Source organism: Thamnophis sirtalis, unplaced genomic scaffold, assembly GCF_051295495.1.
Source record: "Thamnophis sirtalis isolate CommonGarterSnake01/CBP01778 unplaced genomic scaffold, rThaSir2_p1.2 scaffold_1, whole genome shotgun sequence".
NCBI lineage: Eukaryota > Metazoa > Chordata > Lepidosauria > Squamata > Natricidae > Thamnophis > Thamnophis sirtalis.
In genome coordinates, this window is record NW_028261381.1 from 182,008,201 (window position 1) to 182,078,726 (window position 70,526).

Genomic DNA, 70,526 nt, shown 5'->3' on the forward strand with positions numbered 1-70,526 from the left:
GAAATTACCCTCCAAAGTAATTTTTGTCCAACCAGGAAAACAGAAGCGAATGGTAGCTGTCCCGCTCTTGTGAACATGCCCCAAATAAATGGGGCAAAGACCAAAATTCTGCAGGCAAAACACACATACACAGTGCGCCTAACTGCCCAGCAGTAACTGCCTCCTGGCCAGAAGCTGTTGTGATTATTCAGAAAGCCAGGCCCCATCAGCTGTTTTCATCCTTCCTTCAAAAGCTGAACAGCAAATAATAATAATAATAATAATTAGCAGGAATCAGATTCGGTGGAATCAAGATCCTTTCTTGCAAGTGATGGTTTGCCAGCAAATATTCTAATTAGGGGTAAACAATGTTTTTACCTTGCCCAATGTTAGATTTTCAGTGCACCAAATATATTGGGGGGGGGGACCTAAATCCTCAAAGGAGCAACAGGGGAAAAGAGAGGAGAAAGATAGATAGATAGAGATGATAGAGATGATAGAGATGAGATAGATAGATAGATAGATGATAGATAGATAGATAGATAGATAGATAGATAGATAGATAGATAGATAGATATAGATAGATAGATAGATAGAGTGAATAGAGAGGTCTGCATATTAAGATGATGAGAAATAAACAGCAAGTGACCTAAAAGGAGATAATACAAATTCCAAGAGGCTCAACTGTTACAAAAAAAGGGGGGGGAAGGAGCTATCAAGTATCCGATTCTCGACAACTATTCCTCCGAACAACCTTCCCAGTGCAAGTTATGTACATGGCATGAAAAATATTGCTTCACACTCAATCCGAAGGGAAGGGGGAGAGGGAAGGGCAGGGACTATCTTGGGAAGGAAGCCACATGCAGACATGGAGTCTGGGAGATACATGAGGAAGCATTACCTATGGTGAAAAAAGGGAAACCCAGAAAAAGCCTTCGGCTGGTACTTTATATATTACATTTTCTTCGTTTCGTGACGGTGACCTCTCGGAGCCGGTCGGTTCTCAGGACGTGCACGCAGCTCCGATGGCGGCTCAGGAGAAGGCCCAGAGGTCATTGCGCAGACAGACTTCATTGTCCCAAACTGAAAGCAGGAGCGGGGGGGGGGGCAAGTGGGGAGAGATCCAAGTGAAAGAAGCGGGCTGGTCTGAGAGCAAAAAACGGGGAACGCTCTGCCCGCAGGCCCTCTTGCCCTTGAGAGCGGAAAGAGGAAGGCGAACAAGCCCTCCCAGAGCCATCAATGCGTTTCCAGGTGTGGGGTGTGCCGTGTGCACGCCCACGGGGAGAGACGCCCACCCACCAAGGGCTCCCTAGAAGCCAGGAAAGTGTGGATCCTCCTTGATTTAAGAGTTCTTCCGTGCCTGCAGAGCAGCCTGAATGGCGAGGAAACAATGACGTTCCCTTAGAAGCCCCTCAAGCTCCCATCCTTTCCCTTCTCCTAAATGAGGCAGGCACAGACACAAGGGAACGTTTCCTGGCTCCTCGAGGTGGGATTTCAAAGGAACTCACACATACCCCTCCCACCCCCCCCACCAGCCCACCCCCCAGCGTTACATTCATCACCAGTCACAGGGAAGGGGAGGTTAGCCCTCTTTTGGGAATGCTCTAAAACGGGAGGGGGGGAAGAGGGGTCAGCAAAGGGCAGGGGCTGAGGAAGTGCGCACGCAGCCAGCGTCTCCGGATGAAGGACAAACCGAGGAGAAGGACGGGCAGCGGCCGAGGGAGGTCACAGGTTCTGGCAGCACTGGAGTTTATTGGATTTCTGTCCGTCGGTGGTGGGAGGCACGCTGATGTCCACCACGTTGTTTCCCGGGGACTCGTCGTGGGCAGACCGGTCGGCAATCTGCTTCTGGGAGACGATGCGGTAGATTTCTGCAAAGGAGACCAGAGGGTGACTCTGATGGGCATATAGGTAGGTAGGTAGGTAGGTAGGTAGGTAGGTAGGTAGGTAGGTAGGTAGGTAGGTAGGTAGGTAGGTAGATAGATAGATAGATAGATAGATAGATAGATAGATAGATAGATAGATAGATAGATAGATAGATAGATAGATAGATAGATAGATGATATAGATGATAGATAGATGATAGATAGATATAGATGATAGATAAATAGATGATATAGATGATAGATGATAGATAGATGATGGATAGATGGATAGATGGATAGATAGACAGATAGATAGATAGACAGATAGATAGATAGATAGATAGATAGATGAATGATAGATAGATGATAGATAGATGATAGATAGATAGATAGATAGATAGATAGATAGATAGATAGATGGATGGATGGATGGATGGATGGATGGATGGATGGATGGATGGATGGATGGATGGAGGATGGATGGATGGATGGATGGATGGATAGATAGATAGATGATAGATAGATAGATAGATAGATAGATAGATAGATAGATAGATAGATATAGAGATATATACATACATACACACACACATACACATACACACATATATACAGGAACCATTTGCTCCGCTCAGGTGACCCTGAGGACACAGATAAGCCTCCAAGTGCTTCAAGGACCCCCTGAAAGGATGCAAATGACCAGCTGTCTGCAAGGAGTATCAATCCTTCCCTTCCCGCACCATCCAGCCAGAACTGAAGAAGCTTCTTGGGGGGGGAGAAGCGAAAAGTCTTCAAAAGAGGAAAGAAGAAAGTCCAGTTGCTTCCTGAAAAGGTTCCACCACAAAACCGCAGACGACAAAATCGTGGTCGACGAAAGCGCGTATGTGACATCATCACAGCGCGACGAAAAAGATCGAAAAATGTAAAAATAAAGCGAAAACCTTCCCCTAACCCCCCCAAACCTAACCCTAACCCTAACCCTTAACCTAACCCTAAACCTAACCCTTAACCTAACGCTAACCCTTAACCTAACGCTAAACGTAACCCTAACGCTCTAAACCTAACCCTAACCCTTAACCTAACCCTAACCCTAACCCTTAACCTAACGCTTACCTTTATGTGAATCGGCTTGCTGTAATTTAATTTTTATTTCAATTTTTCGATCTTTTTCGTCGCGTTGTGATGACGTCACATACACGATTTCGTCGACCGCGCTTTTGTGGAACGCGGTTTTGACGGGTCACGCCTGAAAAAGCCTCTTTGGGACAACTTAGTTAAAATATCCTTGAAAACAGCCCTGTTTTTAAACACACAGCATTTCTGAACAACAGCAAACCTCATCTCTACTGGAGACTATTCTAGTGGGTTTAATTCCCCTTTACCTCTCCGGGAGCGGAGAACAACATGTTTCCTCTCTAAATAATGGATGTCCAACCTTGGCCACCTGTGGACTTTGAACTCCCAGAATCTCACACACACACCCAGCCAACAGAGACCCTTGCCCTAGATGATCCAGTACGGAGATCTTCAAACTTGGCAACTTTTAAGACTTATGGACTTCAACAACTTCATAGCCGGCTGGGGAATTCTGGGAGTTGAAGTCCACAAGTCTTAAAGTTGCCAAGTTTGAAGACCTCCTGCAGGTAGCCCAGTGCCAAGCCATAAAGGACCTTAGGGCAGTGTTTCTCAACCTTGGCAACTTGAAGATGTCCGGACTTCAACTCCCAGAATCCCCCAGCCAGCGTTCGCTGGCTGGGGGATTCTGGGAGTTGAAGTCCGGACATCTTCAAGTTGCCAAGGTTGAGAAACACTGCCTTAGGGATTTTAAAAAAAACAAACCAGCTCTTGAAATTGCCCATGGAAACCAACGAGGGTGGGGCAAACAGTATTTTTTCTTCCCCGGAGGGAACTGGCTGCAGTTTCCAAGGGGACGTCGTAGGCAGCCTCAGGCAGAGTGGATTGTGGTTATCGAAAAGAGCAACAATGGCGTCGGAATGACCACATCTAAGTCCCTGAACCAGGTAAGGCTGCAGGGGGTACATCACTAACGATGGGCAGAGGCCCCTCTGCTTCCACCTGCTTCTGGAGAAGGAGCCCAAGCCCAAAGGCTGTCGTGCAAATTGCTCTCAGCTGCCAGGTGGGTGATAGCACGACTCCTCCCCAGTGGGAAATTACGAAGCCCCTGGATGGCAGGCAAGAAAGGATGAGGAGCGAACTCCCTTCAACCCTCTTTTCGCCACAGTCCAACCCCAAATGTGGGCATAGCCCATGCTCAGATTCACTTCTCTTCCTCTTTCAGCACTCTCCACTCTCCACCCAGAGCCAGACAATGAGACACTTAATAAATTATCACCACCACTGTTGACACTTGTATGTCGCAGAAAACCTCAGTTTAATGCGGGGATCGTAACAGACCTCTCAGAAACGAGGCCACCCACTGCTCGGGAGCTACTGAACCACGTGGCCCCTGTAAAACTAGGGAATTCCCAGCGCATCCTTTGGAAACCGCCGGGCCTTGGCTGCATTCTGGACCAGATGTAGCTTCCAAGTGGTCTCCGAGGGCAGCCCCATGTATGGTGCATCGTAACAGTCCACGTGAACAAGGCAACTAAGTTACCAAGGATTGTGAGAAGAGTGCTGTGGCCTCTCGGCCGCCGGTCCTTCCAGCAGCCGAATCAGAGGAGGAGGAGGGAGGAGGAGGAGGAGGAGGAGGAGGAGGAGGAGGAGTCAGGGTCAGCATCGGGGAAACCTGGGAGCTCCGAGGGGGAAGAGGGAATGGAGCTGTCAGAGAGAGAGAGACAGAGGTGGAGCCTGGGCCGTCCGTCAGAGCCTCTGATGGAGAGCCAAGAGCCCCCAGGTCTGGAGGTGGCTGATGAGGAAGAGGAGGAACAGCCGGGTCCAGTGCCTGACACACAGATGCTCAGAAGGCAGAGAGGAGAGGAGAGCAGTGGAAATCTATGGGCCGGTCCTTGGGACGGAAGAGCCACCACTGCTGGAGAAGCCCCACCCGAGCTCTGGCGGGGGGCAGAGATGAATAGATGGGGCACACCACCCTTCGTCTCCCGGCCGGAGAGACTTGTCTGCTGTGAGAGAGAAACTTTCTGCCAGGGCTGCCGGCACTTCTAATCAAGGAATCGTTGATTTAACTACAGAGGGCTTATTGTGTTTGGGAGCTGGGTCAGAACAGAGAGACTCTAAGCAGGAAGAACCCAAACTGCAAATAAAACAACCCAGAGTGAGGTTCACTGTTGCTAAGGTGGCCACCTACTCCCAGGCTGCCAGGCAGGATGCCACCTGAGGGCAGGTTGAAGCCTTCAAGGATGATGGGCCCCAGGGATCGCTCTGCCAACACAGCAACGGAGCCAAGCGGCGAAAGCAGGGAAGTTGCCGTAGCGCAAAGCTCTTGGCTCCCTCAAGCCCACAGCTTCAACCGCAGGATCTCACAGGTGTTTGCCTCCAGCGCAGGTGCCTCTGAACGCCATTCGGGCTTCTTGGATCTCTTCCCTGCCCCGGGCTTGGTGCTCCCAAGGGGAGTTTCCTTCTCAAGAGGGCAGCGCCACCATCTGGGCCCACCCAAGAAAAGGTGGAAGCCAGGGGCCCTAAGGATCTGGCTACCTGGGATTCAGGCTGGCGGGGAGGGGCAGGAGGATGGAACTGGTTTCAGAGACTGACTCCACTTTCCTGTGAGTGGTTCCCACACCTGCCTCAACAGCTGTACATAGAAAGCAGCAGTAACCCAAGGCAACGCTCTTCCCCCAACTCCAGGGGTGGGAGATTAATTTACCCAAGAAATTGGGGCTCTTAAGGAAGGTCCCTGGCCTCGAAAACTCTCTGCCCGCCCAAGAGGTACCACTTGAATCGCAATTACATGGCCAAAGGGATGTGGTCAATGGTTGTAAGAACGTTTTGTCCCTTTTTAAACACTGTTAGTAATAGCCATAGCACTTAGACTTATATACCGCTTCACAGTGCTTTCCAGCCCTCTCTAAGCAGTTTACAGAGTCAGCCTCTCGCCCCCAACAATCTGGCACTTTTAGCGACCTCAGGAGGATGGGAAGCTGAGTCAACCTGGGGCTGGTCAGGATCAAACTCCTGGCTGTGGGCAGAGTCACCTGCAATGCTGCATTCTAACCGCTGCGCCACCATGGCCCTTAATGTTGAACGGTCACTAAACAATTAGTCGTTAAGTCAAGGACTATCTGTATCCAATATTAAGATTCATTCTCCACTTCCATTCAACACAAGAGGCTCCTCTTTCTCCTCTTATACTAAATGGAGGGCTCATTTAATTTTGGAAAGTTTAGTAAGGCAAATCAATTCTACCCTTCAGGATCTAGTTTTCTACTTGCCATTTAGTTAGACCAGTGGCTGATCTTAAACATTTGCTGAATCCTATTTTATCCGACGGAAGAGAGAAAATTGTATATAATACGTGATGAGGCTAAACTTGGCAATGAAGCCCACTCTAGGCCTGGATACCCTTCAGGTTTCAATCGGGCAGCCCCTGCTTCAGAAGACCTCATTCCAAAAAGCCCACCCTACAAACCGCCACTCCGTTCCTTCCCTGTCAATCAACTGGGCCTTTGCCAGATGGAGATGAGTGACAGGGAACCACAACACACAACCACCAAATTCAAACGCCGGTGCCCAAGCAGGAGAGCAGCCACACCCGGAGGGAGGGCAAGGGGAGAGTTTGGGTCCCTTTACCTGTGAGGATGTTCTTGAAGGCCTCTTCTACATTTGTTGAGTCAAGTGCTGACGTTTCAATGAAGGAGAGATTGTTCTTTTCTGCAAGGCAAAAAAGAGTTAAAATATCATTTACAGTTTTAAGGACTGCTTTGGGCACAGTGGAGCACTCAAACGGGGGAAGGCCGGTTTCATGTGTAGCAGGATTTTTCCCTAAGCGACTGGTTAACAGAGGGGAAAATTAATACTAGTCTGGATTATACATAACCAACTCATGACCATCTGGGGTTTAGCACCTAGTCTGATGCCTCTCTTCCGATCCAGGAGAAGGGCCAGAGAGTCCTAGTTCTTCAGTTTTAAAACGAAGAAGAGTTGCTGTGGCATCCAAAAGTAGCAGGCTTTAATCGTGAACAACCAAGTTTAGTCTTGTTTTCAAACTAGCTTAGTTTTGCTAACTAAAAGGAAGAAAAATCAAGTCAAACGGGAACACGAGAAGCTTTGTATTTATTTAAAGGGGACTCCGGGTGGCCCGCAGTGTTTTAAAATCTTACAGCATAAAAATCCATGGAACCCCTCTCCCTCCATTTTAGCTCATGGAGCTCAGTGCGATTTGACACAGTGACGCTCAATCAGCTTCCTACGCTCTGCCCTTGGGACTCACAACTTAAACTACGATTATACTAAGTCTTGGCATAAAGATTGAGACTGAACTGGAGGCAAGAGCGTGTAACCCACTTGGTCCCACTGAGGCCATTGTAACTCTGAGGGACTGCAGAGTGTGATGCCGTCTCCCAGCCAGGGTCAACAGAAAAACGTACTCATTCTAAGATACATTCAGGCTTGGCAAGTTCGAAACAGCATTTTGTTGAAGCCTTTGGCTTCCCCCACCCGCCATCCTGGGCCCAACGTTTGGGAAGCCAGGCTCAGCCTGTCACAAGCCAGGACAAAGGGTGAGTAACACCTCCTTCAAAAACCTTGGCCTGGCTGGTAGCACCTCGTAAGGGCCCCTTTCCAGGGTTACAGGAGAAGAGGGTCAACGGTTTCAAAGGTGGGGCTCTATACCCCAATGGCAGATCAAGCGGCTCAACCATCTTCTAGGAGAAGGGAAACTCTGATTACAAACCTCCACTGCCTGGTGGCTATAGCCGCTACTGGAAAAAGCTTCAGGAGTTAACCTCCAGGCAAAATCCGGAGCCGGAGTCCCGGAAGCAGTTCGTGACTGTGTACAACCACGTTATGGTAACTCCTGTGACGTAGCTGGAACCCATCATATCGGCTCTGCCTTTCCATCCGACTATTTTAGCCACGAGAGATCTGCTGCTTGGGTAACAGTCTATCCTCCAAATTAATCTACTCAGGCCTCATGCTCTGGAGAGGACACTCCAGCTCTTTACCTCTTCCCAGAGCACGAGTCCATCGTCTTTTGAGACGGAAGGAAGCCAATGTTGGCTTCTCCAACTTCCTTAGAGTCTCTTCTCGTGATCATTCGTAGCTCAGTTCCCTTGTGCACGGGGACTGTTACAATGCATGGTACACGGGGCCGCCCTCGGAGACCCCATTGGAAGCTGCAACTGGTCCAGGACGCAGCAATGAGCCAAAGGATCCCTGGGGGATTCCCTGGTTTTCCAGCCTGGGCAGCCTGCTGCAGTGACTCCTGAACAGTGGATGCTGTTGTTCCCGAGAGGGACATATCCTTATTCTAGACTTTCCCTGCAGCAAACGCACTTTGGGTGTTTCAAAATCCCTGCAATGCTTCAGCAATTTGCACCAAAGCTTTTGTAAGGCATGCAACGGGGGTGGGGGGCCTTTTTTTCTTCCCTTCCCGAAATTCCCCAAAAACCTCTGAGCACATTTTGAGAGAGCAACCTGTCCTGCTTTGACATTATATTACGTTGACAGCAGCAAGACAATTGCGTGCCCCAAAATGGAGAGAGACTTCGATTCCCACCATGGACGAAGACCTCTGCAGGCTGATGGGAGTTGGCGGACGTGGCTAAAATCGATTATTTTGATCAAGGGAAAGAATGTGTGTTTTGGTTTCCACACGGAGACCAGAGTCCTTCTGAACTTCGTGCTTGCAGTGGAAAAGAAGGAAACTCTGAGTTTGGGTTTTAGCGATTAGACTGAAGGATCGTTATAGAAATGGCTCCTCTCCTTGATGATGATGGAGAACCAAAAAGCTCTGGTTTGATGCCAATGCCTTATTTTACCGCAACAGAGGGAGCCGGGAGTCAATGTTCCTCTTCCTTTTTCCCAACCCTACCTCGTTTTTCTCCCCCCCCTCCCCTTGAACTGCTTTCCTATTTACCTCCGTCCTTTGCATCTTATTTTATCTTGTAGCTCAATATGTCAAATTGCTACAGGCCAAAAGAAGTGCCCAGGGGCCAAACCTGCAAAAGCACGGGCCTCGTCCGTGGGCACGGCCCTCAGATGGCGCAGGTCGCTCTTGTTCCCCACCAACATGATGACAATGTTGTTGTCCGCGTGGTCCCGCAGCTCCTTCAGCCAGCGCTCCACGTTCTCGTAGGTCAGGTGCTTGGCAATGTCGTAAACCAGGAGGGCCCCCACGGCACCACGGTAGTAGCTGAAATTGTTTGAGAGAGCATTACGCCAACCGGAAGCCCAACCCCACCACGGCCTCTTGACCACAGCGCAAACCGCCAAGGGGCCCACTTAAGATCTTGCAGCCAAGAGCGTTCACCAAACGGGCGCCCTAAAATCTTGTCACAGCATGCACGGGTCATCCTCCACTTACAACCCTTGGTTTAGGGACGGTTACAACGGCGCCGGGAAAAAGTGACTTATGACTAGTTTTCACACTTATGACCATTGGAGCATCCCCAGGCCATACGATCAAAATCTGAATGCTTGGAAAATAGCAATAGCAATAGCAGTTAGACTTATATACCGCTTCATAGGGCTTTGCATCCCTCTCTAAGCAGGTTACAGAGTCAGCATATTGCCCCCAACAACAATCCACATCCTCATTTCACCCACCTCGGAAGGATGGAAGGCTGAGTCAACCTTGAGCCGGTGAGATTAGAACCGCTGCAGATAACAGTCAGCTGAAGTGGCCTGCAGTGCTGCACCCTAACCACTGCGCCACCTCGGCTCAGGTGACTGTGGCAATTTCCCAGGGTGATGCCTTCCCTTTTTGTGACCTTCTGGCATGCAAAGTCCACGGGGAAGCCGGATGCCCTTAACCACCGTGTTCACTAACTGAACTGTGGTGATTTACTTAACAACTGTGATAAGGAAGGTTGTAAAATGGGGCAAAATTCACTTAACCACTGTCGTGCTTCAGCAATGGAAATCTTGGGCTCCCTTATGGTCGTACACCGAGGACTACTTATAATGATCTTAACATCCCACCCACCCCTATTAGCCCCTTACTAGCCCTCTAGCCACGCTGCCTTTCAAGCCTTACGCAGAGGTGATGGCACGATAGCGCTCCTGGCCTGCCGTGTCCCAGATCTGGGCCTTTATCGTCTTCCCGTCCACCTGGATGCTTCTGGTGGCAAACTCCACCCCAATGGTGCTTTTGCTCTCCAGGTTGAATTCATTCCGTGTGAAGCGGGACAAGAGGTTACTCTTCCCCACGCCGGAGTCTCCGATCAGGACCACTACCAGGGCAGGAAAAGACAACACGTCATCAGTATTCATTCACTCATCACCTGGCAATGTGTGGAAGGAAGGAAGGGAGGGAGGGAGGGAGGGCAAAGGGCACCACTGGCAAATTGCACAGGGAGGGCAGTTGTGGTTAAGAGGAAGACTTTAAACTGTGGTTGAATGTCCTGCTTTTCTGCTTCCTCACATCCCCTTCAATGGCTGATTGCTACTTTTTCTATCCCACTTCTTCTCCGTGCCACCCCAAATTTCCTTCAGCCAAACTCAATTATTAGGGACTTCCGTTTTCTGTTCTTGGCCCCCTCGTACAGAAGTGATTTGTGGCTGCCGTTTTCCAGGAGGCTTCCAACTTTCCATCGCTCTGTATTTCTTGGTGGTCTCCCACCCAAATCCTAATCAGATCCAACTTTGTTTAGCCTCTTTGTAAAGATTTTCTGAGGTTACTAGATGCTTCTACGTACTTAGACTAGTTCTGTCAATGGAAACAGTTACGGAAACAAATTTCTAACCCCACAGTATCCTTAGAGCTACCTTATGCATTTGCCTCCCGATAAAAGACTTTTGTGCTACTTGGTATGCTGGGAGATCCGGTAAAAGCAGAAGAGACCGTTCAAGTCTAAAGGCCACAGACCACAAAGTATATCATCTTCAATTTCAAAATCCACTTTATCTGGACTATGAAGATAACAGAAACTCTTAAGAGTAAACAAAATGGCCTAAATGGCAGTGGAAACCTAAGCAATGCTTTCATCCATAAAACACAGACAGAATTAAAATGCTAAAGGTACTTAAGCAAAAATAAATATCTGGGAGTAGAAAACTCCCTCAACTTAAGCATAAGCATCAATGGCTAAGTCCAATGCAAATGTTTTTGAATAACTTATCACCCTTTATTATAAGTAACGACAGAGAACATACCAAAGACTGCTTCCTCCTCTTCTTTTCCCCAAACCTGGTGAGGTGGGTTTGGCTCTGAGGGAGCAACTGGCCCAAAGTCATCCAGCCGGCTTCCACGGCAAAAGCAGAACTAGAACTCACCGTCTCCTAGTTCCTAGCCTGGTGCTTTAACCATTAGACCCAGCTGGTACTCCTTGCGTTACACTGGCAACAGCCTGTACAGAAATCCCAGCTTAGCATACAATTAATTATGCCTCCTGAGTCCATTTATTAACGGAGCGGGTAAAAAGATTTACCTTCTCTGAGTTTTCATTTTCCTTTAGTTTCCAACTTTTACTCTCTGTACCCATCCTCACATTCTATTTGCTCTCTGCAAGTCTGTAGAGATTCTCCATTATCCGGGTGATGGTTGTCTAAAAAGGTGCTTTTTCAGAAGGCCACTGGACTTTCTTGGTTTTTTTCTTTTGGAGACGTTTCGCTTCTCATCTGAGAAGCTTCTTCAGCTCTGACTGGATGGTGTGGAATGGAAGGATTTATACTCCTTGTAGACAAGCTGGCCATTTGCATCCTTTTAGAGGGTTGTTGAAGCACTTGGGGGTTTAGCTGTGTCCTCAGAGTCACCTGAGTGGTCACCCGCTTTCCACAGTGACTTTCAACTGCTTAAACAAATAAGATAGCCCAGCCCTAAAGAGAAGCAAGCAGCAATATCCATCAGCCCCCCCCCCCCCTTCCCACCCTAAGAACTGATGAAGTTTCTTGGATGAGAAGCGAAAGGTTTTTTTTTTTTCTTCCTCAAAGAAAAAAAACACTCCAGTTGTCTTTTTAAAGAAAAAAGCAACTTGGGAGACGTGGGAGTGGGCTGCTCTTCAATTGTGGACTTCTTTCACAAGAATCAGCAAACATGCCTACAACACTGGGCTCCGTGGTCTCTTGATATTGGGGCTGTGGGAGAGTTTGTCTCTTTTTTATTTGCTGGATTTCATTACTAGCTTAAGTTACCTCTTCATGCTAACCAAGTTAGAGACCTGAGATCCAGGTCTCTAACCTGGATCTGAGATGGGTACTTGAGAGACCGCCTGCTGCCAATCACCTCCACTAGACCGATCAGATCCCACAGATTAGGCCTCCTCCGAATTCCATCCGCCGGCAAGTGCCGACTGGCGACTACCCAGAGGAGGGCCTTCTCTGTGGCTGCTCCGCCCCTCTGGAACGAACTCCCCATGGAGATTCGAACCCTCACCACCCTCCAGGCCTTCCGCAAAGCCCTTAAAACCTGGCTGTTCCGACAGGCCTGGGGCCTGTCTCGAATGGTATGACTGTTGTGTGTTTTTAAATTATGTATTGTTATGTCTCGTCTTTTATTTCTGTCTGTACCCCCCTTCCCTGATTTGAATTGTGAGCCGCCCTGAGTCCCCTTCGGGGGAAAAGGGCGGCATATAAATATAATAAAATCAATCAATCAAATCAATCAATCAATCCATCTATTATCCAGGTCAGTGTCACTTGACTGACAGTCCAGCTCTATGATGCTAATTGCAACTCAAATGTACCAATAAGGGAGAATATTTGCAGCTCAGGGTTGAAACGAGGGGTCCTTGGTGCTCTCTGAGCTCCCTTGTTTTCTTGCAGACGTTTCATTAGTTCGTTAGACCTAGTTAGAGTAATGAAATGTCTACAAGAAAACAAGCGAGCTCAGAGAGCAGCAAGGACCCCTCAACTCAAATCTGATTGGATTATTACTGCACCCCAATGCTGGTAGCCTCTGAATCTCTGGACCCCCAAATGCACTCACAGGAAAGAACCATCTTTTTTTCTCTGACAATCTCTCACCCCCTCCTTTAAGCCCAGCCAGCTCTAGCGTGAGCATCACATAAGCTTATCAATGGCTCTGTTCTGTTACACATCATGGGACACACACACACACACAGAGACAGAGAGAGAGAGAGAGAGAGAGCCAAGAAAGCAAGGGGACAACAAAGACCTACAGAACGAGTCCACCACATTTTTGACTCAGAAACACTCCTGAAAGAATACAGAAGAAGAAGGGCTGCAAGGGACCTGGGAGATCTTCTATCTAGTCCAAGCCCAAGACCATTCTAGCAAACAGCTGTCCAGGCTTCGCTTAAAAGGTGATGGAAACTCTCCATTTCTGGAAGCAAGCCCTTCTACTGGTTAAGGAAGAGGGGCTGCCCAGTATTATTCTTACATTTATAGGCCGCCCATCTCCCTATCAAGCCACTCTGAGGGGCTTCCAACGTCGTAAAATAGCAATATAACACCACCCGAACATTACACAACATTCAGATCACAGAAGGTTCAACATTAAAAAGGAGGATTGTCAGAGTTGGGTTTCCCGGTTCCATCACAAAACCGCGCTCGACTAAACCGCGCCCGACTAAACCGTGTCGCTGACGTCATCAACAGGGCGACAACAGCGCGGAGACAGAAGCACGCTGTAAACCTAAACCTAAAATTAACCCCTAAACCTAACCTCCCTAAACCTAATCCTAAACCTAACCCTAAACCTAACCCTAAACCTGACCCTAAACCTAACCCTAACCTTTAACCTAACCCTAAACCTAACCCTTACCTTAAGTTGAATCGGTTTGCTTTCAAAGCGCTATTTAAAGCGCCCTTCTTTCTCCGCGCTGGCTGTTGTCGCCCTGTTGATGACGTCAGCGACGCGGTTTAATCGGGCGCGGATTAGTCGAGCGCGGTTTTGACGGGTCACAGGGTTTCCCTTCATCAGCGGGGAGCACAGTAGGCACAACCCCCTCCCCCACAGAAGTCCATTCAGAAGAGCACCACCCATCTTCTGAAATGTAATAATACTAATAATTGTCCATGGAGATTGTCAGCCATCCAGGTCACGGTTGTCCCAAAGGTGTTTTTATTTTCCCAAGAGGCAACTGGACTTTCTTGTTTTATTCTTTTGAAGACGTTTAGCTTCTCCTCCGAAAAGCTTCTTCAGCTGATGAGAAGCGAAACGTCTTCAAAGAAAAGCCAGAAAGTCGAGTTGCCTCTTGAAAAACTACCTTTGGGACAAGACAAATAATTGTTAACAGTTGATATTTTTACAGTATTTTCATTCAAATTATGTACGCATGTTGCATAGCTCTATCCTTTTGAACACCCTAACCCACCCAGAGTTAACCGAGTTATTTTACCCGGTGGCAAGATGGGTGGCTAACAATTTTTTTAAAAATAAATAATAATTCATTATGTTCATTATTGCCACTGATTCCCAGCGATCCTGGGCAGATCTGACCCCTGTCTGACGGGCCAAAACTCAAAGAAAAATCCATTCAGAAGAACACCCATCGGTTTCTCAAATCCAATAGCACTAATAATTACTAATTTATACTTTTTACACTCTTTTATTCAAATTATATACGCATATTATATAGTTTTATCCTTTTGAACACCCTAAACCGCCCATAGTTAGAGAGTTATTTTATCCTCTGTGGCAAGATGGGTGGCTAACAAATTGAATAAAATAAATCATTCATTAGATCAGTGTTTCTCAACACTGGTTGAATGCTGGCTGGGGAATTCTGGGAGTTGAAGTCCGGACATCTTCAAGTTGCCAAGGTTGAGAAACACTGCATTAGATTCACCTTATCACCGATTCCCTGGCAGGTTTGATCCCCCATCCTGTGGGGCCAAAACCCAAAGGAAGACCCTCCTAAACATCCCCATCGGCTTCTCAAATCCAACAATGCTAATAATCATTAGCAGTATACTTTTTACACTCTTTTAAGTTTATTTTATTGTCACTGCATCTTGTACAATGAAATTAAATGCCCTCTTCAGTGCACATCATACCCAAGAAAACTATTAAAAAAAACCACACACACATCCTTCACCATTGAATTGAAAACCGATACTGCTTTAGTATTGCACTATACTTTATTTATAAAATATACGATTGTAGGAAGTTATCACCCAGCCCTTTCCCAGAAAAATGAAATATCCTAGGAAATATTGAAAAGGCAGAATATTTCTCTGGATTTGAAAAGGAAAAAACATGTTTTAAAAGAGAGAATAGCTCCCTGCAGCTTCCTGCCCATCCCCCTTTGTCAATGAGCCATTAAAGCCTGAGCTAGTCCACTTTACATAATAAAGACTTCTCCCCTTCTGCTCCAGAGTAATGGGATTAAGGCATGATAATATTGGCCCTTTACCCAACTGACCACATGGCATCTGAGAACTCAACCAAACCTGGATTCAAAACGCAGCCTAGAGAGTTCCCCCTGCATGGGCCCTATGGGAGTCTGACAACCAATCAGAATACAAGCTCAAGATCAAAGGCCAGAGAGGGCATAAAACCAGGGACTCGGCATCTCAGTCCTTCCTTCTCTTCTTCTCCACCAACATTGAAGCATGTGATCACCTTTTCTGTCCAGGGCTCAAGCCATGTGGTCCTGTCCACCAATAAACCATCTTTCCAAGCAGCCTCCATGTCTCCAGTGTCTTTTTCCCCACTTGGAGCCGAACCCAGAAGGACATTTCTTTCAACAATACTAAAGGTAAAGGTTCCCCTCGCACATAAGTGCTTGTCGTTTCTGACTCTAGGGGGCGGTGCTCACATCTGTTTCAAAGCCAAAGAGCCAGCGCAGTCCAAAGACGTCTCCGTGGTCATGTGGCCAGCATGACTGAACGCCAAAGGTGCACGGAACGCTGTTCCCACCAAAGGTGGTTCCTATTTTTCTACTTGCATTGTTTACGTGCTTCTGAACTGCTAGGTTGGCAGAAGCTGGGACGTCACGGGAGCTCCCTCTGTTACGCGGCGCTGGGGATTCGACCCGCCGAACTGCTGACCTTTCTGATCGACAAGCTCAGCACCTTAGCCACTGACCCACTGCCCTTATGATTAGTCCCCTTAATGATTAGCAGTGTACTTTTTACACTCTTTTAAGTTTAAGTTTACTTTATTGTCATTGCACCTCGTACGACGACATTAAATGCCCTCTTTAGTGCGCATCATACATAAGAAAACTATTAAAGAAATAAAACAAAAACACCCATCCTTCTTCCCCTTCCACACCTTTGAACTGAAACCCCTGGATACCGCATTACTATTGCACTACGCTTTATTCTGTTTATAAAATATACTACGCTATCCATTTTATTCTAATCATGTACACATTTTGTAGTTTCATTTTAAAAACATATTTTTATTAACATTTTAATATATTTTTTAATACAGCTACCTAACCCACAAATACAAACTTTACCCTCCTTATTACACCCGATCAATGGAAATAAAATCAATTCTTCACCCGATTCATGAGTGCCCCCTTTCCCCCCCCCCCAGCCACCCTGGGTGGGTTTGATCCCCCTCCCCACCTACCTCCCCCCCCCACTCTTGGGGCAAACCCAAAGGAAGAAGCTTATCCCCCCCCCCTTTATTTTTAACCAGGGCTGGATTGAAATGGCGCCCCTCACATTTCCCCTTATTTTGGGGGGTTATTTTAGAAGGGGGGGTGGTTGGTTGGAAAGGAGGGCACGGGGGGGGGAGGCAGGGGGCAGTCTTCATTCAAGAGACCCTTCGGCGGGGAGGGGGGTTTCCAACCGGCCCTTGCGGAGTGGGAAAAGAGGGTTTCTTTGAGGGGGGTCTTCCCTTCCTTTCAAGCCCCCCACCCTTCATTTCCTTCAGGCCTGAGCAGAGATGAGGAGGGGGGGTTCCAAAGGGCCCTTGTGGGGGGTGAGGGGGGGAAGGGCGACCCTCTCCCAAGAGGGGAAATGGGGTTTCTTTGAGGGGGGGGTTCCCTTCCTTTCAAGCCCCCCACCCTTCATTTCCTTCAGGCCTGAGGAGGGGCGAGGAGGGGGGTTTCCAACGGGCCCTTGTGGGGGGCGACCCTCTCCCAAGAGGGGAAATGGGGGGGGTTGAGGTGGGGTCTTCCCTTCAAGCCCCTCCCTCATTTCCTTCAGGCCTGAGGAGGGGGGTTTCCAACGGGCCCTTGTGGGGGGTGAGGGGGGGGAAGGGCGACCCTCTCCCAAGAGGGGAAATGGGTTTTTTTTTGAGGTGGGGTCTTCCCTTCAAGCCCCCCCCCTTCATTTCCTTCAGGCCTGAGGAGAGGCGGGGCGGGGTTCCCCTCAGGGCCCCTTCCAGGAGGGTCGTCTCCTCTTATCCCCCCAAAAGGCCCCCCTCCCTCGCTCGGTCTTCCCCGCCGCCGCCGCCGCCTCAGGCCCACCTTTGAAGAGATAGTCGTACTCGTCGTCGCGGGTGCCCATGGCGGCGCTGGGCCCGTCCCTCTCGAGGAGGAGGAGGAGGAGGAGGAAGAAGAGGAGGAGGACGAGGAGGAGGCAGGCAGGCCGAGCCGGGCGGGCCGAGCCGGAGCGATCCGCGCCAGCGCCGCCTGACAGGATTTTCCGCCGCCCCCCCTCAGGCAGGCAGGCAGGCAGGCGAAGGGCGGGGCCGGCGCGGAGGTGACGCCGCGCGAAGGACAGCCGGCTCCGCTTATCGCAAGGCGGCTCTCGCGCCCCCCCCCCGGGGAGGCGGGACAAAGCCGCGGCGGGCGCCGTCCAGTCCTCGAGCAGCGCGAGACGCGGCGGGGGCCAATCGGCGGGCCGCAAAGGGCGCGAGGGGGAGAGGAAGGCGGGGGGTGGGGTGGGGTGGAGCCAGCTCTCGAGAAGGGGGCGGGGCCTCAGGCCGTCTGCAGGTTCGGAAAGGGAATTTGTCCCGCCCCTTCCCCGCCTCCTCTTTAGCATTTCCAGAGAGAGAGAGAGAGAGAGAGAGAGAGAGAATGGATGGATGGATGGATCAATGCATGCATAACAGATGGATGACAGATGGATGGATGGGCGGACAGACAGATGGACCGATAACAGATGGATGGATAGATCAATATATGCATAACATATTGGATAGAGATAAATAGGACAGACAGTGAGATCGATACGACAGACAGAAATGGATGGATACTGTGTGTGTGTGTGTGTCTGTGTGTGTGTGTATGTATGTATGTATGTTGTATTTGTGCTGATAAATAAATAAAGGGAGACTAGTATAGATCTATTTCAAGCTATTTAGCTCTCATCAGCTAGCCATACCCTTACTGGGATTCGAACCTGTGCTGTATTGCATCAAATCCCAGTAAGGGTATGGCTAGCTGATGAGAGCTAAATAGCTTGAAATAGATCTATACTAGTCTCCCTTTATTTATTTATCAGCACAAATACAACACATATGTAACAAAAAGGCAACAGTAAAAATATTGGGTTTCTGCCTAGATGGTCTCTTGTGACGAGCCGAAGGACAGAGAATGGAAGTGTGACCTTCCATATATATATATATTAGATTTTATTTATTATTTATAGGCAGCCCTTTTCCCTGAGGGGACTCAGGGCGGCTTACAATTCACGGGAGGGGGAGTGCAAGACAAAACATAAGACAATACGTGAGTATATATATATAACAGATGATAGATAGATGGGATGGATAGATAGATACATAGATAGATAGATGATAGATAGATAGATAGATAGATAGATAGATAGATAGATAGATAGATAATATAGAGATAGGTGATAGATAGATATAGATAGATAAAATAGATAGAATAGATTATAGATTAAATAGATAGATAGATAGATAGATAGATAGATAGATAGATGATAGATAGATGATAGACAGACAGACAGACTGAGCTAAATGATAGGGATAGATAGATAGATAGATAGGTAGATACATACATACATACATACATACATACATACATACATACATACATACATACATACATACATACCAGGGCTGGGTTTCAACCGGTTCGCACCGGTCCCTGCGATCCGGTTGGTCACCGAACCCGGAAGTAAGTAAGTTCCGGGAACGGCGAAGCCCCCCCCCCCCCGCGCCCGCGCGCGCCCGCACACCCGCGCCCGCTCCTTACCCGTTTTTTTTGAATTTCGCGCTTTCCACGCATGCGCAGAACGCCTGCGCGATCCTCCAGGAGCAGCTGGAGCATCGCGCAGACGCTAATACGCATGCGCGCGCCGCGTGCGTGCGCGAGGACGCCGCGTGCGTGCGCGAGGACGCCGCCGGCCTCGTTCCAACCGATCCGGTTGGAACAGGGCGAGAAACCCACCCCTGATACATACATACAGATAAAATAGAGGATAGATTATAGATTAGATAAGATAGATAGAGATAGAGAGATAATATAGAGATAGGTGATAGATAGATATAGATAGATAAGATAGATAGGATAGATTATAGATTAAATAGATAGATAGATTAGATAGATATATAGATAGATAAGAGATAGATAAGACAAGATAGATAGATAGATACATACATACATACATGATAGATGATAGATTAGATTAGATAGATATAGATAAGATAGAGGATAGATTATAGATGAGATAAGATAGATAGGATAGATTATAGATTAGATAAAATACATCGATAGATAAGAGATAAATAAGCAGATAGATGATAGATGGATAGGATAAGATAGGATAGATAACATAGGGACGGAGACAAAGAGACATGACCAGGGGAAATCTGCAACAGTTGTAAGTGTGGAAACCAGCTGTAAGTCATTTTTTCCCCTGCCACTGTAACTTTAAACAGTCACTATACGAACAGTTCTAAGTTGAGGACTATCTGTATACTGCAATGGCTACATTTGCAATAGAAATGAGGATTGATGATCCAAATGGACAACACAGCCAACGATGCTGGGCAGCTCCCAAGTAAAACCATCCAGAATAAAGGCAAGAGGACAGAAGAAGAAGAGGAAGAAATGATGAGATGGGGCCAAAAAGGAACAGACCCACCCAACTGGGGGGAGGATTGCATGTGTTTTTTGCGGGGTGGGGGAAAGCCGGGTATTCCAGGCCTTGTGAAACCCCAGCAGGGTGGGGGCGGGGGCCATCCCATCCGGATCTTGGGACATTAACCACATTCAAGCCACAATCGCCTCCCTTGGATGCGTCCCAGAGTCGGACATCTGGAAGAGTTACAGACAATTGGTGCAAAGTTTAAGTATTTAAAGGTGGCTTCTGGATGCGGATATGGAAGCGGGAGGAAAGGGAGAATGTGTCCTTTCACTAGAATGCAATTCGTGTTTTTTTAACTTTCTTTTTAGTGTAATTGTAGTGGGTGCCTTTTGCTTCTCTGTCGACTTTCTTTGGGGTTTCAATCTTTTCAGAATGGAATGGAGAATAGAATAGAAATAATAGAAATAGAAATGAATAGAATCTATCATCTATCATCAGTGGTTCCCAAACTTGGCAACTTTAAGACTTGTGGACTTCAACACCCAGAATTCTCCAGCCAGCAGAGCTGATCCAGGGGTGGGTTCCTCCTGGTTCGCACCGGTTCACACGAACCAGTTCATCGATGAACCCGGAAGTAATTAACTGATCTATCTACACATACAGTATATACAGACAGACAGACAGACACACACACACACACACACACACACAGAGGTATAATAAAACATATGAAGAGCCGCTGCAGGCTGTGGGTTTGGCGAGTCTAGAGAAAAGGAGGACTAAGTGTGACATGTTACCACTACTCCAGTATTTGAGGGGCTGCCCCAAAGAAGAGGGGGAGGGCTCCACCTATTCTCCAAAGCGCCTGAAGGCAGGAATAGGAAGCAATGGATGGAAACTAATCAAAGAGGGAAACAACCTGGAATTAGGGAGAAACTTCCTAACAGGGGGAGCAGTGGAACAGCTTGCCACCGGAAGTCGTAGGTGCTCCATCACTGGATGTTTTTAAGAAGAGGCTAAGACAGTCACTTGTCTAAAATGGTATACGTTCTCCTGCTTGAGCAGGGGGCTGGACTAGAAGACCTCCAATATCCCTTCCAAATTCTCTTCCCTTCCATTAAATTTCAACTTTAATAAGATTTGTATGCCGCCCACTCCCATTGGGACTCTGGGCGGCTCACAACAAGTAAAAGCATTAAAAATATTTAAAAATACAGAATTAAAATCAATACAATATCCATTCCATCAAGTGGGGCTGGAAATTAATCAACAGCCCCAGGCCTGCCGGAACAGCCAGGTCTTGGTTGCTTTATGGAAGGCCGGGAGAGTGGTAAGGGTCCGGATCTCTGCAGGTAGCTCGTTCCACAAGGCCGGTGCAGCTACAGAGAAGGCCCTCCCACGGGGAGCCGCCAGCCGGCATTGTCCGGTCGACAGCACCCGGAGGAGCCCCAACCTGTGCGATCTTATTGGTCGTTGGGAGGTGAATGGCAGGAGGCGGTCTCTCAGGTACCCAGGTCCGATACCACGTAGAGCTTTAAAAGTAACGACTAGCACCTTGAAGCGCGTCCGGAGACCAATGGGGAGCCAGTGCAGCTCGCGGAGGATGGGTGTAACATGGGTGTATCTAGGTACACCCCTTATCGCTCGCGCGGCTGCATTCTGGACCAGCTAACATATACATACATACATACATACATACATACATACATACATACATACATACATGAGAGAGGGAGGGAGGGAGGGAGAGAGAGAGAGGGAGAGAGAACTGCACACCAAAACAACTAGACAGAAGGACATTTCCCCCCTCTGAACGCCATCACTCTGGTAAACAAATAATTCCCTCAACACTCTCAAATTATCTACTAAGACTCTATTACTCTATTCTTCTCTTCCTTCCAATTACCTACCTCCTTTTCTACTTATGACCATAACCTTTTTGCTTGCATCTTTATGATTTCTATTGTTTTATTTAGCTTCCTCATACGATTTGATGGCTGGTTAGTAACCTATGACTATCACTAAGTCTTGTATCTTATGATTCTTGATGAATGTATTTTATTTTTCTTTATGTAGACTGAGAGCACCTGCACCAAAGGCAGATTCCTTGTGGGTCCAGCCACAATTGGCCAATAAAGAATTCTGTTCTATATTCTAAAATCCCTTGACAAAAGGCCTCAAGTTCTGACAGGTCCACCAGGGGGAGCCATGGCATCCTTGATTCCAAGAAGAGAAGAGAGAAGAAAGAAGAGAAGAAAAGAGAGAAGAGAGAAGAGAAGAGAGAAGAAAGAAGAGAAGAGAAGAGAGAAGAAAGAAGAGAAAAGAGAAGAGAAGAGAGAAGAAAGAAGAGAAGAGAGAAGAAAGAAGGGAAAAGAGAAGAAAATAAACAGAAGTTCTGACAGGTCCACCAGGGGGAGCCATGGCATCCTTGATTCCAAGAAGAGAAGAGAAGAGAGAATAGAAGATAGAGAAGAAAGAAAGAGAGAAGAGATGAACAGAATTGGAAGGGACCATGGAGGTCTTCTAGTCCCACCCCCTGCTCAGGCAGGAAACCCTGCCTGTACCATTTCAGACAAATGGTTGTGCAAGTGTTGGACTATTCACAACTTCTGAAGGAAAGCTCTCCCACTGGTTAATCATTCTCAGTATCAGGAAATTTCTCCTTAATTAAGTTGCCAAGTTTGGGGACCCCTGGTATAAGGTCTCCTGCTTGGAGGCGGGGGGGGGGGTTTGTCCGGGTGCCTTTTGTCCCTGGTTCGTTTCCAGCCTCCGCTTCTTCTGTGGCCTTCAGCTGCTTCGGAGACAGTGGTGGGTTTCAAAAAATTTTCGAACCTACTCTGTGGGTGTGGCCTCCTTTGTGGGAGTGGCTTGCCGGCCATGTGACCTGGTGGGAGTGGCTTGCCGGCCATGTGTTCTCTCTCTCTCTATCTATCTATCTATCTCCCTTTCTTTCTTTCTTTCCTTCCTTTTGTCTCTCTGTCCCTTTTTCCTTTTTTTCTTTCATCTCTCTCACTTTTTCTTTCTTTTTTTCTTTTTTTCTTTCTTTCTTTCTTCCTTTCTTTCTCTTTCTCTCTCTCTGTGAGTGTGTCTGTAGGTGTGCATGTGGGTGTGTGGATGTCAGTGGTGGGTTTCAAAAAAGTTTGGAACCTCTTCTGTAGGTGTGGCCTGCTTTCTGGGTCCACTGGTGGAACCTCTTCTAACCGGTTCGGTAGATTTGACGAACCGGTTCTACCGAATAGGTGCGAACTGGTAGGAACCCACCTCTGTTCGGAGAATAGCTTGACTCCATCATCTTTAGGACAGCCCCTCAAATATTAAGAGACTGCTATCCTGTCTCCCCTAATTATTTTCATTAAACTAGAAGCCCAATTCCTGCAACTGTTCTTCATATGTTTTAGTCTCCAGCCCCCTAATCCTCTTTGTTGCTCTTCTCTGCACTCTTTCTAGAGTCTCCGCATCTTTTCTACATCGTGGTGACCAGAACTGAATGCAGGATTCCAAGTGTGGCCTTCCCAAGGCATCATAGCGTCCACAGCATTTGATTGACTCAGTCCAAAATAATTTGCAATTATTGTAGATTGTAGAAGTTTATTTATATGCCGCCCTTTTCCCTGGGGGGACTCAGGGCGGCTCACAACCCAAAAGGGGGAGGGGGAAGACAAACTTTTAACATATAAGACAATACATAATTAAAAACACAACATTCATACCATTCGGGCGGGTTACAGTCTTAGCCCCAGGCCTGACGGGATAGCCAGATTCTGAGGGCTGTGCGGAAGGTCTGGAGGGTGGTGAGGGTACGAATCTCCACGGGGAGATCGTTCCATAGGGTCGGAGCTGCCACCGAGAAGGCTCTCCTCCACGTGGTTGCCAGTCGGCATTGACCGGCAGATGGAACTCGGAGGAGGCCTAATCGATGAGATCTAATAGGTCGCGTGGAGGTAATTGGCAGTAGGCGGTCTCTCAAGGAACCAGATCCACTACCATGAAGGGCTTTATGGGTGACAAGTAGCACCTTGAAGCGTACCCAGAGATCGACAGGTAGCCAGTGCAGCTCGCGGAGGATAGGTGTTATGTGGGTGAAGCGAGGTGCACCCACAATCGCTCGCGCGGCTGCATTCTGGACTAGCTGAAGTCGCCGAATACTCTTCAAGGGCAGCCCCATGTAGAGCACGTTGCAGTACTCCAGCCTAGAGGTCACAAGGGCACGAGTGACTGTTGTGAGGGCCTCCCGGTTCAGGTAGGGCCGCAACTGGCATACCAGGCGAACCTGGGCAAATGCCCCCCTGGTCACAGCTGACAAATGGTGTTCGAAGGTCAGCTGTGGATCCAGGAGGACTCCCAAGTTGCGGACCCTGTCTGAGGGGTGTAGTGTTTGACCCCCCAGCCTGAGAGGTGGAATACTTGCCGAATTGTTGGGAGGGAAACACAACAGCCACTCGGTCTTATCTGGGTTGAGCACAAGTTTGTTAGCCCTCATCCAGTCCCTAACAGCTTCAAGTCCCTGTTTCATCATGTCCACCGCTTCATTGAGTTGGCACGGGGCGGACAGATACAACGGACAGATATATTGCCCCCTCAGTCCCCTGGTCAGTTTGATTTCAGGTCAGTCTAAAGTCCCATCACCGGAGGCTTAATAATAATTAACTTCGTTTTCCAGGACAGTCCCAGATTTCGCTTGTTAACATTTCAAAAGGCCTGAAAAGATCACATTTTTCACCCCGAGGCTGTTAAGGCTGCTGTTGTTGCCTTGCTGCCATTTTTTTATGCTGTAAAGGGTAAATTGGATGTGATGTTGGAAGACAGCGGTGGGGCGATGCCTATAGTTTGCAAGATAAAAGTCCATTTTTTTTTAAGTCGAGCTGTTGACAGGGCTTTTGATGTGTGCAAAATATTAAGATATTAACGAGCAAAGCATATTTTGACCTCATGCATTTCTGCAAAGCTTTGCCATTCCGACATGCTTGGTGAAGTGGACGGCTTAGTAAAAGTAATTGGCAAGTTGACTTCAATGGGACTCCAGGCTAATCCTGTAATCTGGTAATCCTCCCCAGTTAAGAGCTCAGCTTAAATTAAATAGATTCATCCATTTCTTTTTCATTCCAGGGATGAGTCAGACAGGGGAGGCTCGGCTGAATAAGCAAAATGCTCCGGGGAAAATTACATCGGAGGTTTCCTTAGGCACATCCAGCACGTCAACCCCAACTCTAGAGTTGGCCCTGGGGCTGCAGGACTCCAAAGGAAATACAGGTAGACTGCTCCATCATTGGAGGCTTTTAAGAAGAGACTGGACAGCCAGCTGGTTTAGGGCAGAGGGCTTCAAACTTGGCAACTTTAAGACTTGCGGACTTCAACTCCCAGAATTCAACTCTCCAGCCGGCAGCCGGCTGGAGAGTTGAATTCTGGGAGTTGAAGTCCGCAAGTCTTAAAGTTGCCAAGTTTGGGGACCCCTGGTATAAGGTCTCCTGCTTGGAGGCGGGGGGGGGTTGGACTAGATGACCTCCAGAGTCCCTTCCAGCTCTGTTCCGATTGATTGAAGTAAAGTGGCTCTCAACTGCTCCATCACTGGAGGCTTTTAAGAAGAGATTGGTGTGAATTGGCATGGGGCCTCCTGCTGGAGCAGAGGGTTGGACTAAGTGACCTCCAGGGTCCCTTCCAACTCTTGTCATTCTGATATTGTTATTCTGACTTACAATTGAGCCCAAGATTTCTTTTGCCAAGGGAGACAGCTGCATTTTGCCCCATTTTACGACCTTGTTTGCCGCAGTTGTTAAGCGAATTACTGCAGTTGTTAAATTAGTGGCATGGTCATTAAGTGGATCTGGCGTCCCCCATTGACTTTGCTCATCAGAAAGTCAGAAAAAGGGATCACATGACCAGCGGTCAGTGGAGCTGGCAGCAGACTCGGACAGTGAGGAGATTGGGGAAGGACAAGGGCCAGTCCTGGAGTCTGGGGAAGGCTCTGACGAGGGCTCTGTGTCGGAGGCAGAGAAGTGGCCGGGTCCATCTGGGAGTTATGTGCTGCCTTCGGAGTCAGGCGTCAGTGAGGCAGAAGAGCCTGTTCCCCGTGTGCGCATGCGCAGAGTGGCCAGACGAAAGGAGCAGCTAAAGGCTTGGGAGGAAGGCCGCAGGTGGACGGTGAATGGCCCCTCCCAGAGGAAATAAAAGGAGCGACAGGGGAGTGGAGTTTGCAGGCGACACAATTAGTTTAGCTTCATTGGCTCGTGACTCTCCGAGGCTCCTTGCCAAATGTTGCAGAAATCAGCCTGGCAGCTCTCCAAGCCGGATAAGGTCTGTGACTGTAAATCCTCCCTTGAAAGACTTAATAAAAAGGGGGTTTTGTTGGGACGAGGAGTTGGGCTTCAGGCTCTCGGGAAGCCACAGTCAGAACACCATCCTAAATGTGATTCCGTGGCCAAGCGTTTGAATTTTGATCGTGTGACTACGAGGATGCTCCAGTGGTCGGGTAAAAAACGGTGACTATTTTCACTACCATTGTGACTTTGGATAGCCACTAAGTGAACTGTTGTAACCCGAGGACTACCTGAAGCCTGTTCACCTGTGCTTCCCGGAACTCTGCACTGTTACTCGGACAAAGCAACCTTCCTCACATCAAGAAACTCAGTGGGAGAAATGCAGAATCCGTCTATCATTTGTCCACGTCATTTTGCAGGAACCCCTGCCGTTGTCCAGGGTGGGGTTCCCGGGAGCCCCCCACCCAGTGCCCACCTTGTTCCCCTTTCTGGGGCTGCTGATGGGTGAGATGCCTCCATCCTAGAGCAGCGTTTCGCAATCGCGGCAACTTTAAGATGGGTGGACTTCAACTCCCAGAATTTCTTAGCTTGCAATGCTTGCTGGGAAATTATGGGAGTTCACAGATCTTAATGTTGTTGAAACACTACAGCTAATCCTCGACTTATGACCAGAATGCAACCCAAAAAATTTATGTTGCTAAGTGAAACATTCGATACGTAATTTTTTCCCCATTTTACGACTCGGTTGTTAAGCGAATCACTGCAGTTGTTAAGTTAGTGACATAGTTGTTAAGTGAATCTGGCTTCCCCATGGACTTGGCTTGTCAGGGGGTCGAGGTCATCTTCGACTTAACGACCACAATAGAGCCCAACATTTCCATTGCTAAAGTACAGTCATTAAGTGAGTTTTGCCCCATTTTATGATCTTTCTTAATTGTTAAGTGAATCGCTGCCGTTATTCATTTAATAATCTGGTTGTTAAGTGGATCTGAAGTTTGCTTGTCTGTTGGTCGCAAAAGAGGATTGCGTGACCCCAGGGATGCTGTAACGATCATAAATACGAATTAGTGGCCAAGCATCTGAATTTTGATCACGTGACCACGGGGATGCTGCAACGGTCATAAGTTTGAACAACGCTACTTTCTTCAGTGCTATTGTAACTTCAAACGGTCATTAAATGAACTGTTATAATTCGAGGACTTACACTTTAGACAATTTCTTTCTCAAGATCACGTCCTTTTGTTCTGGCAAGTGAGCAGACTAGATGTCCTCCTGGCCTCTTGGTGCCCAAATCCTGAATTTCAGAGACTTAAACTATCTTTTCCATGGTACGTATCACCCCTAAACTTCCGGTCAGATGGAGCGTTTGAACGAGGACTTTCTAGAAAAGCTTCCACAAATTGTTTTTTAGATCGTCCCATATTACCGCCAAAAAGAATCCAAACGGAAAAGGGAAAAAAATATCCCGTCGTTTTTAATTATTATTCATCAAAGCCCAAAAGACATTTCACTGACCACAAAGTCTCACACACACAAGTATAAAAAGATTTTTTTTTTTTTACAAAAAAGCGAAGAGGAAGAAACAAACATCTCTCGTCTCTTTTTAACGGCGAAACACAGTTTTGTAACGTTTACACAACAATATTCACTCGGAGATGGTCCAGGGTCTTGTTTTTTAAAAAAAACAAAACAAAAAACAATGCATTGGAAAAGGGGGGACAAAAAAACACATGTAACATGTAACCACTGACCACCACCACCACCACCCGACCCTCCCCGGACAACAGTCCTGCGCAAGACCAACCCAGGAGCATTTTAAGTCAATATGACCTAAAGGGGGATCCAAAGAGATTGGGGATGGGGGCGAGGGGGGGGGCATTAAATTCAAGAAGGACAGTTTGGAAGGTCCGTGAAAGAGGCCCCAGCATTGTGGGTACATCGGGGTCACATTTGCAGGAGGGAGTGGTCTTCCCCCCCCCATCTCGCCAGCCTCCCCCAGCCATACAGCTCTCTCAATGCCTTTGCACATATATTTTCCGGGGCGCAGGGGGTGGGAGGAAGCCACACCTGTTTTGCATCTGGAGGGGCATGAAAGATGTTCCCGCAATTGCAGGAGGCTGAGAGGTGGCACTCCCCAAATCCCTCTGGCCCCACAACCCAGCAGCCTTCCCCCGTGCCCATATGCTCTTCCCCCAGTGGGACAGGCTCACCCCCTCCCTTAAAAAGGAATCCCCCCCTCCCCGGACTCTCTAATCAAATGCCAGCCATGGGGCAGCGCTGTCCGGGCTCCAGAGACGGAGACCAGCTGCGTCTCGTGGGAACGGGGCAGGAAGGAGGGCCGTGCCCAGTCTCTTGGGGGGGAGGGCTTAGGACGCCCAGTCCGGCTCTGCAGGGCGGATCTTCATGGTAGCGGATTGCAGGGGATAATAGCGCCCTCTCCAGGTCTTCCAGAAAATGCCTTGCTTCCTCTCGTGCCGCTGCCGTGGGATGGACCGGAAGTATTTGCCGTTGAGGTTGACGTGGCCGCAGTAGCTGAACCACCAGCCTCCTGCGAGGAGAAGAGGAGCAGAAAACGGGAGTCAGCCGGGTACCTAAGCCGACCGGAGGCGGGATGCCCTTCCGAGACCCCAGTAGGGGAGCAGCTCCGTCGATGGGCCAGAGGGAAAGATTACAGACAGTCCTCGACTTAACGACCAAAATCTCTGGTGTTAAGTGAGACACTTGTTGAGTTTTGACACCATTTTATTACATTTCTTGCCACCGTTTTGAGTCACCCCAGTTGTGAAATCAGCAACAAAAGGGAATCTGGCTTCCCCCTTGATTTTGCCTGAATCAGAAGGTCGAAAACGGGGATCGCATGATCCCGGGACACTTCAACCGTCGTAAATATGAAACAGTCGCCAAGGTTCTGAATTTCGATCACCTGAGCAACGGGAGCTGCTGCTGCTGGGTCATAAGCGTGAAAAAATGTCGTAAGTCCCTCTTTTTCAGTGCCGTTGTAATGTCAAACGGACACTAAACGAACTGTTGTTAAGTCGAGGACTGCCTGTATATTCCAAACGGGGTTCAGAAGCTTTGAGAAGATTTTTCTCAAGGGTTCTCTGCAGGCAAGATGGGCAGTTCTCGAGTTACGGCGGGAATTAAATCATTACATTAAACTCAACTCAACTAAAAAATTAAGAAATAAAACAAAACAGGGGAAACTCAATGGAGCACGAGGTCTTTTTCTGCCCTCCCTTTTCTCGGTTGCTAATTTCCGCCGCTAAGCAAGTCACCCCCAATTTTACGACCTCTGATCCCACAATTGTTAAGCAAAAATCAGTAAGTGACTCAGGCGGTTGTTAAGTGAATTTGGCTCAAAGACGCTCTGGTGCTCTACCTTCGCCCGACAGCAGAGGGTGGTCAAATAAGTCAAGATGGCAGCCGCATCGCTGCATTCAAAGCTCCGCCTGATTTTTACGGGGCCTCAATCTTCCATCGCAGTCCCAATTCTCAATCCTGGGTCAGATTTTCCCAACCCGCGTCCCCTTTAAGAGCTTGGGGGATTCTGGGAGTTGAAGTCTGCTCCCCTTCAAGGGGACGGGGTTGGGGGGAAAAATAAAATACCGTTTCCGCGTATCTCCTCCGTCCGCCCCCCCCACTGACCTGAGAGGTGCTTGGCGCAGTTGGTGTCGCCCTTCAGATCGTGGTCGCGATCCCGCGTGGAGAAGGGCAGCTGGGGGAAGTCCCCCATGGCGCTCTCCAGCTCCCCCCGGATGGGTCCCAGGAGGCTGAGGGTGTAGGCCGTCTCCTCCCCGCCCAGGCGGAAGAGGAAGTGGGCCCTCTGAGCGTTGCCTTCCCAATCGCGCAGCTCAACCAGCAGCTGAAAGCGATCGTCTTTCACCATCCCGTGCATTTTCTCCAAGCCCAGCCAGAAATCCCCTAAAAAAGGAAAGGGGGGAAAAAGCAAAAAGCGCCATGAAAAACCTTGATTTGGGAGCTGTTACAGGGAAGTCCTCGACTTACGCCTGCAATGGAGCCTCCCCCAATGTCTGCTCCTAAGTGAGACGTTTCTTTAGGTCGAGTTTCTACTAATTCTAGTATTCCAGTATTTTTTATATTCTATTATTACTATTCCAGTATATTTCCTGCGTTTAAGGGAATCGCTGCAGCGCGTAAGTTAAGTCGCCCGGTCGTTAAGTGAATCCGGTTTGATCCATTGATTTTGGCTTGCCCGGAAGGGGAATCGGATGATCTTGGGGAGACGGCAACGGTCATAAAGATGAAGCGTCCGAATTTTGATCACGCAATTGGGGGATGCTGCAAAGGTCGCAGCTGTGGAGAAATACCGGTCCTAACTCCCATTTTTCAGTGCCGCTCTAACTCTGAAAGGTCGCTAAATGGAATTGTCATAAGTCGGGGACTATACTACTGTATAGTTAGTCGCCGACTTATGACCACAATTGGGCAGGAATTCCCATGGCTGTGAATTGCACAGATCTCACGGCCTTTTCTGATGCGGTTGCTAAGCGAATCACTGCAGTTGTTAAGCGAAACACCTGGTTGCTAAGCGAATCTGGCTCCTTGCAGTAATTTTGCAAGTCGGAACAGTCTAGGAAGGGTCTCCCGTGACCCCAAGCATTTTGATCCCATGACTGTGGGAGGAATGCTCCAATGGCCATAAGTGTGAGGACCGGTCATAAGTGTGAGGACCAGGCCTAAGTCACTTCTTTCAGTGGCGCTGTAATTACGAACTCAACTAAACAAATGGTAGTAAGTTGAGAACTATCTGTTGACTGATGTTTTAACTCGATAAATGGATTTGGGAAATTGGAGCCTTTAGAAAGCAGCGTCACAGCTTAGAATCGACATATCTCGGAGCTGCTGCTGGGTGCCTTCTCCAACCCGGTGCCCCCCCCCCTCCATGTGCCAGGGCAGGAATTCCTCCTGGCAGGAATTCGGGGGGGGGGGAACACTCTCACCCGCTTCACCCACCTGTCAGATTTCCAAAGCCGTCTTTATAAGCGTCCCAAAGTCGGTCGAAATCCACCGAGCCCTCCGAGCGCCTCTGGATCACGGTCCAGCCCCCGTCCTCTGCCAACGGAGAGAGTGGGATGAAGGGCACGACCCTGGCTTGGCTTCTGGGCAATTTTCCCAGCCCCCCCCACCCCATTCCATCCAGCCCCTTGGACCTCTGTGCAATTCCCCCTCCCCCCCACGCACACACACAGACAAAACACAGGCAGATTCCCTCCACCGATCCTCTGGTTTGATTGTGGAGTGGCATCTTTTTAATGGTTTTTTTATTAGAAGCTAGGGCCCTAGAAATGGAAGGGGCCCCGGAGGTCTTCTAGTCCAGGAGCAGGAGACCCTAGACCACCTAAGACAAATGGTCGTCCAATCTCTTAAGAATCTTCAATGACGGAAGAGCCACAACTTCTGGTGGCAAGCTGTTCCACTGGTTAATTGTCCTCACATATGTATGTATGTATGTATGTATGTACGTACGTGTATGTATATGTATGTATGTATGTATGTGTGTGTGTATATATATATATATATATATATATACATACACACACACATACATACACACACACACACACACACACATATACTGGTGCATAACATTACACACATTTATACATACTATATACATAAATATATATATATACTTGCACCCATACATAGTGGGGGGGGCGCACACACACACACACATTCTATTCAATTCCATTCTATTCTTATTTTCTATTCTATATACTATTCTATTTGATTATTCTATTCTAGCCGATCCGATTTGATCCCTTCCTATCCCATCCCATCTCATTACATTCTTTTCTATTGTATTCTTATATTCTTCACTTCCATTCTATTCTATTCTATGTTCTATTCTATATTCCATCCTACCCTATTCTATTCTTATATTGGTCCCTTCCCTTCCCTTCTGTTCTATTCTCTATTCTATTCTCTATTCTATTCCCTATTCTATTCTATTCTATTCTATTCTATTCTTATATTGGTCCCTTCCCTTCTGTTCTATTCTCTATTCTATTCCCTATTCCTATTCCTATTCTATTCTATTCTATTCTATTCTATTCTTATATTTTTCCCTTCCATTCTGTTCTATTCTCTATTCTATTCTCTATTCTATTCCCTATTCTATTCTATTCTATTCTTATATTCTTCCCTTCCCTTCTGTTCTATTCTCTATTCAATTCTCTATTCTATTCTCTATTCTATTCTCTATTCTATTCCCTATTCTATTCTATTCTATTCTATTCTTATATTCTTCCCTTCCCTTCTGTTCTATTCTCTATTCTATTCCCTATTCCTATTCTATTCTATTCTATTCTAATATACTTCCCTTCCCTTCCCTTCTGTTCTATTCCCTATTCCTATTCCTATTCCTATTCCTATTCCTATTCTCTATTCTATTCCCTATTTCTATTCTATTCCCTATTCTTATATTCTTCCCTTCCCTTCTATTCTATATTCCATCCTATTCCATTCCATTCCATTCCGCTCCTCCATTCCGTTCTGTTCCTATTCCTTCTGGCCCTTTTTCTTTTTCCAGTGGAAGCCATGCGCACGTCCACCCTACTCTCTTCCCAAACCCAGTTCAGCCGGCTCCCGGCTGTCCAGAGACTTGAACCCCAGACCCTGCACCCCCAGCCGAACTTACCCATGTCACAGAAGACTTTGAAAGCCGGGGCTCCGGGGGGCTGGATCTCAAAGACCCCGCTGCTCTGCTGCCCCTCGAGGAAGAGGTCGTGACAGCCGGCCGGGAGCTCTGCGGGAGAGGACAAAGAAACGAGGCCGTCAGGATGGCGTCACCTGCGTGTTACGGAAGCCACTCGACGGAGCAAAGAGATTCCCTTGCAAAGGAGGGAGGATTTGGGGCCAGTTGTGCAGTCCAGTTGTGGGATGCAACTCCTTGCACAACATGCACAATGTAATAATAATAATAACAACAACAACAACAATAACAATCACTAATCCTGGCTGTGCAAGAACAAGCTATCCGCACAAATGCCATTAAGACCAAAATCGAAAAATCCTCTGATGATGCCAAATGCAGACTTTGCAAAGAAGCTGATGAAACTGTTGATCACATACTCAGCTGCTGTAAAAAAAATCACGCAGACTGATTATAAATTGCGGCACAATTCAGTAGCGCAAATGATCCATTGGAATTTGTGCAAAAATTATAATATTAAAACAGCAACAAACTGGTGGGAACATCAGCCCGAAAAAGTCACCGAAAATCAGATGGTCAAGATCTTGTGGGATTTCCGTATTCAAACGGACAAAATACTGGCGCATAATACTCCAGACATCACACTGGTTGAGAAAAATAAGGTCACAATCATAGACATCGCAATACCAGGTGATAGCAGGGTCGCCGAGAAGGAACATGAAAAAATCGCAAAATACCAGGACTTAAAAATCGAAATTCAACGACTATGGCACAAACCAGCAGTGGTAATTCCAGTGGTAATTGGCACACTGGGTGCTATTCCAAAAGCACTGAAATCACATTTAAAACAGTTAAAAATTGACAAAATCACCATCAGTCAAATGCAAAAAGCCGCACTGCTTGGATCTGCACGCATATTACGAAAATACGTTACGACGTCCTAGGCCCCTGGGTGGGGCTCGACTAATAACCAATGCCAAATCCGGCGAAACAACTGGCCGCTGTGATACAATTGTATAATAATAATAATAATTTTCTACAAAAAACCGCCCTACTTGGAACAGCTTATATCCTCCGACGTTACCTTAACGGTTCCTAGGTCCTTGGTTAGGACTCGAGCTGTTGAGCTACCAACCAGCCCCAAAGGCTGTGAATCTCACCAAAGATTAACCACAGGATGATGATGATAATAATATGGAGCCTCACAGAGCAAAGAGGAATCGAGATGCAGCGTTGGGAGTTTGAAATGTGCAATAATGCGGCTCCCCAGTTGGGGCATCCGTGTAAACGCTTCCAATCCCACAGCGCCTTTTTTTTTCTTGCGCCACCCTCCGTGCATAATTGGCTTCCTGAGATCGATCGATGTGCAGATCCTTGAACCCCGAAGCTCAACGCTCAAAGTCGGGGTGCGCGAAATAATTTAACCCGTTCCCCACAGAGTGAGATTGAAGATTCTGGCACCAAAGACCTCTTGAGACCAGGAGACGGGTGCCAATGTTGGTCTTTCATTCAACTGCCTCACTTCACGTCACTCTACAAAGCCTTAGTAAGGCCACACCTGGAATAACGGCTCCCCGTTCTTGTCACCACGATGTTAAAAAAGTGGTGGAGACTCTGGAAAGAGGGCAGAGAAGAGCAACGAAGAGGATTAGGGGACTGGAGACTAAAACATAGGAAGAACAGTTGCAGGAAATGGGTGTGTCTAGTTTGATGAAAAGGAGGACCAGGGGAGACAGGATAGCAGCCATCCAATATTTGAGGGGCTGCCACAGAGAGGAGTTAGGGGGCTCAATTTATTCTCCAAGCCCTGGAAAGCAGGAGAAGCGGCAGCAACGGATGGAAACTAATCAAGGAGAGGAGCAACCTGGAAGTAAGGAGGAGTTTCCTGAAAGTTGGAACTCTTAACCAGTGGAACGACTTGCCACCAGAAGTGCTGCATCCCTGGAGGCTTTTAAAAAGAGGCAGCCACTGGTCAGAACTGGTCCAGGCAGGGTCTCCTAAACTGGAAGACCCCCAAGGTCCCCCCCCCACCAACCCTCTTATTCTGTGACTCTGCTATTCAGTTCAGAGGGGATTCCTTCCCTCCCCCCTCGCATGGGCAGAAGCCCCTCCCGGAGCCCTTGGGGCAAGTGCCGACAAAGGCTTCCAGTCTAACAGGGTTAGCATTTTGACACTGCGTGCGAGGAGGGGGGGGAGGAGGAGGAGGAGGAGGAAGAGGGACCCAGCCCAAAGGCAGCTGCAGCATTAAGGGAGAGCCACAAAATTGAGGAAATGCAGGAGGGCACACAATGAAAAGGAGGAGTGTGTGTGTGTGTGTCCCTCATTCTCTCTCTCCCTCCCTATGTCATTTTCTCTCTCATTCTCTCATTCTATCCTGTCTCTCATTCGCTTTCATTCTCTCTCATTCCCTCCTCTCTCGTTCTCTCAAAATCTCTTATCTATCATTCTCTCTCAATCTTTCTCATTCTCTCTCTCATTCTGTCATTCTCTCTCAATCACTCTCTTTCTCATTCCCTCTCCCTCTTCCTCTCTCATTCTTTCGCTCTCTCATTCTTTCCCATTCTTTCTCTCTCTCTAATTCTCTCTCATTCCTCCCCCCTCTCTCATTCTATCTCTCTCATTCTCTCATTCCCTCACTCCCTCTTTCTCGCCTCTCTTGTTCTCTCAAAATCTTTTATCTATCATTTTTTCTCAATCTTTCTCATTCTCTCTCGTCTCTTTCCTTCTCTCATTCTCTCTCTCTCTCTCTCATTCTTGTCTTTCTTTCTCCTCATATTCTCTCTCTCTCTCTCTCTCTCATTCTCTCTCCTTCTCTTGTTGTCTCTCTCTCTCCCCTCTACTCTTTCTCTCTCTCTCCTTCTCTCATATTCTCTCTCTCATTCTCTTCTCTTTCTCCTCTTTCACTCTTTCTTTCTCTCATAGTCCCTCTCTCTCTCTCCTCTCTCCCTCTCTTTCGTTCTCTCTCTCCTCTCATATTCTCTCTCTCTCATTCTCTTTCATTATCTTGTTCTCTCTCCCCCCCTTTCTCTCTCTCTCTCTGCTTCTCCCATATTCTCTTTCATTCTCTCTCTCTCTCACACTCACTCCCACAAAGGCTGAGGGCAGAGCAAGGCCTGTTTCAAATCTCTTGCCATGATGGCGAAGGGACCAGGAGGGCCGTGTGCGGGGGGCGGGGGGGGGGCTGCTGCTGCAAGGAAACGGAGGCGCCTCCTGTGTCAGTTCCAGAGATCCAGCTGAGGGTCCTGTGGTGGTTCGTCACGACCACTGAAACTGAACACCGAGGGTCCAAGGACCCCCCCCCTTCCCTGGGCTCCCCCCTCAGAGACAGGGCTGCCTTGCCGGCTTCTCTGCCGGGACTGAGGGAGAGCAAAAGGAAGGACGGGCATCGGGAGGCCCCGACTTCAGCTGCGCCTTCCTCAAACAGATGCCATCCAGATGTTCTGCCTGTGCTGGAAATGGCTGAGCAACCGTCCTGGGGAAGCCGGGTGCAGAAGTTGCCCCACTGAGGAAAAGGGGGCCTCTGAGGAAAGGCTGGGCTGGGGGGGGGGGGCTTCCTGGCAGGCCTTTCATTGCCCCACTAGGCAACGTCACCCGTGCTGGTCCAGCGAGCACCCTGGCTCTGATGCTGTTACCTAGTTGGGCCACGAAACGCCTGCAAGGAAGCCGCCCAGCTCAGAGACCATCAAGGACCCCCCCCACCGTCCTCCTCCTGCTCCTCCTTCCTCCACGCCGCAATCCACTCCCTTCTGGCACTGATGAGGTTACTTAGCTGGGTCAGGAGACGCCTGCAGGAAAACCCACCAAGCCCAGAGAGCACCAGGGACCCCACAGTCCTCCTGCTCCTCCTCCCTTCTTCCTGGCACTGATGCTGTTACCTAGTTGGGCCACGAAACGCCTGCAAGAAAGCCGCCCAGCTCAGAGAGCACCAGAGACCCCCCCCCAATTCAACCCTGAGCTGCAAAGGATCCATGGGTAAAGCTGAGCATGGGGGGGGGCGCTCCCTTCCCCCCCCCCTGCCCAGAAGCATTCAGCTGAGCCGGGCTGAGAGTTGCCCCAAAGCCCCCTCCTTAGCCAACCCACAGCAATCGGGGTCTGCGTCCAAAAAAGCCCCTCTGCACGTGCTCAGAAACCCCCGGGCCCATTCATACCCCAGGCATGCAAGACGGCACGATTTGGGGTGCCGGGAGGGGGGACACGCCCACACCCAGTGCCAGAGCTGGACTTTGCCCTGTGCCAGCCAGGGCGGGGCATGGCAGGTGGGCAACGGGGGGGCAGAAGGGTGAGGGGAGGGATGTGGCAGGGTGGATGGGGACTTTGCCCACGGCAGCCCAGAGCAGATGGGGAGGGGGGGGCGAAGGGGGGTAGGAATTGCAGCCCCAGACAAAGAGAGATCCTGTTCTTGGGCCTTGCACGAGGAAAGGGGGGGGGAGAGAATTCAGCATCCTCGGAATTGCAGGGGAGGGGGCTGGGGATGGCGGGCAAGGGGGGGGAGAGGGGGGCTCCTCCCTCCAAGCCTGGGATAAATTTAGCGGAGATTCTGGAAACAGCTGCCTGGGGCTGGATGCCAGAGAACAGGGCGGGCTGGGGAGGGAGGGGAGGGATGGGGACGGAGGGGGGGGGGAACAGACCCTGGAGTGTAAACATGAACTTTCCCCCAATTCCTTCTCTTCCCCCCCCCTCCGCCAGTGGGAGGGAGGGGCCGGCTTGCATCATTCAGCAGCCAAGGGAGGACGTGACCAGGCGCGCGCACACAGACACGCGGGGAGGGGGGGAGAAGAGTTGGATCAAGGATAGGCCTGGGAAAATCTGAGCTAGCCAGGAGTTCTTGAGGACTAGCGCTGAATCCTTGAAGACTAGCATCCTTGAGGACTAGAAACCCCAAATCCTAACCCTTCGCCCTAACTTTGGGTTTCCAACGAAGGGAAGAACCAGGCAGAGGCTTTCTTGCCAGCTGCCAACTGTGCCCGATGCCCTGGTTGGTGCCACGCCAGCCAGCTGCCACCGACAAGGGCTGGGGTGCCCCTCGGTCAAGGGGGAGGAAGTGGGGGGGCAGAGGCAGGGGAGGGACGGGCGATGGGACAACCTGCCCCCCCCCGGGTCTCCAGCCAAGAACAATTCGAAGGAGCCTCCCTCTACAGAAGCAGTCTACCGTCTGCGCACAGCCAGCCCTAGGAAGGCGAGCGGGAGGGGGCCCTTGCCCACCGACACCCGCGGGAACTAAAAACTGGGCAAAGGACTCGGCTCTTTTCCCCCGCCTGCCTCAGTTTCCCCCGTGGGCACAGGGGGACGAGGCCCGCTCCCCTCGTACCTTTTCCCCCAAAGGGCCAATAAAAGTCTCCGTTCAAAGCCAGAGGACGGTGCAAGGCCTTGGGCAGTCCGGAACAGATCAAAATGCCCCCCCCCCCAACCATCCACCCTGTTGTGCCCACTTTGGGGCTTTCCAGAGAGACCCAAAGATCATCCAGACGTTTCTTTTCAGAGATAGAATCGGAGGTAAACAACACGAAATCTAAGGCAGTTTTTAACAGCATCTGGGAATGGGGGCGTTGGGCATCCAGTCCACCTCCCCTCGTCCATCGCTCCCTTCTCGAGGTGCTTGAACCCGACTCCCATCATCCACAGCAGACTTTGGCGAGACCTAACCCATCTGTAGGAGGCTCACCCCCCCCAAAAGAAAATCCATCAAAAACCCTGGAAAAAGAGCTTCATGCCCCCTGTGGGTTTGTTAGGGGGCAGGGGGCACACCCGGGTGTACGTAAGGAGAGGGGGGAGCAAATGCACAGACACCCCACACACACACATCTCAAGCCTTTGTCATGGGTGTGAGTCACAGTTCTTCCAGGCTGACCAACGCCCATTCTGGGAAAATGGTTAACTCTGGGTCTGGCTTTGGGCTGGGGTCCTTTCCCCCACCCACCACCCCCAACTCCGTTTATTTGCAAGACCCCCAGTTCCCCTCTCAAGCCTGAGCTGCCCCCTGCCCCCCACCCCAATTACCTTGGATCGGATGGTGTCCCTTGCAAACAGCCATAGCCTGAACTCAAGAATTCAGGTAGACTGCGCTGGCACATGGCTGCCCGGCGGTTCATTATCCCCCTTGGTTTGTAAGCCTTTTTTTAGCTCCAGGATTGAGGGCTTTCTTGGGGTGAAACTGGACCGGCCTTCTTCAAGGGGTCTATCTCCTTCCCCCCCCCCAAAAAAAAGCAAATGGGGACCAACCTAGAATTAAAGAGAAACTTTAACGCCCGTGTTACTAACTCAACTGCAGGGATTCACTTAACGTCAGAGGCAAGAAAGGGGGTGAAATGGGGGCAAACTCACGTACGGACTGTCTCGCTCAGCGACATAAATTTTGGGCTCTATTGTCGTTAGTCCTCCAGAGATCTCAATTTTCTCGTAATTATGTCCAAAACAGGATCGTTTGAGCCTGGCCATTGGTCCTTCCAGACAAATTGGCTCAAGAATGGAGAAATGGCCACCAGAAGCTGTGAAGGCTCCATCCCTGGAGGCTTTTAAGAAGAGACCGGACAGGCAATTGTCTGTGATGCTGCAGGGTTTCCGGCCTAAGCAGGGGGGTCAGACTAGAAGACCTCTGGGCTCCCTTCTTCCAACCCTGTTATACTAGGGTCTAAGTTATAGGTTGCTTCATCTCTGGAGGTCTTTTTAAGAAGAGACTGGACCAGGCAATTGTCTGAATGGCCGAGCATCTCCTGCTTGAGCAGAGGGCTGGACTAGAAGACCTCCAAGGGTCCCTTCCCAAGCTCTCTTATTCTGCAAAGCCACCTTCCTTTCTGGCCAGTCGGCTTCCCTAAGTAGGAAAAATCTGTAGCAGCAGGTTGTAATTTCTCCCCAGGAGCTAAAAACCCCAAATTCAGACTGGCTGGGAGGTGTGTGTGTGTGTATGGAGGGGGGGGGGCACCCACATTTTCCTGGTGTTTGGGGGTGGGAGGCAGCTTCTCTTCCCCTCCCTGGGGAGAATTTTCTGGCTCTGCTTTCTGCATATTTTGGAAACCCAGAGCAGGAATGGGGAGGGGAGGGGAGGGTTTGTCCTTTCCCCTACTTGGCCAGAGGCCAGCCTTCTCTTTCACTTCCCAGCCGCCCCAGGAGCCCCCCCTCCCTCTTTCCCCCCTCTGGCACGCCAGTCATTAACCCCGCAGCTCCCGGGGGCCCCGGCAAGCCTTCCGGCTGAACCTCTGACACACTTGGCGGGCAGCCACGGCTCACGGCTGGAAAGGGAGGGGCGGCCCTTTCCCGCTAACCGGCAGGCTCCAGATGTTTGGGCTCGGGGATCTGGGAGGGCCCCTCCCTGCACATCTGGAGGGTGAAGAATGAACCAGTAGCCCCCCCCCCTTACACACACACACACACACACACACAAAGAGAGAAATCTGGAGTCCCTTAAAGCAGTGGTTCCCAAAGTTGGCAACTTTAAGACTTGTGGACTTCAACTCCCAGAATTCTCCAGCCAGCAGAGCTGGCTGGAGAATTCTGGGAGTTGAAGTCCACAAGTCTTAAAGCTGCCAAGTTTGGGAACCACTGCCTTAAAGGGACACCCAGAGGGCATCTGTATGGCAACAGGAGACTCTTGAAGTTTGGCCACTTGGAAGATTGAAGGACTCCAAGTCCCAGAATCCCCCCAGTCAGCCTAGTTGGCTTGGGAGTTGAAGTCTATCACGGAATTCCCTATTGGCCAAGGTTGCGGGACGTCCTTGCGTTAACACACAATGTGGCTTCGTGCAGTGGGACGTTATCGCCCGGCCTTTTCTTTCGTCAGTGCGCTGGGAACTGCGAGGCTTTTGATTGCCCCGGTTGGAGCCCCGTGGTGGGAAGCGTGAAGGAAGCAAAGGAGGGGGAAGAGGGCTCCTGAGCATGTGCAGAGTTCGGAAAGATTCCCTGTCTGAAGCCAGGGGGATTCCAGCTCATAGGCAGTTTTGGTGTTGGTGCTTTGCACAACTGGTGGATGCAACTGACTTCCCAGTGTTGGGATCTGTCAATCACAAGACGCCTTTAAGGAAGGAAGGAAGGAAGGAAGGAAGGAAGGAAGGAAGGAAGGAAGGAAGGAAGGAGGGAGGGAGGGAAGGAGGAAGGAAGGAAGGAAGGAAGGAAGGAAGGAAGGAAGGAAGGAAGGGAGAGAGAGAGAAAGAAAGAAAGAAAGGAAGAAAGAAAGAGGAAGGAAGGAAGGAAGGAAGGAAAGAAAGAGGAAGGAAGAAAGAGGAAGGAAGGAAGAAAGGAAGAGAAAGGAAAGAAAGAAGAAAGAAAGAGGAAGGAAGAAAGAAAGAAAGAAAGAAAGAAAGAAGAGGAAGGAAGGAAGGAAAGAAAGAAGGAAAGAAAGAGAAAGGAAGGAAGAAAGGAAAGAAGGAAGGAAGGAAGAGGAAGGAAGGAAGAAGGAAAGAAAGAGGAAGGAAGGAAGGAAAGAAAGAGGAAGGAAGGAAGGAAGAAAGAGGAAGGAAGGAAGAAAGGAAGAGAAAAGAAAGAAGGAAGAAAGAAAGAGGAAGGAAGGAAGAAAGAAAGAAAAAGGAAGGAAGAAAGAAAGGAAGGAAAGAAGGAAGGAAGAAAGCGGAAGGAAGGAAGAAGGAAAGAAAGAGAAAGGAAGGAAGAAAGAAAGAAAGAAAGAAAGAGGAAGGAAGGAAGGAGGAAAGAAAGAGAACGGAAGGAAGGAAGGAAGAAAGAAAGAACGAAAGAAAGAAAGAGGAAGGAAGAAACAAAGAAAGAGAAATGAAGGAAGGAAGGAAGGAAGGAAGGAAGGAAGGAAGGAAGGAAGGAAGGAAGGAAGGAAGAAGACAGAGGATCTGTTGGGCTGCAGAGGCTTCCTAGCTCTCTGTGAGGCAGGGATAGATTGCCTCTGGAGGAAGAGGCTCCATTTAGCAACCTGGCCAGAGGCCAGCCTCTCCCGAGGAGCTCCGAACCAACAATTATTTATTTAGTTATTTATTAAGTAGACATATACTGCTTCATAGGGCTTTCAGCCCTCTCTAAGCGGTTTACAGAGTCAGCATATGCCCCCCACCCCCAACAATTCAGGTCCTCATTTTACCCACATCAGAAGGATGGAAGGCTGAGTTGACCTTGAGACGGTGAGATTAGAACCGCTGAACTGCGGATCACAGTCAGCTAAAGTGGCCTGCAGTACTGCACTCTACCCACTGCGCCACCTCGGCTCAGATCAATTTCCTAAACTTTAGGTCAATGGTCAAACTTTAGCAAATTTTGCAAAAATTGATTTTCCTAGTTTACACCGGGAGACGCCTGTCCCCGGCTTCCTTCCCACATCCAGGACATAAGTCCTCGACTTATGACTGTTCACTTAGCGACCGCCGAGGTGCCCTGGATTGTCACGAGATCTCCTTTCACGGCCTTCTGACAAGCGAAGTGAATGGGGAAGCCAGACCATGAGACTAGCTTGGCAAGTGCATCGGTTCACTTAACGACGGTAGCAAAAAGGTCGCAAAGTGAGGAAAAAGTCCAATAAACCACTGTCTCAAGCGGATGTGGTCGTACGTCCACCTAGACACCCAACAACTTTTTTGCCTATGCAGAGACAAACCCCTCCCCCTCCCCCCGTCTCCATTGACTGCATGAATGACAGCTGCTTCTAGCCCCGAGGAGAACTGAGAAGGATGCTAGTCCTCATGACTCTGCAAGCCTCTCTTCCTGGGCCAAAATTGGGCCTGAAGCCCCAGGACAAATATTGAAGCCGACCCAATTATTATTATTATTATTTGTTTCCAAATTGCTTCACCCGCCACGGCGTCTCATTTAGCGACGGAAAGTTTGGGCAGTTTTTGGCAGATTTCAGCCCCCAGCTCAGAGCCATCAAAACTAATTGAGCTTTTGAATCCCGCCCAGCTGTTTTGGTGCCAACCTGGAAAATGTTGTAATACCGACACGTCGTGAATGTTGTAATACCGACACGCCGTTTGATGCTGCTAAAGTCCCGGAACGGCAGATCCAAAAATTCCCTTCTTGTGCCAAAAAAGAAAATAAGGCTTCCCCCCCCCCCAAACCCCCCAAAACGAAGCCAAATAAGAATAGGGCCGAGCACGGCAGCTTCACTCACTGGGGCCTTCCGGCGTCTGCTCTCCGGCCGCCTGGCTCTGGTTGGCCGCTCGCTCGTCCAGGACGCTGCGCAGGGCGGTCACTCTCCACCGAGGGGCTTCCTGGGGGTCCTTCTCCCTGCGGTGCAGGGGGCTGAGGGTGTTGACCTGGGAATTGAGGAGGGGGGCGGGGGAGAGAGGGTTCAGGGGGTTGTTTTCAAAGGGAAGGAACGTGGCGGGCGGAGACTCCCGTCCACGGGAAACGGTTGGGCCTAGTGGTTAAAGCAGCAGGCCACAAAGCAGGAGTTCTTTTTTTTTTTTTTGAAAATTTTATTAATTTCATATATACATTCACAATTATATGATCTCAGAACTGTTATTAATAATATGTATTTATAACAATTTTCCCCCCTACAGTTGACAATATACTTGAAATTGCTTTCTTACCATCCCATAGATCCATCTTATCTTACAACATTCCTACTTCTTCCTTCCTTCCTTCCCTCCTTTCTTCTCTCCTACTCTCCTTTCTTCCCTCCCTCCTTCCCCCTTCCCTCCCCCTTTCTTCTCTCCTTCTCTCCTCCTTCCCTGCTTCCTTCCCTCCTTTCTTCTCTCCTCCTCTCCTTCCTTTCCCCCTTCCTTTCCTCCTACCTTCCCCCTTCCTTCTCTCCTACATTCCCTCCTTCCTTCCCTCCTTCCTTCTTTCCTTCCTTCCCTCCTTTCTTCTCTCCTTCTCTCCTTCCTTCCCTCCTTCCTTCTCTCCACAAAGCAGGAGTTCTAGTCCCACTTTAGCCAGGAAAAACAGCTAGGTGACTTTGGGCCAATCGCTAGGAAACAGTGAGTTCTAGTTCCACCTTAACCACAAAAGACAACTAGGTGACTTTGGGCCAATCGCTAGGAGACGGTGAGTTCTAGTTTGATCACCTTAACCACGAAAGAAAGCTAGGTGACTTTGGGCCAATCACTAGGAGATGGTGAGTTCTAGTCCCACCTTAACCATGAAAGCTGGCTGGGTGATTTTGGGCCACCTCTTGTTGTGGTGGTGGGGGAAAGAGGAGGAGGGTGTATTGAATAGTTATCCTTGAATCATTACATAAAAATAATAAAGGCGGGATACAAAATATATAAATAAAACCCGGCCTCCGTTTGCCTTTCCTGGTAGAGATCAAACTGTCTTAGGCAAGCCACCCCCCACCCACCCCTTATACAGGTAGTCCTCAATTTACGACCACGATTGAGCCCAACATTTCTCTGGCTAAATGAGACATTCGCTAAGTGGGTTTTGCCCCATTCCAAGACTTTTCTTGCCACGGCTGCTAAGTGAATTGCCATTTTTAGGCTGTTTTTCGGAGCCACCTGGAAAATGGCCAAAAACAACCTGAAAAACCGCCTGGAAACGGCCTGTTTTTTGGGGGTCCCTTTTCGGGCGTTCCAGCACCCGCGAAGACCAGCTGTGCATGTGCCCACTGGAAAGCAGAAGCGCAGCTGGCGATGGCACGCGTGCCCACCGGGAGAGGGCTCCGCGTGCCACCTCGGGGCAGGCGTGCCATAGGCTCACCATCACAGCCCTCGGAGTTCCCATCCAGAGGGCATTTCGAGACCAGATGGGAAGCAGGAGCGGATAAATTTAATCAGTAAACAAAACCATAAATAAATAAAGACCACTCAGGACAAGATGATCCGGCCGGGAGGGGAACGGTGGTTGCCTGGAGCCAGAGATCATAAAAAGTGGAAAGAAATACTTTCCTCTTTCTCTCTCTCCCCCCCCAATAAAGGTTGGGTTTCTAGGCCGTTTGGCTAAATTACAATTTAAAAAAAAAAAAAAAAAGTGGCTAGCTGAAAAAGAGGAATTATCCAGCAGATCAAAGGACGGAGTGAATGTTTACCCATCGGCAGATGGAAATGTGGAAATTCTCACATTTCTCTTTCTCTACCTCTCGGTGTCCCCATCAATTAAACTGCAAACAGCAGAAGGGCAAACGATAGTTTAGAATTTCAGAATAGCATTTATAAGTGGCTAGAAAACGGAAGCCAAAAACAGAAAATAGAAGTCTTTTCTTTTTTGTTTTTACTAATTACTATCAAACTTAAAGTATTGACCATAATGTAAACATAACGGTGATGTGAACAATTAATATTATTACAATTGTTAGTACAACTGTTTATTACACTATTACAGACGTTAAAGCCGATAGGAAGGCAATGGAGAACGGAGAATTACAAAGGCTAAACATGTGTGCTGATGCAAAAGGCTATAAAACTATTTCATATTGTTATGCTTGTCTTGTTTTTTTCTGCATTTGTTGTTTTTTTTCCTGTTTTTAAAGGTTAAAAACGTTTAATAAAAACTATTTTTAAAAAAAGAAAGAAAGAAAGAAAGAAAGAAAGAAAGAAAGAAGGGCAAATGAGGAATCCTTTAACTCAGTTTCTCAAACTGGGTTTTTAAGATGGGTTGGACTTCAATTCGCAGAATTCCCCAGCCCGGCTGGCGAGGGAATTCTGCGAGTTGAAGTCCAAACCCATCTAAAAACAAAACCCACTTGAGAAAAATTGCTTTAATCCATCCTCCAAAATAAAAAAATAAAAAAGCCAATCGGGTGCCATTTCGCATAGCCTAAACATAAAACCAGATCCTTTGCAAAGAAGAAGGGTGAGACTAGATGACCTCCATGGCCCCTTTTCCAATTCTGTGATTGGGGCTTTTTTTAAAAAAAACAAAACACACCTTTGTGTTTGGACTTGAAAGCTTTGGGAGAAAAATAGGGACAGGGAAGTTTATCTATGTGGCCCCTCATAGGGGCTCCCTCTCCCCCCCTCAATAGTAAAAGTCAGGTAGCTAAAGAATTAGGGGAGGGTCTGGGAAGAGCCGCCCCTCCCTCAGCTGAGACCCTTCCCCCCTCTTAGTTGGAGAAAAATCATTACAGGGGAGGGGGCACCCGTGTTCAATGCCACGCTATCAGCCTAACAAAGCCTCCACACGCTTTCTGGAACCCTTTGGAGATGCCGCATACCACATCCCCCATTATCCCCAGCCACCGCATACCACATCCCCCATTATCCCCAGCCAGCCACCTGAAGCTGAGAGGCGTTTCTTTTTCCATCTTGATCATTTCTGGAAAGCTTTGTCCAACCTTCTCCAGCTGCCCTCCCTTCAATCCCCATTCAGCAATTCCCACTCCCCAAAATGCCCCCCCCCCCGCCAGCCCATGGGCCACTGCCCTTCCAGGGAGCAGGAGACTCCCAACCCCCACCCCAATTTCAGCTTGGCTCCCCACCCACCCAAGAGACCCTCTCCAGAAGCAACAGATTTTCATTTTTAACGTGGGCCGGTTAAAATAATAATAATAATAAACTTTTATCTTATTTTCTCTCCTTCTCTCTCACCCTTCCCGACCCCTTTCCCCATTCAACTCCCCCTCCCCACCCCTCCCCCTGCCCGGCACACCCCTTCCCACAGGTGATCCCCTGGAATGCCTCCACTGCCCTCCAGACAAGTGGGGGTCGAGCCTGCGGGGCGCCCCCTCCTCCCCCTCCCCCCAAAAATACCTTGCTCTGAAGGCTCTTAATCTGCAGGTTCTGCTTGTCCATCCGGAATTGCTGCTGTTTGATCTTCTGCAGGAGTTCCTCCATCCTCACGTTCTGGCGCCTGACCAGGTTCTAACAGACAAAGGAAGGAGAGACCAACGCGGTTAGTCCGGGCGGTTGGGTGTGTGTCGGGGTGCGCGCAAGAGGAGAGCGGTGCCTTGAAAAGAAACCACGAAGCCAACTAGCCATCTGAAAAACGGCCCCAGATGGACCACCACCACATCTGGGGAGGGGGGAGGGCAGGAAAGAAACCCACCCCCACCCCTGGAGTCAACCTCAAAGCGCAGCTCCGGACTCACGGCCGGCGCACTTCAGGGACCGCTGTGCGCAACTCGCCAGCGCCGGGAAACGCTGGAGGGAATTTGGGGAGGGGGCGTTTCGTGCAGAACAGAACCAAGGCTTATTTTCCCGGGGGGGGGATTCCCACGTCCCGGAGGTGTGCGTGTGTGTGTGTTTGTGGGTCCCTTCTTTGCACAACTTCTGGCTCGGCTGGGCGACCCCAGACCCCAAAGCGCTTTTACGCACAATTGTTGCCGGGCGCACCACTCCCCCTCCCCCCGGGCGCTTTGGCGTTGGAGCCCCCGGGTCGGCTCGGCACAGCCCGGGGAGGTCTCCCCGAAGGGCCAGCCCTGTTCCCGGGAAGGTGCCGGAGCCCGTCCCGCCGAGGGAAACGGAGCCCCGGGAATAAGGAGGGAAGGGCGCGCCTGGCCTCCCCGCCTGCCCATCAGAGTCAAGCTGGAAAGGGACCTTCGAGGTCTTCTAATCCAGCCTCCCTCGCTTAAGCAGGAGACCCTAAACCATTTCGATCGATCGATCAGAATAGAGTTGGAAGGGACCTTAGAGGTCTTCTAGTCCAGCCCCCGTCGCTCAAGCCGGAGACAAAGGGGGCCTCTGCCCTCGCGCAGAGCGCCTGCCTCCGGGACGCACCTGCAGCGCCTCCTCTTCCCCCGCCGTCGCCGGGGCCCCGCTGCCGTTCTGAGCCGCTGCCGCCGCCGGCGCCGTCCCGTCGAGGCGAGCCTCCAGCCCCCGCAGCCGCCCGTCCAGCTGCGCCCAGCGGCCGTCGAAGAGGCGCTGCGCTCGGGCCAGCCGCTCCCTCTGCTCGCTCGCCGCGCGCTCCAGCCCGGCCAGCGAGGCGTTGTGGGCGGCCAGCCGGCTGCCCAGGTCCCGCAGCTGCCCGCCCAGCCGCTCGACGTGCTCGCGGAGCCCGTGGCCCAGCTGCAGCAGCCCGTGGGCCAGCACGTTCACCTCCTCCCACGAGGCCGCCTTCGGGGAGCGCGGAGCCCCCGAAGCCCCCAGCAGAAGCACCAGCAGCAGCAGCAGCGCCCGGGAAGGCATCGCGGACGGCAGAGCCAGAGCGCCGGAGGAGAGAGAACCAGCTGGAGCTCAAGAGCGCAAAGCTCGCCGCCTGCGCCCGCTTTGGAGAGGAGGCGGCCGGCGCGGCCCCTTTTATAGACGCCGCCCCCGCCGCGCGCACATGGCTGGAGCGGGTCCTTCCCCCCCCCCACCGCTCCTCCCCCCCCCCGCCCCCCTGGCAGAGAAAGGGAAGCTCCTCCGCAGAGGGCAGTGCCCGGGAAGAGCGCGCGCGAACCCGGCCTGACTCTCTCTCTCCCCCTCGCCTCTTGCGCTTCTCCTAGGATTTGGCACGGAGGTGGCCCGAGGGCCGGAGCCCCTGGATGGATCAAATCAGTCAACCAAAATGCCTTGGGAAGGCCACACTTGGAATCCGGCATCCAGTTTTGGTTGCCACGATGTAAAAAGGATGTTGAGACTTTATAAAGAGGGCAGAGAAGAACAAGAAAGAGGATTTAGGGGACTGGAGACTAAAACATAGGAAGATTGCAGGAACTGGGAATGTCTAGTTTAATAGAAAGAAGGACCAGGGGAGACATGATAGCAGCCTTCCGATATCTCAGGGGTTGCCCCAAAGAAGAGGGAGTCAAACTATTCTCCAAGGCACCTGAAGGCAGGAAAATGGGTGGAAACTAATCAAGGAGAGAAGCCACTTAGAACTGAGGAGAAATTTCCTGACGGTTAGAACAATTAATCAGTGGAACAGAAGTTGCCTTTAGAAGTTGTGAATGCCCCAACACTGGAAGTCTTTAAGAAGATGTTATTATACCTATTTTTGCTAGGTATAAGTACTGACTTTACAGCGGTAGAGACTAACTTGATCCTGCACTTAATAACAGCAGCAAGACTGTTGGTGGCGCAATACTGGAAGAAGGAAGACTTGCCTACAACTCAAGAATGGACATTGAATGTTACATACTTAGCCGAGATGGCCAAAATATCGGCATATCTTAAAGATCACTCAAATGAGAGATATAAACGAGACTGGAAAAAATGGATTGACTATATACAAAATAAATACGGGACCAAGAAATTCCAGTTAGCCTATGCTTAAAATCAGGAATGATTTGAATTGTTTAAAGTTAGCTTAGCAAGAAGAAGCTAAGATCAATGTAGAGATGCTATTAATTTCTTTATTTCTTTTTTCTCAATAGATTTTAGACACTGTTAAAAATCTATACCGTGTACAGGTTCTGGGAAGTGGGGGGGGGGAAGGAGGTGGGGGGTCGGGGGGGGACGGAGGGGGAGGGAGGGATATATATTAGTCTAGACACAATGTGTTAGTTCTCAATGCAATGTGAGTTCACATGTATACTGTTTTTCTTTAATTTTTCATTATAAATAGGATAAGCGAAGTACATTAACATATAGTGGAAATACACCAAGGGGAGGAGGAGTAGGAAAGAAGAAAGATGGGTAGAGAGGGAAGGGAGAGAGGGGGGGAGGCGAAAAGGAAGGGGGGAGTGGTAGAGTGGGAGGGGAAGTAGGGTAGAGAGGGATGATGGAGGGAAGATAGAAAGTTGGAGGGTGGTGGAAGAAAGAGGTGTATGGAGAATGGAAGAGGTATATTAGGCTTTTATTTTCTGGGGCATTGTCGACAAGAGGAATTGATGCAATTATTGTTTAATACTGTATGGTGTATATATGTGAGTGTAAGAAAATGAAAATAAAATATACTAAAAAAAAAAGAAAAGAAGAAGATGCTGGATAGCCATTTGTCTGAAACGGTATAGGGTTTTCTGCCTAGGCAGGGGGTTGGACTAGAAGACCTCCAAGGTCCCTTCCAACTCTGCTATTGTATTGTATCTGGGAGGTCTTCTAGACCAGTGTTTCTCAACCTTGGCAACTTGAAGATGTCTGGACTTCAACTCCCAGAATTCCCCAGCCAGCGAACGCTGGCTGGGGAATTCTGGGAGTTGAAGTCCAGACATCTTCAAGTTGACAAGGTTGAGAAACACTGTTCTAGACCAACCCACGGCTCAAGCGGCCATTCCAGAGACAATGCCCCTCTGCTCTCTTCTTAGAAACCTCCAGGAATGGCGAACCTTCAGCCTGCGTGCCCGAAGTGCCATGTCCCCTGGCAAAAGGGCGCCCTGTTCCTCCTCTGGGTTCCTGGTGCGCATGTGCGCAGAAGGATCGCCTGGCCTATCATCCATGAGGCACTGGAAGAGATGGCCTTCCGTTTCCCAGCGTGAGCATGCCCGCCAGACAGCTGATTGGCGTGCGCATGGACGCCAGTACCCAGTGCGCATGAGCACGCTGGAAACCGGAAGCCATTTTCTGGCATGCGCAGGGTCTCTGGCCAGCTCCCCTGCCAAATTGTGGCCCTGAGCCACTCAGTGCAGAAAAGGTTTGCCATCACTGATTTAGAACGTATTGTAATAGGGACCTTGGAGGTCTTCTAGTCCGACCCCTTGCTTAAGAGGAGAGCCTATTCCATTCCGGACAAGTGGCTGTCCAGCCTCTTCTTAAAAGCCTCCAGTGATGGAGCATCCATAACTTCTGGTGGCAGGCAGTTCCATTGGTTAATTGTCTTCACGGTTAAGAAGTTTCTCCTTAGTTCCAGGTTGCCTCTCTCCTTGATGAGTTTCCACCCGTTGCTTCTTGTTCTGCCTTCAGGGGCTTTTTGGGAATAAGCTGACACCCCTCTTTTTTGGGGGGCAGCCACTCAAATATCGGAGTACTGCGACCGTGTCATCTCTTAATCCTTCTCTTTAGACCTACCCAATTCCTGCCACCGTTCCACAGTTGTGTCACTTGGAAACTGGGTTCACAGGACCCAGAAAACCAGGATCAGAAACAGAATAGAGCTGGAAGGGACCTCGGAGGTCTTCTAGTCCAGCCCCCTGCTCGATATCCTTTCAGACAAGTGACTGTCCAGCCTCTTCTTAAAAGTCCTCCAGGGATGGAGCGCTTACAGCTTCTCTTCCACTGGTTCATTGTTTTCACTGTCAGGAAGTTTCTCCTAAATTCCAGATTGCTTCTCTCCCGGATGAGTTTCCACCCATTCTTTCTTCTCCTGCCTCCTGGTGCTTCGGAAAGTAAATTGACCCCCTTCTTCTTCTTTGGGGCAGCCCTTCAAATACTGGAAGGCTGCTATCATGTCCCCCTCTTAGTCCTTCTTTTCTCCAGACTGGCCAAACTCAATTCCTGCAACCGTCCTTCGTGTGTTTTAGTCTCCAGGCCTTTAATCCTCTTGGTTGCTCTTCTCAGAACTTTTTCCAACGTCTCAACATCCTTTTGGTAACGTGGGGACCAAAACTGGATGCAGGATTCCAGGGGTGGCTTACTATTTATCAAGCGGTCCTAAGACTCCAGGTGATTTGTCTATGGAGAGTCACCCAGCTCAACGGTGGTCCCGAAGGTGCTTTTTGTCCCCAGAGTGAAGAAGCTTTTCCGGTGAGAAGCAAAGAAAATCCAGAAACTCCAGTTCTGCCTCTTTAAAAAAAATGCACCTTTGGGGTTCACGTGATTTTTATTCCATGACCGTTTTGTGTGTCTGTGTGTGAAAGTGGGCTCCTCCTTGGCTGATAGGCCGAGAGAGGCCAGATCCTGCTGATGGCCCTGGAAAGAGGGGAAGGGGATGCACAAGGAGGGTCGAATGATCCCTTTCTGGGGTCCCTGGTGCTCTCTGAAGCAAGTGGTTTCCTTGGAACACTGTTGGGGAAAGAAGGCAGGAAGATAAGAGAAAAGAGAGCCCCCTATTCTCCTCTGTCCCTTTCTCTTCTGGCACCTCCAGCCATTACCGCATTTTCCCGAGTATAAGACGCACCGGAGTATAAGACGCAGCAAGGTTTTGAAGAGGGTTTTTTTAAAAAATGATGGGCCCGTTTGTTTGCAAAAAAAAAAGGGCATGGATAGCCTTTAGGAAGCTTATAGAGTGCTGCTGGGGGCTGGGGGAGGCAAAAATGGCCTGTTTTTCGCTCATTTCTGCCCTGCCCATCCTCCGTGCACTCTGGAAGCCTCCTAAAGGCTATGCAGGGCCATTTTAGTGAAGGGGGCAGAGTTTCAGGAGGCTAAAAAAATGCTGTATTCAGTGTATAAGACGCACCCAGATTTCCAGCCTCTTTTTTGAGGGGGGAAAGGTGCGTCTTATATTCCGAAAAATATGGTACTTCCTAGGTGGCTTCTGGTTGCTTAACATTCTCACCAGGAGTGGGATTCAAATTTTTTTACTACCGGTTCTGAGGTTGTGGTGTGGCTTGGTGGGCGTGGCAGGGGAAGGATACTGCAAAATCCCCATTCCCTCCCGATCAGCTGGGACTCGGGAGGCAGAGAATAGATAGGGGCGCGGCCAGCCAGAGGTGGCATTTGCCGGTTCTCCGAACTACTCAAAATTTCCGCTACCGGTTCTCCAGAACTGGTCAGAACCGGCTGGATCCCACCTGTGATTCTCACCTGGGATCACTTTTTACAACAATCCAGCTTAATCAAGGGCAAAACTCCTGTCTTTGAATAAAATTTGAATCCCAGACTCCTCCAGCTGGCCGGCTGCCATAAATTGCAGGTACTCCTTGACTTACAACCACAATGGACCCCAAACTTTCTGTTGCTAAGCGAGACAGCTGTTAAGTCAGTTGTGACCCATTTTTACAACCATCCTTGCCACCGTTGTTAAGTGCATCACTGCCGTGGTGAAGCTAGTCCCACGGTTGCTAAGTGGATCTGGCTTCCCCTTTGACTTTGCTTGTCTGAAGGTCACAGAAGTGGATTGCACAACCCTAAGGGACACTACAACCGTCATAAATATGAGTCTGTTGCTAAGCTTCCGAATTTTGATCATGTGATCCTGGTTGCAATGGTCGTAAGTGTGAAAAACTGTCATAAGTCATGTGGGAGGAAATTCAATGTAGAGAAAAGTGGGGGGGGGGGGGGGGAGAAGAACAGACCCAGGAAACTGCGGACCAATCAGTCTAACATCAATACCCAGGAAGATACCGGAAAAGATAATTTAAAAACAAACAAACAGATCTGCCAACATTTAGAAACAAATGTAGGAAGTTTATCACCCAGCCCTCTCCCAGAAAAATGAAATATCCTAGGAAATATTGAAAAGGCGGAATATTTCTCTGGATGTGAAAAGAAAGAAATATGTTTTAAAAGACAGAATAGCTGCCTGTAGCTTCCTGCCCAGCTCCACTTTGTCAATGGGCCATTAAGAAGGCCAAGCTAGTCCACTTTACATAATAAAGACTTCTCCCCTTCAGCTGCAGGGAGATGGGATTAAAGCATGATAATATTGGCCCCAACTCCCCACATGGCATCTGAAAACTCAACCAAACCTGGATTCAAAACGCAGCCTAGAGAGTTGTCTCTGCATGGGCCCTATGGGAGTCTGACAACCAATCAGAATACAAGCTCAAGATTAAAGGCCAGAGAGGCCATAAAACCAGGGACTCGGCATCTCAGTCCTTCCTTCTCTTCTTCTCCACCAACATTGAAGCACCTTTTCTGTTCAGGGCTTAAGCCGTGTGGCCCTGTCCACCATTAAAACCATCTTTCCAAGCAGCCTCCATCTCTCCAGTGTCTTTTCCCCCACTTGGAGCCGAACCCAGAAGGACGTTTCTTTCATCACAAGCAAAGTATTAACTAGCAGCCAGCGTGAGTTTGTTAAAAACAGATCATGCCAAACCAATCTTATTTCCTTTTTCAACACAGAGACTTAATTAGTAAACCAGCAAAATACTGTGGACATAAGATGCTTAGACTTCAGCAAGGCATTCGACAAAGTAGACCACAACCTACTTCTTGGCAAGCTAGGGAAATATGAGGAAGACAGCATCACCACCAGATGGATTTGCAACTGGCTGACCAACCGTACTCATTGAGTAGTCCTTAATGGGTCTATGACTACCTGGAGGGAAGTGAGCAGTGGGGCACCCCAAGAATCTGCCATAGGCCCAGGACTCTTCAATAGCTTCATAAATGACTTAGATGAGGGAATAGAAGGGAAATTCATCAAATTTGCAGATGATACTAAACTGGCAGGAATAGCCAACACCCTAGAAGATAAGCTCAGGATCCAGAAGGATCTTGATAGACTTGAACACTGGGCCCTGTCCAGGCGTGGCTTCCTGCCAGTTCTAATCTCTTCTATAGAAGAGGTTCCACAAATCTACAGTGCCGTTTAGAACCGGTTCCAGCTCCCTCCCCATCCCGCCCATCCGCACATCATCAAGATGAAGAGTTGAGAGGAGGAATTCTGGGAGTTGAAGTCCACAAGTCTTAAAGCTATCAAGTTTGAACACCCCTGGGTTTTTTTCTTCTAAAGGGCTAGGGGTGCGAGGGTCTTGTAACTTGACAGCTTTAAGACTTGCACACTTCAATGCCAGAGTTCCTGAGCCAACATGACTGGAGGAGGGATTCTGGGAGTTGAAGTCCACAAGTCTTAAAGTTGTCAAGTTTGAACACCCCTGGGTTTTTTTTCCTAAAGGGTTAGGGGCGCGAGGGCCTTGTAACTTGACAGCTTTAAGACTTGCACGCTTCAACTGCCAGAGTTTCTGAGCCAACATTTTGATTGCTAAGCAAGAGCGTTGTTAAGTGAGTTTCACCACATTTCACAAGTTGGCCACGCCCACCCAGTCACATGGCTGCCAAGCCACTCCTACTCGGTCACATGGCTGGCAAGCCACTCCCACTCTGTCACATGGCTGGCAAGCCACTCCCACAAAGCAGGCCACACCTACAGAAGAGGTTCTAAAACATTTTGAAACCCACCATTGGCCCAGTCTAACAAAATGAAATTCCATGTAGAGAAAAGTAAAATCCTACACTTAGGTAAGAAAAACCATAAATTCTCATATAAACCTGTTGAAACCAGGTTTAATAGCAGGAACTCTGAGGGGGGGGTCTTGGTGGACCACCAGCTAAATATGAGCCAGCAGTGTGCAGTGGTGCATTAAGTTGCATTTAACAGAGGGATTCAATCGAGTTCAAGTGAAGCATTAATACCACTCACAAACCCTTAGCAAGGCCACACCTGGAGTCCTGCCACCCAGTTTTGCTCACCAAGAGGTTGAGACTCTGGAAAGAGTGCAGAGAAGAGCAGCCAGGAGGATGAGGGGACTGGAGGCTCAAACATACGAGGAACGGTTGCGGGAACTGGGCATGGCTAGGCTAGGGAAGATAGCCACAAAGCTATCAAATTTTCCTAGTAAACCAATAAAACAATATAAATTGAAAGATACACGTTTTCAGGAACTGGGCATGGCTACTCTAGGAAGAGAAGGACCAGGGGAGACAGGATAGCAACTTCCAATACTTGAGGGGCTGCCACAGAGAGGAGTTAGGGGGTCAAGCTATTCTCCAAGGCACCTGAAGGCCAGAGAAGGAAGAATGGATGGAAACTCATCAAGGAGAGAGATTCAACCTGGAAATAAGGAGGAATTTTCTGACAGTGAGAACAATCAACCCATGGAACAGAAGTTGCCTCCAGAAGTTGTGGGAGCTTCATCCCTGGAGGCTTTCAAGAAGAGACAGGACTGCCATCTCTCAGGAATGGTGCAGGGTCTCCTGCTTGGGCGGGGGGTTGGACTAGATGACCTCCAAGCTCCCTCCCAACTCTTGTTATTCTATTCTCTTATCTATGAGTGTCGTGGAAACCCGGCTGCTGGGTTAGCATGTCACGTGAGTCAGGGTGTGGTTTCTGTCTACGCCCGACACATTGCGGGAATTGTGTTTTGCACACACGTCTCCCTTGGGGGCCCGATCACCAACGCAGGAATCGCGAGGTTGACGCATTGAGCATCAAAGCTGAGTTGAACTCAAGTCACTCCGTATAAATAGACCTACAGACCAAATCCCTGGTGATGTTCACACCGTACACAATCCAGAAAGCCGCGCCCATGCGCTGCGCACACCCTCCCCTCTCCTTCCGCCATCCCTGACTTGTCAGTCTTTACTATCTTGATGGATTCGGGGAGTGGTGAAGACCTTCAGACCCCCCGCCTCTTCTTAAAAGCTTCCAGTGTTGGAACATCCAAAACTTCTGGGGGCAACTTCTGTTCCACTGATTCATTGTTCTAACTGTCAGGAAATTCCTCCTTGGTTCTAAGTTGCTTCTTTAAAAGCATCTTCGGTTGTCCCAAGGGGGCTTTTATTTTTTCCCACAAGAGGCAACTGGACTCTCTGATTATTTTTTTCTTTGAAGGCGTTTCGCTCCTCCTCAAAGGGGCTTCATCAGCTCTGAACTGAAGAAGCTTCTTGGTGGAGAAGCGAAACGCCTTCACAGGAAAAAAACCCAGAAAGTCCAGTTGCCTCTTGGGGGGAGGGGGGGAAACACCTTTGGGAAAAGCAACGGCAAACCATTTCTTTAAAAAAGGAAAAAATAAAACTTTGCCAAGAAAACTGCAGGGAGATATCCAAACCGTCTACTTAGAACAGTGTTTCTCAACCTTGGCAACTTGAAGATGTCCGGACTTCAACTCCCAGAATTCCCCAGCCAGCGAATGCTGGCTGGGGAATTCTGGGAGTTGAAATCCGGACGTCTTCAAGTTGCCAAGGTTGAGAAACACTGACTTAGAGTCTGACACGATTGCACAGAAGAATGTTTTTTTTTAAAAATCTGGGCTAAATCCAAAGAAATACCTCTTGGCGTACACGATTTGCTTCCAAATTTGCAATATTTCTATGTGCAACTGAATCGGCCTGGCTCAGAAATCCAGTTTCATTTTGGAGTGGTGGCTGATTCATCTATCGAGAAGGCAGGCAGGACGAGAAGCAACGGGTGGAAACTAATCAAAGGAGAGAGGCGACCTGGAATTAAGGAGGAATTTCCAATTCGTCAGGGGAAGAAGGGCTTGCCACCAGAACTTTTGGGGTGCTCCAACACTGGAGGTTCTTAGGAAGAGACCTGACCCCCCCCCATTTGTCTGAAATGGTAGAGGGTTTCCTGCTCAGGCAGGGGGTTGGACTAGAAGACCTCCAAGGTCCCTTCCAAGTTAGTTGTTTTGTTCTGTTCTGTTCTGTGGGTTGGACTAGAAGACCTCCAAGGTCCCTTCCAAGTTAGTTGTTTTGTTCTGTTCTGTTCTGTGGGTTGGACTAGAAGACCTCCAAGGTCCCTTCCAAGTTAGTTGTTTTGTTCTGTTCTGTTCTGTGGGTTGGACTAGAAGACCTCCAAGGTCCCTTCCAACTTAGTTATTTTGTTCTGTTCTGTTCTGTTCTGTGGCTTAGGGAGTGTGGCTTAACACTTTCCCAGGAAGATCGTGGGGGCCAATGTCACAACTGGCCGGAATTAGTCAACGATGGTTTCACAACACTTCCCAACAGCCTTGCAAAGTAGGTCAATGCCATGTTATTTCCCCACTGAGCTCCTTCTCCGCTGCAAGATTCCTGGGTCAAGATTGAATGGTCTCCTGTTGTTGTTTTTTTTGCAAAAATGAAAAGAAACCCCTTCCCCAAAAAAGCTACCGGCTCCGATTTCAGCTACGGAATGTAGGCAAGGCTTCAACCAACCAGTTAAGGAGAGTTTAGGAAGCTGGACAGGGTTTCCAACTTTGGAACAACTCTCTGCTCTAAGATTGATGCTCTCGGAGGGAGGAGTAGGGGTGACGGAGAACAGCGTGAGCCCTTCGGCTTGTTTCTCTTCTTTTTGGCCTTGGCGCCTGTCATTCCTTCCCACGTGTGACCCAGAAGGTCACTGTGTAAAAGTTCAGGACAGAACGAGCTTCAAACAGGCGGTGGTTACCACACACGTCATCCTGCGGCCCATTGAATGGAGGCAGTGTTTGTTCCTTCCCATCGCCTGGACACGGGATTCACATAGCTGGGCTGCAGCACTCCAGGCCACCACTAGAGGGCTGGGCGGCATAGGGGCTTGGCCGCCCTCTGGTGGACGCCCAGACGCTTGCAGCTTCTTGGGAAAAAAGGGGATAAGCCAAAACTACGAAACCAAGCGAGCTTCTTGTGTGGTTCAAAGGTAACCTTGGACCTGGTTGGTTGAGAATCTCCACTGACGTTAATCAAGGAGAGAAGCACCCTGGAATTGAGGAGAAACTTCCTAACAGGGAGGGCAATTCGCCAGGGGAACTGCTTGCCACCAGGAGTCGTGGGGGGCTCCATCAGTGGAGGATTGTAAGAAGAGGCTGGACAGCCATTTGTCAGGCAGGGGGTTGGACTAGAGCAGTGTTTCTCAACCTTGGCAACTTGAAGATGTCCGGACTTCAACTCCCAGAATTCCCCAGCAGTGGTTAGGACAGTGTTTCTCAACCTTGTCAACTTGAAGATGTCCGGACTTCAACTCCCAGAATTCCCCAGCCAGCGAATGCTGGCTGGGGGATTCTGGGAGTTGAAGTCCGGACATCTTCAAGTTGACAAGGTTGAGAAACACTGGACTAGAGGACCTCCAAGGTCCCTTCCCACCCGCTTTTTTCCTCAAGAGGACTTTCTTGTTTTTTTCTTTGAAGGAGTTTCGCTTGTCCTCCAAGAAAGCTTCTTCGGCTCTGACTGGAGGGTGAGGAAGGGAAGGATTTACACTCCTTGCAGAGCAGAAGAAGCTTCTTGGAGGAGAAGTGAAACGCCTTCAAAGAAAATCCAGAAAATCCAGTTGCCTCTTGGGGAAAAAAAAAGCAATTTTGGGACTTTCCTTGATTAGTTTTCCATCCAATAACAGTTGGGAGGCATTTCCAGGCTGGATCTCCCTCTGACAGCCAGAATTCCCCAGCCAGGAGGCTTGAAGAGGGGCCGACTTAGAATCATGGAGCGGGAAGGGACCTCGGAGGTCTTCTAGTCCAACCCCCTGCCCAAGCAGGAGGCCCTGGCCTATCCCATTTCAGAGAAGCAGCTGTCCAGTCTCTTCTTAGAAACCTCCAGGGATGGAGCACCCACGATTTCTAGTGGCAAGCAGTTCCATCGGGTAATTGTCCTCACTGTTAGGAAGTTTCTCCTTAATTCCAGGTTGCTTCTCTCCTTGGTTAGTTTCCATCCATTGCTTCATGTTCGAGAGCCGAGGTGGCGCAGTGGTTAGGGTGCAGTACTGCAGGCCACTTCAGCTGACTGTTATCTGCAGTTCAGCGGTTCTAATCTCACCGGCTCAAGGTTGACGCAGGCTTCCATCCTTCTGAGGTGGGTGAAATGAGGACCCGGATTGTTGGGGCGATATGATGACTCTGTAAACCGCTTAGAGAGGGCTGAAAGCTCTATGAAGCGGTATATAAGTCTAACTGCTATTGCTAACTGCTATTCTGCCCTCAGGTGCCTTGGAAAATAGTTTGACTCCCTCTTCTTTGGGGCAACCCCTGAGATATTGGAAGGCTGCTATCCTGTCTCCCCTGGTCCTTCTTTTCATTAAACTAGACATCCCCAGTTCCTGCAACCGTTCTTTGTACATTTTAGCCTCCAGTCCCCTAATCCTCTTCGTTGCTCTTCTCTGCACTCTTTCCAGAGTCTCCACATCTTTTCCGTTGTGTGGTAACCAGAACTGGGTGCAGTTATTCCAGGTGTGGCCTTACTAAGGCTTTATAGAGTGGTATTAGAACCTTCCTTGATCTTGATTGTATCCCCCTGTTAATGCAATTTAGGATTGCGTTGGCTTTTTTGGCGGCGGCTGCATAAACAGCCCCCCAACTTTAGAAATAGCTGTGCAGGCCCAGCAAAACCTGCACCCCTAAAAATCTCCGTGCCAGGATTCACAACAAATTGTTCCAGAAGACATTTAGGGTGTATTACAAGGTAGCTGATGGTCCGTGGAGACACACACACACACACACACACACACACAGACTGGGGAGGTGTGAAGGTGGACTTCACCCCTCCCCTTACTCGGCTTCTGCTGTCCACCCATCCGTCTTTCCGGTTATCACACTGATGTATTTTATTCTGGTTGTGTTCCTTTGTCGTTGTGTGTTATTGTTTGGATATTTCATTTCTCTTCTGTTTACCGGCCTTCTTGTCTTTCTTCCTTTTCATGACTGTAAGCGGCCCAGGGAGGTGGACGACAAATCGATTTAACAGATAAATAAACAATAAATGAACACGAGGACCAGGTGACTGTCATGTGTGTCCCCCCCCTCCCTTCCCTGGGCTTGGGAGGGTCAATCTTAACACTCCCAGGTACCTGAATCTAGAAAAAAAAACAGATACAGAGGTATTGGGGGGGGGGTTTCACAGGGGAAGGAGCATGAATGGTGGTGGTGGGTCTTTTTGGGGGGGAGGGGGTGGCAGTTGTGTCTGCAAGTGAAAGGTCAGTCCCTGGTGGTGTTTTGGAGTAGATCGGGGGGGGGGGGTCTCCAGCTTTGGCATCTTTTGAGCTTTGTGGATTTCAACATGGCTGGCCAGGGAATTCTGGGAATTGAAGTCCACGAGTTTTAAAAAGTTGCCACCCCTGGACAAGTTGACCTCCGAGGTGCCTTTCCCTCCCTCCCACTCTATGGTTCTTTAAAAAAAAAATCTATATATTTTTCTTTTAACGTGTTGAAAGAAATGTCCTTCTGGGTTCGGCTCCAAGTGGAGGAAAAGACACTGGAGACACGGAGGCTGCTTGGAAAGATGGTTTATTGGTGGACAGGAGCACATGGCTTGAACCCCTGAACAGAAAAGGGGATCACATGCTTTGATGTTGGTGGAGAAGAAGAGAAGGGCTGAGGGAGGGACTTGCTAGGCTTTTTATACCCTGTTTAGTCCCACCTCTCTGTTTCCTGTTCCTGTGTAAGAAATGTATTCTGATTGGTTGTCAGACTCCCATGGGGCCATGCAGGGGGCTACTCTCTAGGCCAGTGATGGGCAACCTTTTTGGCGTGGTGTGTCAAAAATCGGCAAAAAATCGAGCATAACTCGCGTTGTGTGTCACTTCGACAAAAACATAAGACTCTCTGTGCCGGCCTGACTGGAGAGAGGCGCGCACTGTTCCCGCACTCCTCTCCTGCGGGTCCTCCCTCGCCACGCTGATGACGTGTGTGCGCATGGCACGCACGCCTTACCAGCAGCCCCTGCGCTCAGAAAGGGGCGGCGGCGATACAGTAAGTGAGTGTGGGTGGGGGAGATCACACGTCCCCCCCCCCCGTTCCTCCAGCACAGATTCTTTCATCCTCGGCGGCCGTGCAGGAGCCGAGGATGAATCGCATGAAATCCTGTGCGTGTCACCCCAAATGGCTACGCGTGTCAGCACTGACACGCGTGTCATAGGTTCGCCATCACTGCTCTAGGCTGTGATGAGTTCTCAGATGCCTTTCTGTATTTTATCATGCCTTTCTGTAGCTGCTGGTGAAGTCTTTATTATGCAAAGTGGGCTAGCCTGGCCATCTCAATGGCCCATTAACTGGGGATGGGCAGAAAGCTACAGGCAACTATTCTGTCTTTTAAAACATGTTTCTTTTCACATCCAGAGAAATATTCTGCCTTTTCAATATTTCCTAGGATATTTCATTTTTCTGGGAGAGGGCTGGGTGATAACTTCCCACAAACGTATATGAGTATTCTCACTAAATACTCATATACGTTAAAGAAAGATGTGTAAATAATTTTATACATTTATACAGTGCATTGTCTGGGTCGTTTTGTTGTTAGTTGCAAAGTTGTGTCCGACCCATCGCAACCCCATGGAGAACGTTCCTCCAGGCCTCCCTGTCCTCTCCCATCCTCCGGAGTCCATTGAAGCTCACGCCGACTGCTTTGGTGACTCCATCCAGCCCCCTCCTTCTCTGCCGCCCCCTTCTTCTTCTTTTGCCCTCCATCGTTCCCAGCATGAGGCTCTTATCCAGGGAGTCCTTCTTCCTTCTCATCAGCTGGCCAAAGTCTTTGAGTTTCCTCTTCAGGATCTGGCCTTCTAAAGAGCAGCCAGGGTGGATCTCCTCTAGGACTGACCGGTTGGATGGCCTTGCGGTCCAAGGAACTCAATGCAGGAGTCTTCTTCTCCAGCCCCAGAGTTCAAAGGCCTCCATTCTTTGGCTTCCTTCCTTCTCATGAGGTGGCCAAAGCATTTGAGTTTCCTCTTCAGGATCTGGCCTTCTAAAGAGCAGCCAGGGTGGATCTCCTCTAGGACTGACCGGTTGGATGGCCTTGCGGTCCAAGGGACTCAATGCAGGAGTCTTCCTCTCCAGCCCCAGAGTTCAAAGACCTCCATCCTTTGGCCCTCAGCCTTCCTTGTGGTCCATCTTCCACAGCCATCCATTGCAACTGGGAAAACCATAAGCCTTGACTGGACGCAAAGGAGACGTTACTTCTGTCCAATCATCTTTTCTCTTGCATTTTGTTTGATGCCTTAACTATAAAGGGAATGTCAGGTGGGTTTTGAGGTCTGGTCTTTGAACGAGAGGAATATCAGAAGATCTGGGATAAATTGTAATTGCACGAACCTTCCTCTCTCAAACCTGACATACAAACTAACCACGGGAACTCAGTTTGTCTCATCTGCAGGGGCAGAGGGAGGGGCTGGCCTAGTTTCCCCTCCCTCTGGCTCTGTCTGTCTGTCTGTCTGTCTGTCTGCCTGCCTGCCTTAAAAACCTGGAGAGCTTTTCAGCTGCCGGGATCTTCTAAGCCTGCATGTGAACAAACGTTTCATAAAATCGGCAGACTAATGGGAAGCCGTGATGGACCAGGAGTGAATCAGGGCAGGTAGATAAGGTGGAATTCAGAGTGGGAACAGCTGTTGGGCTTCCCATCGGAAGAGGCAGCTTTCAGCTCAACAGAACAGGGCTGATTTCACGCTTTCTGGAGAGGAAGGGACTTCTCGTCTTCCTGACCATGCGGGGAGATCTTATTTATCGATCAGTTTCCGCCTAAAGGCACAGGATCTGCTACCATAACAAGAGAATGAACAGGAAAAACCTGTCTTTGGGGAAGCCACGTTTACCACAGCCTTAAAAAAACCCCGGTTGTTTCCCCAGGCCTTGGGGCCAGGCACGTATCAAAAATAGGTTTTATTGGGTTTTAGTTAATAAATAAAACTCCCAGAGGCTACGCACGTGAGCCGTTGCTATTGTTTTTAAGTGGGGATGATCTCGGATAGGTTCTGCGTGTTAAGCTGCCAAGAAACACATTGCCCCATCTAAGCAACCGTGTCAATCTTTTCGGTACATAAATAAAATTAAAAATAAAGGAAGTGGGGAAAAAACCCACTTCTCACTGCTTGGGCTCCTGCCGAATTTCCTCTTCGTTTTTGATGAGCCCAGAGGGATCAGTCCAATAGTATGGAAAAATTTCTCCCTTGGAATAAAATGTGCTCTTCTCTTCTTCTTCCCCTTCCTACCCTCTCTCCTTCTCTTTCTCTCCATTCCACCCTCCTCTCCTTACTTCTTCCTTCCTTCCCTCCTCTTCCGCTCTTCTCCTCTCCTCTCTTCCGTTCTTTTTCTGCTGTTTCAGCTCTCAATTTATATTTCCTCGGGATGGTATTTCCGCAAAACCAAACATAATTTAATATCATTTCTTATTCCAAGAGAGGGGTAGGGGAAAGGTAAGGAAAGGAAGGGAGAGATAAGGAGAGGAGGGTGGAAGGGAGAGGAAGAGAAGGAGAGAGGGTAGGAAGGAGAAGAGGAAGAGAGGAGTAGGGGAAAGGTAAACGATGGAAGGAAGAGATAAGGAGAGGAGGGTGGAAGGGAGAGGAAGAGATGTCAGGTGTTTACTGTAAAGTGTAAACAGCCACCTCCTTCTCTGCCGTCCCCTTCTTCTTCTTCTTCTGCCCTCCGTCGTTCCCAGCATGAGGCTCTTCTCCAGGGAGTCCTTCTTCCTTCTCAACAGGTGGCCAAAGTCTTTGAGTTTCCTCTTCAGGATCTGGCCTTCTAAAGAGCAGCCTGGGTGGATCTCCTCCAGGACTGACTGGTTGGATGGCCTTGCGGTCCAAGGGACTCAATGCAGGAGTCTTCCTCTCCAGCCCCAGAGTTCAAGGGCCTCCATTCTTTGGCGCTCAGCCTTCCTTGTGGTCCATCTTCCACAGCCATCCATTGCAACTGGGAAAACCATAAGCCTTGACTGGACGCAAAGGAGACGTTACTTCTGTCCAATCATCTTTTCTCTTGCATTTTGTTTGATGCCTTAACTATAAAGGGAATGTCAGGTGGGTTTTGAGGTCTGGTCTTTGAACGAGAGGAATATCAGAAGATCCGGGATAAATTGTAATTGCACGAACCTTCCTCTCTCAAACCTGACATACAAACTAACCACGGGAACTTGGTTTGTCTCGTCTGCAGGGGCAGACGGAGGGGCTGGCCTAGTTTCCCCTCCCTCTGGCTCTGTCTGTCTGTCTGTCTGTCTGTCTGCCTGCCTGCCTTAAAAACCTGGAGAGCTTTTCAGCTGCCGGGATCTTCTAAGCCTGCATGTGAACAAATGTTTCATAAAATCGGCAGACTAATGGGAAGCCGTGATGGACCAGGAGTGAATCAGGGCAGGTAGATAAGGTGGAATTCAGAGTGGGAACAGCTGTTGGGCTTCCCATCAGAAGAGGCTGCTTTCAGCTCAACAGAACAGGGCTGATTTCACGCTTTCTGGAGAGGAAGGGACTTCTCGTCTTCCTGACCATGCGGGGAGATCTTATTTATCGATCAGTTTCCGCCTAAAGGCACAGGATCTGCTACCATAACAAGAGAATGAACAGGAAAAACCTGTCTTTGGGGAAGCCACGTTTACCACAGCCTTAAAAAAACCCCGGTTGTTTCCCCAGGCCTTGGGGCCAGGCACGTATCAAAAATAGGTTTTATTGGGTTTTAGTTAATAAATAAAACTCCCAGAGGCTACGCACGTGAGCCGTTGCTATTGTTTTTAAGTGGGGATGATCTCGGATAGGTTCTGCGTGTTAAGCTGCCAAGAAACACATTGCCCCATCTAAGCAACCGTGTCAATCTTTTCGGTACATAAATAAAATTAAAAATAAAGGAAGTGGGGGAAAAAACCCACTTCTCACTGCTTGGGCTCCTGCCGAATTTCCTCTTCGTTTTTGATGAGCCCAGAGGGATCAGTCCAATAGTATGGAAAAATTTCTCCCTTGGAATAAAATGTGCTCTTCTCTTCTTCTTCCCCTTCCTACCCTCTCTCCTTCTCTTTCTCTCCATTCCACCCTCCTCTCCTTACTTCTTCCTTCCTTCCCTCCTCTTCCGCTCTTCTCCTCTCCTCTCTTCCGTTCTTTTTCTGCTGTTTCAGCTCTCAATTTATATTTCCTCGGGATGGTATTTCCGCAAAACCAAACATAATTTAATATCATTTCTTATTCCAAGAGAGGGGTAGGGGAAAGGTAAGGAAAGGAAGGGAGAGATAAGGAGAGGAGGGTGGAAGGGAGAGGAAGAGAAGGAGAGAGGGTAGGAAGGAGAAGAGGAAGAGAGGAGTAGGGGAAAGGTAAACGATGGAAGGAAGAGATAAGGAGAGGAGGGTGGAAGGGAGAGGAAGAGATGTCAGGTGTTTACTGTAAAGTGTAAACAGCCACCTCCTTCTCTGCCGTCCCCTTCTTCTTCTTCTTCTGCCCTCCGTCGTTCCCAGCATGAGGCTCTTCTCCAGGGAGTCCTTCTTCCTTCTCAACAGGTGGCCAAAGTCTTTGAGTTTCCTCTTCAGGATCTGGCCTTCTAAAGAGCAGCCTGGGTGGATCTCCTCCAGGACTGACTGGTTGGATGGCCTTGCGGTCCAAGGGACTCAATGCAGGAGTCTTCCTCTCCAGCCCCAGAGTTCAAGGGCCTCCATTCTTTGGCGCTCAGCCTTCCTTGTGGTCCATCTTCCACAGCCATCCATTGCAACTGGGAAAACCATAAGCCTTGACTAGGCACATTTTGGTTGGCAAGGGGGGTATCTCTGCTTTTTAAGATGCTGGGTCATTTTACATAGACATAATTATAGTCATAACAATATCCTTTACTTATATATCAGGATATTCTTCCAATGTCTAATTTCTACCTTTATTATCCAACCATTCATAAGACAAATCCCAAGATTAAAAAAAAAAATCCCGTCTCTTCTTTCTCCTTTATTGGGTTAATGGGTAGGTTAACCTATCCGTTTCCTCACTACGGTTCTTGGGAGGACCGGAGGGCAAAACGGAGGGCACCGGTGCCAATGAAGCACAACCGAGAAGCGATTGGCTGGGCTCCGTCGAGAACTTGGCTTCCAGCACAAACTTCACATGCTGTGTGGCTTGGCCGGAGCCTTCTTCAGCTGACCGGTCACCGCATGAGCTGACCTTGGCGAGTCACATGGGGAAACTCAGGAGGGGGTCATCTGACCCCTGTGCCCCTTTTAGGGCCGGGCTTTGTCCGCAGAGCAGCAGTTGCCATCTTGGCTGCTCTCACCCCTTCCCCTGGCCGACGTCCCCGCAGCAGCCACTTCTCAAGTCATCAAGGAGAGAAGCAGCCTAGAATTGAGGAGAAGTTTCCCGACGGTGAGGACAATTCACCAGTGGAACTGCTTGCCACCAGAGTGCTCCGTCACTGGGGGTTTTGAAGAAGAGACTGGACAGCCGCCTGTCTGGAATGGGACGGGCTCTCCTGCCTGAGCAGGGGGCTGGACTAGAAGACCTCCAAGGTCCCTCTCCACCGTGTTGTTCTAGCCCTGGACTTCCTTGATATAGGGAGTCCTCGCCTTACAACAATCCATTTAGTGACCATTCAAAGTTACAACAGCACTGGAAGAAATGGACTCACAACTTATGACCGTTGCAGCATTCCCATGGTCACATGATGAAAAGGCAGACCAGCTTGGCCACCGACTCCTATTTAAGACGGTCGCAGCGTCCCCGGGGGTCACGCGATCCACTTTTGTGACCTTCCGACAACTCCAACCAGTTTCACTTAACAACCGGGTTATTAAACTCAACAACTGCAGCGATTCGCTTAACAATGGTGGCAAGAAAGGTCGCAAAACATGGCAAAGCTCCCTTAAGAAATGTCTCGTTTAGCAGCCTAAATTTTGGACTCAACGGCGGTCGTATGTTGCAGGCCGCCTATAAGGTTGCAGACAGTGGTGGGATTCAATTTTTTTTGCTACGGGTTCTGTGGGCGTGGTGTGGTTTGGTGGGCATGACAAGGAAACGATGCTGCAAAATCCCCGTTTCCTCCCAATCAGCTGGGAATAGATGGGGGCGTGGCCAGCCAGAGGTGGCATTTGCCGGCTCTCCAAACTACTCGAAATTTCCGCTACCGGTTCTCCAGAACTGGTCAGAACCTGCTGGATCCCACCTCTGGTTGCAGAGTTGGGCAACCCAAGAATGCGGCACCCGCTTCCCCGATGCCCAGATTGTGCCAATGGATTGGTCTTAGCTGCTTCCTTCAGGGTGGCTTTCCCTTCTTCTTGCCAGCTGGCACCCAGAGCACCGAAGCAGGGGATGCCCACCTTGGCAGCCTCTTTGTTCCTTGCTGGTTGGCATCGTTCGCGCTGTTTGCCCGACACCAACAGGCCGAGTGGGACGTCACTCTCTCTGCCCCCCAAGTTCCTTCTCTTCCAAAGCCAATAGTTGCCTCTGGCTGGAACCCTTTTAGCCCAATGATGGGCAGCTTTACCAGCCAGCGGCATCATTTGGCACAGCTGGATTGGCACAGCTTGGCACCCTGCTTCCTGGAATCATTAACCAGCTTTTCCTAACTGCCCTGGGCGCTTGGTTACCGAAAGGGATGGGAAAAAAAGAAAAGAAAGTAGGATTTTTGCTGCTTTTGCTGCGGACTGCAATTCCCATCATCCCCAGCCGCAAGGGTGGAGGCTCGGAGTGGTAAAGCTGGCTCTGTTCTAAGGCGCCTCCCACCTGATCACGTGACCGAGAACGGAGGGGGGACTTCAGCAGAGAACCCCACCTCTCCCTGCAGCCTTGGCGGCTCAGTAATGTTGGGTTGGGAGCCTCCTCCCCAGAGATGGCATGTTGGGTGACCAGCACATCTGGGCTTGTTTAGAGCAAGGTGTCTCAACCTTGGCCATTTTGAGATGGGAGGACTTCAACTCCCAGAATCCCCTGGCTGGGGAATTCCGGGAGTTGAAGTCCATAGAGCTGCTAAGGTTAAGAAATGGACCCTCCAGATGCAAAAGCTGCAGTCATATCTTCCAATGTTGTTGTTCCGTCAACTAAACATTGTCTTGGGCCGTGAAAGGTATTTAACCGCGTAGTAGGGCTGTCTTGCTATCCTCCTCCTCATCTCTCCTCCTACTTCCTCCCATTCGTAGCCACGACTGTCCCTGTTCTTTGCGTCTTTTGATTAATGATTGTAACTACGATCTTATCACTTGGTTGCTTGTAGGCACCGCAGACAAATTCTTTGGGTGTCCAATCACATCTGGCCAATAAAAAAATCTTTCTTTCTGTCTCTCATTGTCTGTCTGTCTGTCTGTCCGTCTATCTATCTATCTATCCATCCATCCATCCACCCATCCATCTATCTACCCATCCATCCATAATCTGTCTCTGTCTGTCTGTCTATCTATCCATCCATCCATCATCTATACATACATACATACATACATACATCAGCTATCTACTTACCTACCTACCTACCTATCCATCATCTATCTATCTATCTATCTCTCTCTCTCTCTCTCTCTCTCTCTCTCTCTCTATCATCTATCTATCTATCTATCTATCTATCTATCTATCTATCTATCTATCTATGTATCTATCACCTACCTACCTACCTATCATCTATCTATCTATCTATCTATCTATCTATCTATCTATCTATCCATCCATCCATGAGCTAGCTACCTACCTACCTACCTACCTATCCATCATCTATCTATCTATCTATCTATCTATCTATCTATCTATCTATCTATCTATCTATCTATCTCTCTCTCTCTCTCTCTCTCTCTCTCTCTCTCTATCTATCATCTATCTATCTATCTATCTATCTATCTATCTATCTATCTATCTATCTATCTATCACCTACCTACCTACCTATCCATCATCTATCTATCTATCTATCTATCTATCTATCTATCCATCATCTATCTATCTATCTATCTATCTATCTATCTATCTATCTATCTATCTATCTATCTATCTATGCATCCATCCATCCATCCATCCGCTACCTACCTACCTACCTACCTATCCATCATCTATCCATTTTATCTATATATCCATCCATCATCTCTGTTTGTCTGCCTGCTGGCCCCCCTCTCTTTGTCTATCCATCCATCCATCCATCATCTACCTACCTACCTATCCATCATCCATCCATCTATCATCTATCTATCCATCTATCATCTGCCTATCTGCCTGCCTATCTGCCTGCCTGCCTATCTATCTGTCTGTCTGTCTGTCTGTACATCCATACACCAGCTATCTACCTACCTACCTACCTATCCATCATCTATCTATCTATCTATCTATCTATCTATCTATCTATCTATCTATCTATCTATCCATCCATCCATGAGCTAGCTACCTACCTACCTACCTACCTATCCATCATCTATCCATTTTATCTATATATGCATCCATCATCCCTCTTTGTCTGCCTGCTGCCCCCCTCTCTTTGTCTATCTATCCATCCATTCATCCATCCATCCATCATCTACCTACCTACCTGCCTGCCTGCCTGCCTACCTACCTATCCATCCATCCATCCATCCATCCCTAGCCAGATTCTGTCCCTTCTTCCCAGGGATTCTTTCCTCTCCATCCGCCCCCCTGCCCCAACTTCCCCCATCTTCTGAATGTCACCAGAGCTTCCCAGGGGAGGAGACCGTCCCCCTCCATCTACCTGGCCCTTCGCTCTTCCCTCCAGAGACCTTTTCAAACATCGCTCCACCTGACATCCAGGTCAAGAGCTGGAGGATCAGAAGCCCTCCTCCTGCTCCTCCGGAGGGAGGGCGGGAATCCACTGGATCCCAGCAGGATTTGTCCTCCAAACGAGCCGTTCCGAGCCCCCGCCCTTCTATATTTACCCCAAAGGAACATTTTTAGCTGCTTTCCTGGTCCCTCTTTGCAACGGCTGCTTTTAGAAGCTGGTGTGTTGTTTTTAAATTTTAAATCCGCTTTTATCTATTTAAAAGAACCCCAAGGACCAAAATAAAAGCGAATTGAGACAAATGACAAGGCAGAGAAAACCAGCAACCGTCCGCCTTCTGCTTTTCCCAAAGTGGCCCAAGGAAAGGTCAGCGGGGTTTTTTTTTAGTGGAGCAAAGAAAAAACCCACGCCACGAAAACCACATGTGGGTTGCACCTGTGTGTGAATGTGGGGGTCTAAGATTGTGTGTGATTGTGTTCCTGCTCTCCCAAAGAGAAGGGTTGATAACAATCATCAGAAGAGAGCTGGAAGGGACCTTGGAGGTCTTCTAGTCCAGCCTCCTGCTCAAGCAGGAGACCCTAGGCCATTTCAATCAATCGGTCCATCAGGAGAGAGCTGGAAGGGACCTTGGAGGTCTTCTAGTCCAGCCCCCTGCTCAAGCAGGAGACCCTAGACCATTTCAATCAATCAGTCCATCAGGAGAGAGCTGCAAGGGACCTTGGAGGTCTTCTAGTCCAGCCCCCTGCTCAAGCAGGAGACCCTAGACCATTTCAATCACTCGATCCATCAGAAGAGAGCTGGAAGGGACCTTGGAGGTCTTGTGGTCCAGCCCCCTGCTCAAGCAGGAGACCCTAAACCATTTCAATCAATCGATCCATCAGGAGAGAGCTGGAAGGGACCTTGGAGGTCTTCTAGTCCAGCCCCCTGCTCAAGCAGGAGACCCTAGACCATTTCAATCACTCGATCCATCAGAAGAGAGCTGGAAGGGACCTTGGAGGTCTTCTAGTCCAGCCCCCTGCTCAAGCAGGAGACCCTAGACCATTTCAATCAATCAGTCCATCAGAAGAGAGCTGGAAGGGACCTTGGAGGTCTTGTGGTCCAGCCCCCTGCTCAAGCAGGAGACCCTAAACCATTTCAATCAATCGATCCATCAGGAGAGAGCTGGAAGGGACCTTGGAGGTCTTGTGGTCCAGCCCCCTGCTCAAGCAGGAGACCCTAAACC

General features: G+C 49.2%; 2 protein-coding genes across 2 annotated transcripts; both read right to left on the reverse strand.

The window, feature by feature from the left end:
• Positions 1–908: 908 nt before the first annotated feature.
• Positions 909–17,463, reverse strand: RAB11B (RAB11B, member RAS oncogene family). The gene is made up of 5 exons (XM_087703404.1): positions 17,252–17,463; positions 9,958–10,153; positions 8,921–9,114; positions 6,552–6,632; positions 909–1,850 (listed from the first exon to the last, which is right to left on the reverse strand). The coding sequence occupies exons 1-5, from the start codon at positions 17,289–17,291 to the stop codon at positions 1,705–1,707; spliced, it is 657 nt and encodes a 218-aa protein (XP_087559530.1). The 5' UTR covers positions 17,292–17,463; the 3' UTR covers positions 909–1,704.
• Positions 17,464–27,496: 10,033 nt separating this feature from the next.
• Positions 27,497–47,732, reverse strand: ANGPTL4 (angiopoietin like 4). Its single transcript, XM_087703405.1, has 7 exons — positions 47,261–47,732; positions 46,295–46,405; positions 42,772–42,916; positions 32,700–32,807; positions 31,013–31,111; positions 29,684–29,959; positions 27,497–28,586 (listed from the first exon to the last, which is right to left on the reverse strand). Exons 1-7 carry the CDS (start codon positions 47,666–47,668, stop codon positions 28,405–28,407), a joined length of 1,329 nt encoding a protein of 442 aa, XP_087559531.1. The 5' UTR covers positions 47,669–47,732; the 3' UTR covers positions 27,497–28,404.
• Between the last annotated feature and the right edge of the window lie 22,794 nt (positions 47,733–70,526).

Coding starts and splice junctions, on each gene's coding strand:
- ANGPTL4 (XM_087703405.1), bottom strand. CDS start 47,668: ATGCCTTCCCGGGCGCTGCTGCTGCTGCTGGTGCTTCTGCTGGGGGCT. Junction 32,808..42,771: donor GCAGACGCCGGAAGGCCCCA/GTGAGTGAAGCT, acceptor CCTCTCCCGCAG/AGCTCCCGGCCGGCTGTCAC. Junction 31,112..32,699: donor CAAAGTCTTCTGTGACATGG/GTAAGTTCGGCT, acceptor CTCCGTTGGCAG/AGGACGGGGGCTGGACCGTG.
- RAB11B (XM_087703404.1), bottom strand. CDS start 17,291: ATGGGCACCCGCGACGACGAGTACGACTATCTCTTCAAAG. Junction 9,115..9,957: donor TATCGTGCCATCACCTCTGC/GTAAGGCTTGAA, acceptor AAACAATTTCAG/CTACTACCGTGGTGCCGTGG. Junction 1,851..6,551: donor CTTCAAGAACATCCTCACAG/GTAAAGGGACCC, acceptor TCTCCTTTGCAG/AAATCTACCGCATCGTCTCC.